This window comes from Dreissena polymorpha, chromosome 14, assembly GCF_020536995.1.
Source record: "Dreissena polymorpha isolate Duluth1 chromosome 14, UMN_Dpol_1.0, whole genome shotgun sequence".
Taxonomy (NCBI): domain Eukaryota; kingdom Metazoa; phylum Mollusca; class Bivalvia; order Myida; family Dreissenidae; genus Dreissena; species Dreissena polymorpha.
The window spans coordinates 52,953,614-53,025,702 of NC_068368.1; positions in this window are offsets into that span (position 1 = coordinate 52,953,614).

Consider the following 72,089-nt stretch of genomic DNA (forward strand, 5'->3'; position numbering starts at 1 on the left):
TTTTTGCCTTAAAAAAAAGGCCTTGGCAAACAGCGTAGACCCAGATAAACGCCGCATGATGCGGCGTCTCGTCAGGGTCTGCGCTGTTTGCTTAAAGGAATTTCTGTAAGAAATATTCTAAATATAGAAATAAATATACTAGACATCCCTAATTTTGGAAATAAATTGATCCAATTTAGAAGGATGGGAGAGTCCACTTGGCATAAATGGGCTAATTTAATGTGGTCATGTGTATTGGGGGGAAGCTGGAGGACCTGAAGGAAACCCTACCAGTCCTGTTTGGTGACCACAGATCGGGGATTGAACCTGGGTCACCTCCGCGGGAAGCAATTATAATCCACAGATGATAATTTTTCTTACTTGCTGAAAAAACTTGCCCCTACTGCGCTGCTTTAAAAAAATTTTTTTTGATTATAGCCCTTTAAAAAAGATTACTTCCCTTGTGAAAATGATCTGTACCTGCCAAATGATATAAAATAGAAATTATCTCCCTTTAAAGCTTGTTACTTCCCTTGGCTTTTGTTTTTTTCCTTTGACCTTATAAGATGACCTTGACCGTTCACCACTCAAAATGTGCAGCTTCATGAGATACACATGCATGCCAAATATCAAGTTGCTATCTTCAATATAGCAAAAGTTATGGCCAATGTTGAAGTTTTCTGACTGACTGACTGACTGGCTAGCTGACTGGCTGGCTGACTGGCAGGCAGGCAGGCAGGCAGGCAGGCAGGGGGCAGGCAGGCAGGCAGGCAGGCAGTTCAACTGCTATATGCCACCCTACGGGTGGCATAAAAAGTTATCAAACCAATTTTTGCTACACACAGAACAACAATCTACATAAAAAACAAGCACTGTTTATTAGGCAATGGTGTTTGCCAATTTATAGTAAATATTATCAAAGTTGAACAGTAAATATGAAAAACTGTATTAGACAGACATGAACAAAATGTTACAAATAACAAATACCTCAGCTACTAAATAATTACCACATGCAATGCATAGTGAATGTTTGAGATTTGCGTACACATAAAACCAGTAGATCATGTTCCAAACTAAGTATAAGATAATAATTATATACTCTGCTGGTGACACTTTAAAGCACAAGTTGTAACGACAGTCACGCAAAAGTGGAATAAAATACTTTGTCCCGCCCTGCTTGATCATTCATTGAATAAAAACTCCTGCAGCCTCCAAAACCTGAGATGCTTCATTAAATTTTCGCTCCACAAATACTGATACCATTTAAAAGATTTAATCAGATTAAAATCTTGTTTGGGGAAATCTTTGAAACTAATTCTTACTTTTCATGGGTTAAATTGGATGAATGAATGCAATTTTTGTCAATATATAGCGTGCGTACTTCAATGCCATTTAGCAAGGGAATTAGATATTTATTCCACTTTGCTTGAGGTAGTTGCCTCAATGTATTCTCATTTCACATATCATTGGGGATCAATGGATTAAAAAACTCATATTAAAAACAGCTTTATATTAAAATTTTCCTTGCAAATGTAAGGTAAGAGAAGAAAATGTCATCTTATATTCCTCATGAGCTTTAATTGCTCTGTTATAATATTAACACATGTACAATACTAAAAAATGAATTATCCGAAAAATTGCATGGATTTCATACTGCTTGCAGTGTAACAGCATGAGAAAATTGCTCTTCTTTGGCAGCATTGGTAAAAACCCTATATTCAACAGGCACCTCAGACATTAAATGATTAACAACAAACAGATTTGAGTCAAATCTTTCCAAATGTGATTGCCTTTCTGTCCAAGAGCACATCCATTATGCCTTTCTGTCCAAGAGCACATCCATTACACCCGGCATGATATCATATTGTGAGGCAAGTTCCAGAGATTTTGCACTCCTTCTGATATGATTGGTCATGTCAAAGAATGATAAGTTAAATGAACAATAGGTATTTATCATGTCTTCTTTCATTTAAAATGACAGAACAATTGTAACACTATGGCACACAAATAATTGTAACGTTATAAAAAGTTATTTACTTCCTGACTAACCTACTGACTCCATTTTCTTGTGTCAAGCATAAACTCTGCTTTTGAAGTCAATCATATCCTTATTGAATTGGAAATCATCAAAAAAGTTCCTATCAAAAACAACTTTTGTTTCTAATAAACTGTCACAACAAATTGGTAAATTATTTAGGTTTATGATCTCATTTTACCGGGCCTAAGTCCACTCATTTGTTTTGCTTGACACATCGTGTTATGAATGGTGTATGTCTTTCACATATGATTAGAGACAAAGAAAGCATGATCTTCTGCTTTAAGGTAGTGCACCTCTAATGATTTCCCGCGATTTATTTTACGATCATTGTCGATCTTCAATGATCAGTTATTTCCGAGAGATGAATTTTATTTTTTTCAAAGTTCGAATTGTGTTATATGTTTACGTAATTCCTTTAGAATACATTATTTTCACAATAAATATTGACTTTGATCCAAATATCATCTGAAAAAATACGATTTCGCGATTTCTTCAAAGATTGGCGAGCCTTTTTACCTGTTTACGTATGCGTATCTAATTTAAGCTTGCGCAAATGTGAAGTTGTCGTGGCCTAGTGGTTAAGGCGATGGACTATAAATCTTTTGGGATCTTCCCGCGCAGGTTCGAATCCTACCGACATCGCATAGTTTTTGCGACACGTTTTATTTCTTTTCTAACGTAATTTGATTTAATGATGCATATATGCTATGTTTTGTTGTTAATATGTTGAAATTTTTATGCACATCCTTCAATTTTTTAAATTAAAACAACGTTATGGCTAAATTGGGTGATTTACTGCTGAAAATACGGATGATGCATGTTGAATTTTTATTTTTATTTCAAAAAGTAAACGGTAAATTTGTCTATTTCTTGGTATTTTTGCTGTATTTAGTGTTTCTATAAAAACTATGTTTAAAATATAACTTAAATGGTACTATTTTGAATTTTATGACACTTTGTTTTTAACCGACCCAATTTTTACTTGGCTGAAATCACTTACATTTCATGGCGCTCTTCCATAGATAAAAATTTGTAAAAAATAAATGTCTGTAAAAGAATACTTATTTAATCTTGTTTAAATTTTAAACACCTTTACTGCATCTATACACACCAACAGCATGCCCATATTTAGAAATTTGAATGAATTATGGAACTTTTATATACCCCAGGGGTGAAAATAAACTGTACAAAAGCTGAGCGTGGGGGTGGTTTTGAAAAAAACGGTATATTTTTTTAAAAAGCACGGAAAGCCTACCTACAAATTTGCATGTAGTTCAGTGAAATGATGCTGATTAAGAAAATAATTAATTAGATTATATTTGGATATGTGCCCATTAGAGGTGCACTACCTTAATTGAACATGAACTTTTTCTTGAACATGAAAATGTCGTCTTATATAATGTTACAAACAATTTGAGATACTTTTTGAACCATAAAAACAAGAACATGGTATTCAAACAGAGTATTCGGCCTTAGTTAACTGGCCAACCTGAAAGATTTAAGGCATTTAAAGGACGTTCAAAAGTATGCAAAACTATTTAAGAACATTCGAGCTCTATTAAGAAGGTATTTGTTTTTTGCCATGTTAGAGCTTAATTGATAATTGTAAATAGGTCAGCTGCTATTTTCACATATATAGTGACCATTGACATATAAACCTAAATTTAAGAAAGAAAAGTCAGGTTTTATAAAGAGAATAATATTGACAGATTTTCATGCTTTTTGTTAAGTTACTTATAATTGCCAACATCTCAAAAGCAGAGAAAAGTTTTGTGTGATGATTCTAAAACTCATCGTACATTATTTTTAAAAATTAATTGAAGGGTCATTAATTGATCACTACATAAATCACAGAAACTGCATCTTTCCATGTTTAGTAAGTTACCTTTGCAAAAATGGTAAGCTGTCCATGAAGGCTATTCTATGTTTTAACCATTTCCCTTACCAGAGGGGGCTATCACATGACAAACAAGATGGCGACGTCCATGCCATATGACAGGTATTTTTCTATGTTTATACCCTTTATTACTTGCTTAAATGTCGCTCACTTTCCAGCCACATCAGCAAGAAAGTGATGAGTGTTTATTTCGTATTATTATTTGCTCTTAATCTTGACTTTACTCCCTGAAAAATTTCTAAGCGGGAGCTGTAATTTTGTGACAACCTAAGAAATATCACAGGAATTGCCATCTTGTTTGTAACGTGATTACCACCTCTGCCAACAGAAGATAAATACCAGACACAAAAATAGAACATTTAATTTAATTTAGTACTTTAATGTGTTTTGTCAAATTTGAGCCACCATATTCAAAGCTTCATTTAATTCAATCAAAATGGCAATTACTTATAGAAATGAAACCAGCTGAAAGACCTATGCACTGCAAATGGGCAAGGTGTCATTTGAAGTTCTTGATAAAATATATAATAGACCAAGCCAGTACTGTTGTACTTAGGAAATTTGTTCATTATGTCAGTCAGTCCTGTTTTTATTTTATGACTGCACTTTTTAAAGTACTATTTTCCATCAAAGTTTTGGTTATTGCAGAAATAACCAACGTTGGAGTTGCGATGCATTGGAATTTTACCATAGCCTTAGTTGGTATGCAAGCATCAGATCTACAAACCTTTGTTTATGATCGCAAAATCCCTCGATTAGCTGTAAATTATCACCACAAAATAATGTATAATCGGTCTGTAGAATGGTAAATCTATTTTAATCTTAACTTTTCCCTATTTCCCTATTACACATAATCATTTTCATGAAGTTGATCAACAAGACAAATCTATTTATATTGAAGTTGACTTCATCCACAAACAATAAAGGAATTATGACATAGTGTGACATAATATGTGTTGTTAAATACTGTAAAAATAGTATCTTCATAAATGCTAATTTCCATTTATAGTAACGACAACAAGAGCTGTTTGTAAAACATGCATTCCCCCCATATGGATTGTCAGTTGTAGTGGAATCCATTGTGTGAATACATTTTTTGTCACTGTGACCTTGACCTTTGACCTAGTGACCTGAAAATCAATAGGGGTCATCTGCCAGTCATGATCAATGTACCTATGAAGTTTCATGATCCTAGGCCTAATAATTATTGAGTTATCATTCGGAAATTATTTTACTGTTTCGAGTCACTGTGACCTTGACCTTTGACCTAGTGACCTGAAAATCAATAGGGGTCATTTGCCAGTCATGATCAATGTTCCTATTAAGTTTCATGATCCTAGATGTAAGCATTCTTGAGTTATCATCCGGAAACCATTTTACTGTTTCGTACTGTGACCTTGACCTTTGACCTAGTGACCTGAAAATCAATAGGGGTCATCTTCCAGTCATGATCAATGTACCTATGAAGTTTCATGATCCTAGGTATAAGCATTCTTGAGTTATCATCCGGAAACCATTTTACTATTTTGAGTCACTGTGACCTTGACCTTTGATCTAGTGACCTGAAAATCATTAGGGGTCATCTGCCAGTCATGATCAATGTACCTATGAAGTTTCATGATCCTAGGCCTAAGCGTTCTTGATTTATCATCCGGAAACCATCTGGTCGACGGACCGACCAACATACACAAAGACCGACATGAGCAAAACAATATACCCCCTCTTCTTCGAAGGGGGGCATATTAAAAATAATCTGACTTTAATACTATCAAATCATTACAAAAATCCTTTTTATGCCACCTCTGGGTATTAATTTTATGATAATTCACATAGTCATTGCATGTCTGAGAGCCTTATTTACTTCTGAATTGTGTATTACATCATACTGAATAAGATTAAAAGCATGAATTGACACTCAACAAATTGAAACACTATATTAAGGTCTAGACTGCAAATTATTGATTTCTTTGAACGCTTGACCTCAAATTGATAGTGGATCTATAACATGCATAATAAATTACGTGTCCAAGGTTGAAGCCTTTTATAGAAAAAGAAAACATTTTTCATGTTCAGAAACCATGTTACCATGATCGGTTGACCTCTAAATTGATAGGCTTTTTATGATAATCATGCAAGAACCAATTTCATTATACAATCCATGGAGAACTTTGAAATAATGTGTAAACAAATAAATGCTGCAAGATGATGTGACATGTGTCTTGCAAGACCTGATAAGCATAAAATCTACAGGGGTATTCCTTTTCTCCCAAGAAATCATCATATAAAGATTTTTACGGAACGATTTATCTTAATGTATTGAAGTTAGAGTAATAATCTGTATGGTGACAATAAGTATGGTGAAAATATGAGTATGGTGAAATTAAGTATGGTGAAAATAAGTATGGTGAAAATAAGTATGGTGAAAATAAGTATGGTGAAAATAATATTTTCACCATACAGATTATTATTTTTACTTCAATACATTACGATAAATCGTTCCGTAAAAATCTTTGTATGATGTTTTCTTGGGAGAAAAGGAAATGCTTTAAAGGTTAATTGTCATGATTTTCATTTATTTTCTCAACCCTTTCCTCATCAGAAGCAAAATTAAGTGAAAATGGCTTTTGCAACCAGCAATACCAGAACAGCCTGCGAGTAACTTTCAGTCTGTTCAGGTTTTATGCTGTTTGCTGCTCATCAGTATCTTATGGTTGGAACTGAGACCTTTAAAATTTGAATCTTGTAATATAGGCCTTTAATGAAATTTAACTTTCAAAGTTATAAAACTGCGTCACAATATCTATCAAAGTGGTAAAGGGCTAGATATGGTGTTGACCTACATACCCACCATCCTTGTGACCTATGACCTACATACCCACCATCCTTGTGACCTATGACCTACATACCCACCATCCTTGTGACCTATGACCTACATACCCACCATCCTTGTGACCTATGACCTACATACCCACCATCCTTGTGACCTATGAGCTTGTGCAGGGCAAGACAGTGGTAAAGGGTTAGATATGGTGTTGCCCTACATACCCACCATCCTTGTGACCTACATACCCACCATCCTTGTGACCTACATACCCACCATCCTTGTGACCTATGACCTTGTGCAGGGCAAGACTCCTCCACTTCTTCAAAGGTGGGCCTACAGTTTGTTAATGCATAATGAAGAAAAACTTATTAACCCTTTACCCCTTATACACGTATTTTGACACTTTTGTTATCCCTTAGAAAAATAAATTAAACTAAAGACCTTTCTTCTAAGATTAAACTTTTACAGGCGCTTTTTCCAACCCTAAGTTACTGATGAGCAGCAAACAGCATAAAACCTGAACAGACTGAAAATGAAAGGGTTGAGCAAATAAAGGTAAATCATGACAATTAGCACTTAAAGCATATTTTCACCATACATATTATTATTTTAACTTCAATGCATTAAAATAAATTGTTCTTAACAAAGCTCAATGTTTTCGTGCCACACTGCTATTCGAGACACTGCCTTTTTACAGTCAATATGCAGCTGTAAAAGTCTTGCATCAATCCATTTAACACTGTATAATTATATTCATGTGAGATGGGTGATATATATTTTGGTGAAATACTGTAAGAAAGTGGTGTCAATTTGAAACCTTCATAACAGGTTTTGAGTATAATACTCTTAAAAGTACTTAAAATGCGAATAAATTTGCATAAACAATTTTGCAAAAACACGATGCAATCTTAAAAAATGGCGCAATCTTTAAAAGAGGCCTATCTGCTCGATCTTAAGTAATATACCTCACAATTATATTGAAATCTTACCCCCAAAAATGACACAAAAAACACTTGACATTACACATATATCATAAAATATACATAATACAGCAATGATATGTCAAACAACAGTTAATGATATGCACTAAACTTAATAATTGCCTATATAAGCTCCTTTGATGATTTTGGCTTCGATTGCCCTGATAAAAAAGTTTTGGTGAATCATTAACAAACATACATTTACTGGCATTGGTGTCACTCTTGAAAGATCTTTATTGTTATGTTGATTCAGGACGATAATAATTTTGTTCTGCAATCATATGCCTTTCTTAATAATCAGATTTACTAACTACCGTGTATGCACTTTTAATTTTAATATAAGAAATTTAAGTATGTTTCATTAATTTTTTCATAAAGTGTGTCTTCCCATTTCATTGACCAAGTGTCGACAGTGTTTGCCATCCAATAGCTTGAATTGTTGCTATTTTATGAGAAATTTAATAGGACTAGCTTGCAAAGGATATGATTGTCTTTATGAACTTTTAATTGCAATTGCCACAATCATTTGAAGATTAAAACTAACATGCACAATCACATTTTCTTGACCCATTTGTACAAGCCTATAATTAGTATCCTTTTCATACTACTAAGCATCGCCTTGCTCTATGCAAATCCTATCAGTGCACATTGATTTCAACCCTTCTAAATAGTGAAAGAAATGGTAACATATGAAGAGCTATTAATGTCAACCCTTCTAAATAGTGAAAGAAATGGTAACATATTAATGTGCTTAAATTTCATTGCGCAATCTTACATACTCATAAAAGATGCCATGATTTTTTTTCAAGAATACTGCAACAATACTTCAGTTCTAAGAGTCAAATAGCCTCCTATCAGTTGTATTACCCGGTAGATATTTTATCTTTTGAGTGATGATGAAGGTAAAGAATAAAAAGCTTTTTGCACTTCAGACGTTGAAGGAGGGCACTGTAGATAATAACCGAAGGACACCACAGAAAAACAGTCATCAGCACTAATAAAATCCTTGTTATATTATATTCTTTTATTGTCTAAAAATAGCACAGGCCATGAATATTAAATAATTAAAAAGGTATGTCAAGTAAAACATCATTTTACCCTGCTCACTCATCTCTGGACAGACCAAAAATAGTGGATACAATTATTTTCTTCACACATTTTGGTATATGTTAACGGGCACTGTTAATAGGTTGAAAGCGTTTATAAGGATGAAGATGGTATCTGATTTTATCATCACATTTACAGTTCTGCCATTCTCCATTAAATAAACCAAATGCCCATTTACCATCATTAAATATTCACTATGGCCTGATGTATGTTTAGACAAACAAGTAAAAGCCAGCAGGGCATGCAATTGTGAAATCCAAAATTAAACATAATTATACAGTTTCAATCTTCCCTCCAAAAAATTATCATCACCTTTTATGGAATATAACCCAGATTGAATACACTTAAACTTGAAGTTAAGTACTATCAAATTGTAGATCTTATCAAGTAATGGGTTTTGCCCATCCTTGAATGAGCAGGTTTTTCATCAGCAACTACTGTGGGGGGTCAGAGAGGTATCAAGTATTGAAAACTAATTATGAGCCTCACTTTGGTAAACTGGGCTTAATGCATGTGCATTAAGTGTTGTCACACATTAGCATGTGCAGTCCTCACAGGCTTATAATCAGGGATGATACGTTTGCCTTAACTGGATTCTCTTAAAAATGAGGCCCTAATATTAAGTGACAAATTCCATAAAAGCTGCAATGCACAGGCTATTCTGGGATGACACTTAACCCACATGTATTAAGCCCCATGTTCTTAGATCAAGCAAGGCTTATTAAAGTCATTAAGAACATAAAACAACTTTTGGTGTTTGACTCAGTTATAATAAACTTTTCATTTTTGCGTATAACTAGAGATTTTTCATTTAATGTGATTAATACGGGCCGATGTCCTGATGTGGTAAAAATGAAGAGGAAGTATTTTGCTAAGAAAGAACATTATTTTCAGATTTGACCTCAGAGAATGAATGACCTTAACATTTCCACATCTTATTTCACTTTTGCACGATTTGAAGTTTATGGATTTGTACACTCTTTTGATTGGTACATATTTACAATTCTTAAAATGTTTAAAATGTGGTGTACTGAAACTGCATTCTTTATTTGTATAAAATTAATCAATAAATTATTATTATACTAAGACACTGCTATTTGAATTTTCCATTTTCCTTATGACAGCCCCTGTGACTTTGAAAACGCATTCTTAAACTATATTTGAAATTTAATGCTTTCGCATACATTTTACTTCTGACAACAGAAGCTGTAAGATGGGCCCCTGTGATACTCATTTTACTAATGGTATTTTGCAATTAAATTATGCACACCTTTGGTACATGTGCACAACATTTATATGATGTAAATGCATTCATGAATTAATTTACAATACATTTTAACTTATGTTGTTTAAAAAAAAACAACATATATGACATGAATGCAACCATTGAAGAAAAACTGGAGCACTTTATCTTATTATATTTATTTTTCCCACTATTAATATGATAATAAAACATAACAGTCTGAGTTTTATTTAAACGAAAAGATAATGGGCAAAAATTACTTGAACATAACAAATTCAAACATTCATCCCAACATTTCCGAACAGTGTGTCAATTCTTTGTAACTTCAATCAATATTATTACAGAGCATTACATTTGCTAATTGTTCATATTAATCATAAAAAGCTAACACAAAATAAAAGTAAATAAATAACTAGAAATGACACTACTGCCGTGAGGGAGACATGGGAGATAACTTCTCCCTGGACATATTAACTTCTCCCTCTAATTAAATGAAGGAGAAGTGACTTCTTCTCCTTTTGAGATATACTTTGAGCCAGAGATTGACAGATTATAAACAATTACAATTCAGTTACATACATATAGGATCTGGCACGAGTTGTCATATCATACCATATTTTATTAAATGATTTTGTTAGTAATCTCCCTAATTTTAGACTTTTCCCTTGAATTTGAACGTAGGCTGAGCCCTAAATGCCCCAATAACGCATGTTTAGACACAGACAACACCACTAAATATTCAAAAGCAGACAAAAATACAAACGGCCAAAACTGATCATATCTTTGCATTCAGCTGTGAAAGTTTGTGCAAAATCTGCCAAGTAGCTGGGCACAAAGCTTCAAAGATTGAAAAACAGACAATAGCCTTCAATTCTGAAAAAAAAATGAGCAAAAAGCTTCAGAACTATGTGTTCAACGATGGAAAAACAGACAAAAGCCCTCAACTCTGAAAAAAACTTGCTGCAGCCATAATTCCTCTCATGAAAAACATTTGTACAATAATTGTGTGATAATAGGTATGAGGCCATCCTAGCTCCAGACCATTCAGGCAGTCTGGTCAGGACTTACTTACTGTCGGCTATAAAGTCAAGCAAGGTTTTGTGGTCCCAATTTATGCAGACATTTAAAAACCTCATCGAGACTATAAGGATGAAGAGGCATATCTGGCGCTACACTGGTCCAATATGTCCCAGAGACCATTTAGCTGGCGCTACACTGGTCCAATATGTCCTAGAGACCATTTAGCTGGCGCTACACTGGTCCAATATGTCCTAGAGACCATTTAGCTGGTGCTACACTGGTCCAATATGTCCTAGAGACCATTTAGCTGGCGCTACACTGGTCCAAAATGTCCTAGAGACCATTTAGCTGGCGCTACACTGGTCCAATATGTCCTAGAGACCATTTAGCTGGCGCTACACTGGTCCAATATGTCCTAGAGACCATTTAGCTGGCGCTACACTGGTCCAATATGTCCTAGAGACCATTTAGCTGGCGCTTCACTGGTCCAATATGTCCTAGAGACCATTTAGCTGGCGCTACACTGGTCCAATATGTCCTAGAGACCATTTAGCTGGCGCTTCACTGGTCCAAAATGTCCTAGAGACCATTTAGCTGGCGCTACACTGGTCCAATATGTCCTATAGACCATTTAGCTGGCGCTACACTGGTCCAATATGTCCTAGAGACCATTTAGCTGGCGCTACACTGATCCAATATGTCCAAGAGACCATTTAGCTGGCGCTACACTGGTCCAAAATGTCCTAGAGATCATTTAGCTGGCGCTACACTGGTCCAATATGTCCTAAAGACCATTTTACTGGTGCTGTTCTGGTCCAAAATGTCCTTGAGACCATTTAGCTGGCGCTACACTGGTCCAATATGTCCTAGAGACCATTTAGCTGGCGCTACACTGGTCCAAAATGTCCTAGAGACCATTTAGCTGGCGCTTCACTGGTCCAATATGTCCTAGAGACCATTTAGCTGGCGCTACACTGGTCCAAAATGTCCTAGAGACCATTTAGCTGGCGCTACACTGGTCCAATATGTCCTAGAGACCATTTAGCTGGCGCTACACTGGTCCAATATGTCCTAGAGACCATTTAGCTGGCGCTACACTGGTCCAATATGTCCTAGAGACCATTTAGCTGGCGCTACACTGGTCCAATATGTCCTAGAGACCATTTTACTGGTGCTACACTGGTCCAATATGTCCTAGAGACCATTTTCACACAATCTGAGGACAATATGTCTACAAATCGTAAACAATATTGTTATATCTCCCTCTCAGCAGTGTTGAGAATATGTAACGTCATGCTTTGCCGCCATTTGGCGCGTTAAATGTTTGCGTTGCTCTGATCTGCTGCGACAGAGATATGGACAATCTCACAAAATCATTCATGCCACTATGCAGGCCCTTGTGCAAATACCAGCGGCAACAAATTAATTGCATACTCTTAGACAATTCTATGACAAAATGGAAAAGTTTATTCGAGGTCTTGAATCGTTGGGACAGGATCAAACAACGTATGGTGGGTTGCTAGTACCCATTATCCTCGATAAACTCCCGGGGGAAGTACGCAAACAAGCAGTAAAAGAATAAATCCCCAAATCAGCTGACATGCATAATATTTATCATTCCCATGAACATACGCCTTACCGGTTTTATTCAGAAAACGTGCTCTTTCTCCAGATACTTCACATATAATCTGTAGTACAAGTGTACTAAACTAAGCAGCTTTAAATTGACAATTAAACCAAATTCAACAGCAAATGCCCACTAAAATGATGGGCCACTTGCATTAAGTGGTTGTTTTTCTTCCCCCCACCAACTTTATTCTTTATGATATAGAGTTACAGCTCACTGCTTTTAATGTGATTCTGACATGGAGTAACACTGTCTTTTCAGCATGACAAGATCTCATGTTTTCCCAATAAACTAGATTGTATCTACAAAAGCTGTGTATTTTGCAACATAAACTTTCTGACGCAAACATGACTGTATCTTTACAATGAAGTCAGTCTTAAATATAACTAAGGAAATTAAATATTTCAAGTTTCGTAACACCGGTTACCAGTGTCAAAATAATAAACTTGTCCAGAAAAAAATGACAAGAAATACACAATAGTTTTTGGCATTATGATTTTTATTTTTTGCAATTTATAGATTTTGTAGAAAATACCAGTATTAAAATACAAATAAAATCATAAATATATTGTAAAATGATTCAGATTTTGGTAACTGTAGGGAGCACTCAATATCTTCAACAATATCATATTTTATGTTTCACCATTAATTGAGACATCTTATTTTCATTTGTCTGAGACCATTAAGTGCAAGGCCATTGAAGATCCATTAATTACTATTGGATCCACATCAAGGACATGAGACCGTACCAGTTTAAAGAGGTTACATTTATGGGATAACTGACAACTTACTGCCTTTTATCAGAGTAAGGGGGGGGGGGAATGGTCATAGCAATAATTTCATGGCTTATCCTCACTCAGTGGTAGTCACTTGAATTTACACTTGCGGCCCTTCGAATTTACACTTGCAAACCTGAGATTTACATTCCTGCACTCTTCAAGGAAACATATGCATGCTTCCACACCAATAAAATACATTTGGCATCCTGGGTATCAACATTTTAATTTAAACATTTGTTAAGTAGATCTTATTTGTTTACATTGCTTTCAATAAATAACCTGTTAATTACCATTAACCACATAATGATCATACTGAAACCGCTATAAAAGCCACCTGTTCTGGGCATCCCATTAATCTACTCCCCATCCACCCAACAAACACAGGCCATACCCCACCCACCACCTCCATGAGACAATTGTGGCCACACTTTATGTCAACCCTTGTGAAAGTCAACACCAGCCTCTTAAAACTGTGTGGCCAGCCTCTGTAACTTAAATTGACTGAAACATTAAACACCTGGCCCTTGTATGCTGAGGAGGTTTTATCATCTTATAATGTAACCTTTATCTAGTGTGGTGTAACCCAAAACAGTATATGACTTCCCATCATGCAAAGCTCTGGTTCATTGCAAGGAAAAATACATTAATCATTCAAAAGTTCAGAAATTGTGAAATAAGATCAGTTATTTTATAGTTTGGTGATCAAATACTCCAGGTGAAGAAATCATGACTGAAGTAAAATACAATTTGTCAAATGCATCTATTTTAGTGCACAGTTTCACATAAACGAAAAAAAAAACAGATCATAAAATTAGTGTCTCTTCATGCGTGGTGAAGTTGTACTAAAAATACAAGTTTGTAAAAGGCTTTGAAATTGTTAGCATGCATTTAAAATATATGTGTTCCCATTATTTTCATGAAAACCACATTTCTATTCAAATGAGACACTTAATTTAAAAGAAATACTCCATGAACAATTATATTGGTAACCACTTGTACATAAATTTAGTGATATAAATTATCTAGACAAGAAATTATAGTTTAGTTTATTGAATTTCGAAGATAATTTAAATGATAATTTTGGTATATATATTATACATTTTGAAAGTAAAAGGCACTAGAAATAAATTCCCTTACACCATAAATAAATTTAAGAGCAATTTGATCATATCCAAATAATGAACATTAAAATTATTACTAAAACTGTCTAGGAATAAACAAAATCATAGGAAAGTACATGTTGTTTGTCTTAAATATTTTTCTATCATTAAATTTTTTTTTTTTTGCCACATGAGATGGAATGCCTGAAGGGAAAAGAGTGTTAATATAACAGTTATCATGCACTCATGTGCATGTTTTTTTTGGGAGGTACCATACTACACTGTAACTCCAATATAACGCGCTCTGTTATAAAGCTGTGTCCAATATAACGCAGGGGGTGCTTGGATCCCGTTTTTTCTCCAACCTTCCATTTCTGATTCAAATCCATGTTATGCAACTTCATGTATTTTCAGAAAATTTAAAGATGGCGGGGATCACATCTTGATCACTTTATTCAACCGTGACCCGTTTAACCGATTTTAATCACTTAGAGGTTAAACCACACTGGCAGCTAATTGATGTTAATCTGTTGTGTAATGTCAATAAAGGTGTGAAAAATTCGCGTATCAGTCTTTATTACGTGTATTCCCAATCAGAACGATTTGGTGCACTAATTTCAATAACATAAGTGCAAGCCAAATACTTATCAAATTATAGTTATTCAAAACGATTAAAACATTAATATAGACAAACTGCAATCATATCAAAATAAGAAAGGAGCGGCTGTTTAAAATATATACAGCGCACAGTAGAAAACATGTTTCCTGACATTTCATTATCATTTTAGTATTAAGGCATTTCATTTTTCAGAACGTGTACAAGAAATTAATTAAATAATCAAGACGATTTATTTACATGCTAACAAAGTGTAATTGTTAACAGAGATTCATTTTCATTTTTGCCCGGTATCAGAATGTCCCCGGGAAGCACGTTTTTTACATGACTGCATATGACGCAATAAAACATTTCTTTGTACATGTATCGTATTACATTTAATCTAAATTTAAATTCGCTCATCCAATGAAAGCTCTGCTTCATAATGCACTGTACTCTTTACACTTCTGAAAAATGTGCGTATGCATATGGTTGTGTTTATGAAATTCTTAAACATTATTTATTGTCAAAAATGTTCAAGATTATTTTTTTGTAAATAATGTAATTTTCTTGGATTATCCGATAAATGTGCACATTAGAAAAGTGGTTAGTATACTGTTATAGATACGATTTGGTTTATATGCATGTGTTGACGAATGACAACACAGCATGGCAATGAACAGGACCTATATTATAGGCTATACTATGCCTGTTTTATATTTCCCTGCAATTAATCAGTTCAAAACTTATAACGCTGTCCGTTTATAACGCTGTCGCGTGGCTTGGACACCATCATCCACGTTATATTTGAGTTGCAGTGTATAGCCAAGTGGAGGTTTCCTTGAGGTACCACTGTTCCCCTAACAACACAAAGCCACACCTAAAGTGAATACATTTAAGAAAATATTAAAAAGCAGGCCTTCACAATATTAAAGTTACAGAAAAGAATGAAGACAACTATTAACAGGTAACACAACAAATTTAGAAGAATGTCACAAACTTAATCAAAAACCAAATAGATTCTGTGGCATTAATTGAAACTAACTTCAGTCTCAGAGTCAATCTTAATTGCATGTTCATGACCGCTGAACAAACAGATGAACAAAAATCATACCAGTTAATCTGAGCCACATGTGTAGATAATATGCTTTCAGTCCTTTGATTTTAAAACCATTTTATTACACAACTATTGTAATCAGTAATGGGGGTACATTTTAAAGTACGTCTCTCGGGTGACAAAATATATAGTTTATTTGTATTATCAGCTTTATCTCTGGCAGTCAATGAATACAAACATCTCACTGTCTTGGTTATCTGTTGTCTGTACACAACAATGATGTGCTGATTGTTTACCTGTTGATTACAAACGCAAACATTAGCACAATGGGTCCACTGATAGGGGGCTCTATTACAAGTCAAGAAGGAACTGAGTGATAAACCAGAATGTGCCTGTTGGACATCATCATGTTTTCCTCCAGTCATTCACATGTTTATCAGCATGAAAACCATAGTTTGTGCATGTCACTCAGTGTTAAAACAGGGCTTTCTGACTATCTCAAAATTTTCTTACACCAAATTTGATATATGCATTGGCTAAATTCAACCGATTTTGTTTATTTTATGAGTATTTATAAGAGAAAAGTTGTGGCGAAATATTTGTTCTGTAGGTCAATTTGTAGCCTTTGGCTAATTTGGCAAATTGAAGAGTAACCCTGTAAAAGAATAACTTTAACCTTTGAATACTATAAAAAGCCTTTAAATTATATACAAAATGGCTGGCATCTTCAATTGGATATGTGCATAATGCATTTATGGACTGAAACTAAAATTCAGACTCAAATTTCAATGCTTAAAATGTCAGATTTGTTAATGTAAGAAACTTATCTGAATTTGTATATTTAATACACATTGAATTACCGTAATTACTCTATGTTTTCAGACACTCTAAGTTTTCGGACACCCCTTTTTTTAGCAAAAATAATTATTTTTCGTGACTCTAAATTTTCGGACACACAAGTTTTCGTCCATAACTAATGTCTCTAAGTTTTCGGACAGTATATTTTACAGCGCTATTTTACCAAATTTCGGTCCTGTTTTCGATATCTAATGGCACTTAGATCACAGGGTTTTACAACCAGATCAACATCATAATACCTGGCAGCTGAGGGCAACAGACCATTACATTTGCATTATTGGGTAAATAACCTTGTAAACCGGTATTAAACAATGGTTTCGCCCGATGCACCCTATTGCAAGTTTTACGAACAATGGAAGGTGTTAGACAACAACTTTCGGAAACTATCGAAACTGAACAAACAAAGAATTCATAGTTTGCTTTCTTTTATTGAGTTAATTACAGGTTCATACGAGCGAGTATCAGTACATCCCATGCTCATCTTTGAACTCGTTGGTCAAAGTACAACCTTGTAGTAACTTTCTGTAAAATAAATTAAGCATTTAAAATTATTCACAATGCAGTGCAAACATAAATAAATGTAATTTATACTACATGGTATGGTATTTTACAAGCACGTGCTATTACCGGTAATCGTTGATACAATTGACGCTATTTTCGGATACTTCAATTTTCGATTCTTAGTTTTCGGACACCTGTATATTGTGAATATTTTTCGTATCAATATGTTCGGACACGAAACAAAATAATTATTTTTAAGTGTCCGAAAACATAGAGTAATTACGGTATACTGGCTTAAACCACATTTAGACTGTCTTGCAGTGATCATCAAAAAGTGTTGTATCACAACTATTTATTCTATAAAACTTAATAAATTCTATCATACTTCAGGCAGTATGCATAATGTATCTTCTGAATTATGTATTCATTGATCCCCAAGCTGCTACTAACCCTGTACATGGCATGGGCCATCATATATGCACACACTGTTGAAGCATGCGTGTTCACACATATAGATAAAAACATTCATATGTATGACTTTCAAAAGGAAGCTCTATGGTTTCATTCACAGCTGAGAATAATGACCAAAACATGCAAATGTTTGCATGACTTTTTCAACCACAAACCAATAGAGGTCAAATATTATAACACAAGAAAGTCATCCTTGTAATGGTCAGCAATACTTGATAAGCCCCGTCTACTGCCCCTGACTCTGCCAATAGATGCTGACAGTATTCTGTACATTTGTTTTGTTATTCAAGTTTTTCTCTCTGACCCAGGCAAAACGACGACCATGGTAGACCATGGTCATCATGGTTTTTGATGGTTGACCATGGTATTTGATTGTCAGCCATCAAAAACCGTGGTGAAACATGTTCAGAAACATGGTTGGCCATGGTCACAAAAAAACATGGACCATGGTCGGCAATGGTGACCATGGTTAACCATGGTTGGCAATGGTGACCATGGTCAGCAATGGTGACAAAAGGCAGACCATGGTTGGACATGGTCACAATAAACATGGACCATGGTCGGCAATTGTGACAAAAGACAGACCATAGTTGGCCATGGTAAATTAAAACATGGACCATGATCAGCAAATTTACTTTTATTTTCATTTTAGTGTTCCCATGGTGTTTAATGTTCATTTACATAAAGTATGCAATAATGTTAATTGTTGTACATGTTTGTGTTCTTGATATCATCTTAAACTGTTCCTGAAATAAGATGGCCTTAAAACTTTCTTGAACTGCGCTTTTAATTCTTCCAAGAACAATTAATATTATTGCATATTTTATGTAAACGACATTCAAATCTCATGGTCAACCATAAAAAACCATGGTGACCATTTTGCCTGGCTTGCATTGCTGTTTTTACAAAGGAAGAATATTGTGTGCACAGGAAGTTGAAACGAAAGCAAGCTGAATGAAGGCACATGGTTTATGTTATATTTGGAAATGTAAGTCTTTAATAGATTACCTGCTAAACTGATCAGCCGTTGGTTCCATTTCAACTTCTTTGGCACTGTGTTCACTTATGTTTCCCAATTTTGCTAAATTGTATCACTCTTTCCTCTGCTTTATGAATGTTTTGTCATCAACAGAATCAGAGGCATAACCAATCATTTCATATTCATTAACTGTTCACCAACATGTGTATAAAGTGTCAGCAATTCTAATGATTTTATTACAATGTTGAATTTTATCTTTAAGTTCTTTCAGTAATTCAATGGCCCGGGACTATGAGACCTTAATTCAATCCCTTAAGGACTATGAGCCTTTCCACACAAGTGTTCAATGCCAAAAAGTTAATTACTAAAGTAAAACTGCCTTTTATTTTTAATTTTGGTAAAAAGAAAAAGAACTATCAAGCCTGACCTTTTTACTGGAATTTTCCAGAAAATTCCTGCAGAAATTACAGCAGTTATCATTAGCCTTTTTCCGTCCAACCATCACCACTTAAGACCTTGGTGCCGTTTTACAAAAGGAAGGCCATATGACTATGGTCTACCATGGTAGACCATGGTCATATGACCATCGCAACCACGTTTTTTAAATGGCACCACAGTCTTTGACCATGGTCATCATGACCATGGTATTTGGCCATGGTAAACCATGGTATTATACCATGGTCAACCATGGTATTATACCATGGTCAACTATGGTATTTTACCATGGTCAACCATGGTCATGATGACCATGGCCAAAGACTGTGGTGCCATTTAACAAAATGTGGTCTGCCATGGTAAACCATGGTCATATTACCATGGTCGACCTTGGTTTAGCCTTGGTAAACCTTGGTTTAGCCATGGTAAACCATGGTCATATGGCCTCCATTTCACCTGGGAATAGTGAATAAATATGTTAAAAAATCAATCCCTGTTGGGTCTTGTAAAGAACCCCCCCCCCCTTAAGGATTGAGACAAAAACAAACAACAATAAAGCAACATTACAATCCTATCTCCTTATTGATGTTTCAATCCCTTTGAGCAAACAGATACATACATCAACATATTATGTTATCACTTTATGTCATTTGCAGTGAAGGCAATTGAGAACTAGGAGTCACTGGTGATGTGTTGTTGTTGCTTTTGTTGCATTAAATATTCTATACTATCAGTGCATAATTCAGATCACTAGTGTCACTTCACTTTTCAGATTAGATACTAAAATATACATGACGTGTGGCGTGATACAAACTCAATGATGAAATGTACATTCAGCCAGACAGACAGTAAATAATACTTAGTAACACATATCATTGATCGTGGTATCCATTTTATCACAAACAAATTTAGATTTTGATTGCATATCTGTATTATCTTACATTTCATGATTAAAGTAAGCCTTATAGGTTTTTACAACCTCAGCATCCCGGAGAATTTTTATCTAGAAAACTGTTATCTATTATAATCATTATCACTTTCAGTGCTGGAACCGTATTTTGAAGGCCTTTTCAAACAGTTTGGATCCAAATGAGACGCCACAAAACGTGGCGTCTCATCAGGATCCAAACTGTTTGCTATTCTGATAGTATTCTTTAAAAAAATCAAAGAAAATGCTAATTTTAGAAATTCAGCAGACAAAATTTTAGCAGACGACAAATTTCCCAGCATGCAAAGGGTTATAAATAGTTCATACATAATGTAAAGCAACTAGTATATTAGTACGAGAGCTGAGTAAGAGATTCAGCAACGACAGATAAAATACTGTCACCTAGGGTCATGATAAGTGTGTGACATTTTGCTTTTTTCTTTAAAATATGTTGCTTGCATCATGCTTCTTAATCAAAAAGATAACGCAAGAAAAAACGAATATATTCTTGTGAATTTGTTTTAATATGTATCACATGGTTATGGCACTAGCGTTAGGGTTAGAGAATCCGCGGCAGGCTACTAGCGACTGGGAGTTCATGATTTGTTCATGAAGCATTTTTTTAGTCCTTGAACTATTCAAGGACCCATGAAGGCATTATCGCAGGGATCAGACTGCCGTTGATTATATATTACCTTAAACATTTCTACTCATAAACATATTAAATGCTAAAAGAAGAGTTTTTTTAAGAGATAAAAAGAATTGTTAAAATGCAAATTAATATCACTTTTTATTTCAAAGCATCTTTTAATACATTCACATTCATAAAAAAAACAACATCCCTACATAAAACTTGCCAGGTTAAATCACCCAAAATAATGTGTGTGGTTGTGCCTTGCAATATTGATTAAACAGGAAACAAGGGTAATGACTTTGAACTTTTTGCAGAAACATTTAAATGCCGCAATTAATTCTATGCCAACAGCGGAATGTTTGCTTCAATATTAACTGTATGCTGAAATAATGTCTGGCCAACCCTATATCCATAGGGGAATGCCCTAATGACTTGGTAACGGTTTTATTTTTAAAGCATGTAATCAGGTTGAAAAACTTTATCCTGTCAAATGAATGCACACATCCTGTACATTCATGTGGGTTACAAAACACTTCTCATTTGTTGTGCAAAACCTGAAAGAAAAAAATGCCACTAAATATGCAATGTGCCAGCTCTCCATTATAAATTATAGCTGATTTTTTTTTTTAAGAAAAATATGTTAAGCCTTTTTTCTTCAATGAAAACTTCAAAATAAATTAATTGCTTTCATTGAAAACATTTAGCCATATGAGGTCATAAGAGGGAAGTTTTTTCATATCGGGACATTATTTGAAGTGTGACAGAAAACACCTTAAATTGCTAGATTTAAGCAACAAAATATTTGGCAATTGAATTTATTACTTATACAAGGGATTCATATGTTGTAACACAACTGAACTAAAACATCTGGAGCATTCCAAATTATTCAGTCCTAATTTGTGTCTGTAAAGCTTTATAATTTTAAAAGTTAAAATGAGTTTTTTACATACAAAATTGTATTTTTAGTATGGGTGTTCATCACTAGTGGTAACAGTTTGCTCCCTGATTTACAGTGTTATTTTATTTTATATTTACACTGTAACTCCAATATAACGCGGATGACGGGGTCCAAGCCACGCAACCGCGTTATAAACGGACAGCGTTATAAGTTTTGAGCTAATTTATTGCAGGGGGATATAAAAACAGGTATAGCCTATAATATAGGTCCTGTGTATTGCCATGCTCTGTTGTCATCCGCAAATACTTGCATATAAACCGAATCGAACGATAACGTAATACATACCTCTTTTCTAATGTGCACATGCATCCGATAATCCAATATAATTACAACATCAATTACGAAAAAAATAATCTTTAACATTTATGACGAGAAATATGAGATTCATAAGCACATCCATATGCCGACGCCAATTTTCAGAAAAAGAGTACAGTGCATTATGGGACAGAGCTTTAATTGGGCGAGCGACTTTAAATTTAGATTTAATGCAATACGACACATGTACAAAGAAATGTTTTATTGCGTCATACGCGTCATGTAAAAATCGTGCTTTCCGTGGACTTTCTGATAAATGGCAAAAATTAAAGTGAATCTCTGTTAAGTATACTGCGTTAGCACGTAAATAAATCGTTATGATTTTTTAATTTATTATTCGTACACGTACAGAAACAACAGAAACATTAAACATTAACAAAGATCTTTTTATTTATCAAGCATGTATAGCATATAATAAACGATAACACTGTCAAAGTTTATACAATACACGATACATACAAAACATTAACAGGTAATTCATCTATTCGCTATGAAATGAGAAATATTCCGTCATCTTTCTCTGCTTGCACGAGTCTCTGGCTGCGCAGTATACTAGTTGTGCGCAGCATATTTCACAGCCGCTCCTTTCATATGGACAAACTTCAATCAAATCAAAGTAAAAATGTTTTAATCGTTTTGAATAACTTTAATTTGATAATTATTCTACTTGCACTTACCTTATTGAAAATAGCGCACTGAGCCGCTCTGATAGAGAATACATGTAATAAACACTGACTCGCAAGTTTTCACACCTTTATTGACCTTTATTGACATTACACAAGAGATTAACACCAGTTAGCTTTCTCGTGTCGTTTAACTTCTAATCGATTAAAATCGATTAAAATCGGTTAAACGGACGGATCAAGCAAGCAGGCTGTGATCGCCGCCATCTTTGAATTTTCTGAAAATACATGAAGATGCATAACATTGGTTTGAATCAGAAATGGAAGGTTGGAGAAAATACGGGATCCAAGGACCCCCCGCGTTATATTGGACACAGCGTTATAACGGACCGCACTATATTGGAGTTACAGTGTATGAATCTGAAAGTTGAAATATTGTCTGTTCTACAGTCTATGAACGTAAGTACCTTTTCATGTAAAGTGTTATATTAGGTTACAATTCATCACATCTAAAAATGCACATGACACTGTTCAAGACATAAATAACATAGGAAATAGAACTTTAATACAGCGAGTGAAAATGTTTGTATAATTGAGCAAATAATGAGGAATCAATCATCTTTGCTATAGAATAATGAATGATGGTATGATCTTCATGTAGTAGATTATTCAGGGATATTCATTAACATACCAAAATGAATGATGCCATTTAAATAAAAAAAAATTATAAATTGTTCTGTCAACAAATTGGGGTTAATAATTCAAACAAACCAATATTATTTATGCCAGATTAAATGTGACTCATCAATTAAATTTAAGAACATGCGCACTACTTGTTCATCATTGGTCCACCAAATAACCTCTGTGAATAATATGAGAAGCAAATTGTTAACTAATTTCAACATTATTTGAAAACCTCACATGTACCCGTTAAGGCCCCTTGTGCTGGGAAAAACATTCGAATTAATCAAATGTCAAAACTTAGGGTCTAAGTCATAGAAATTGTGCTAATTTTTTTTATAAGGGTGAAATTAAAAATGCGTCATTTTAATAGACCATATTAAAGGGAGTCTAACTGCTAAAAATCTAATTAATACCAAAGATTTTAATTATACTATTTGAATTATTAGAATTCCACGTAGGGTCGTGATCAGGGTCAAGTTAAGGGTCAGGGTCATTGCCAGGGTTATGGCGAAGTTAAGGGTCATGGTCAAATTGAGGGTCATGATCAGGGTGGTGTTATGGGTCGAGATCAGGGTGAGGGTCAAGTTTAAGGTAAGGGTCAAAGTTGAAATCAGATTGGAAAAATTGTTTGAAATGTGGATGAAAAGCAAAAAATGTGTAATTATCTTGTCAGAAGTAGAGCAGGTACTAAGATTAAATTGTTTTATTTGATTCTAATCCTTATATGGTCCCAATCCTCAAATCAACGCAGAGAGATCAACATCATGTTTTGCCCCCTAGTTGAAATCAAATAGGTTTTTCTTATCAGGTATGTTGGCAAATATTGCCATCTCTGTAAGCATGCGTCACTTAATGATCGAATAAAAGTTTAAGCTGTTAAAATTGCTGTCAGCTCGTAGACTACCGCAAAATGTCTCACCGCAGATATCTAATCAATAAGATTAACTAATTTTCTACTTTACTCTCCTGCTTTGACATTATTATGTGCTGTAAATCACACTTGTTTTGCTACAAAACTGATAGGGAAACACAAACAGTGGTGAGAGGGAGGATTTGAAAGAAATGCCCATGAAAACAGTCCCTGTGAAGTCTTTGAATGTTTATCAAAACTGATCAGAATGATTTCTGTGCGTCTTTGTTGATGACGGTCACCAATGTAGATACATCTAGCCCAACAACATCAAAGGCAAACATTACTTTAGTTTTACAACTGTCATATTATCAAAAAGTTGTAAGACCAACCCCCTACTCTAAAGAGGTTTTTACGCAACAACAAAATAAACACGCAATTCTAGAATGATTTGTTATGAGGCAATTATGGACAGAAAATGATAAAATTTGATTGATGAATTTTCAGTGATAGATTATCCTCTACTTGTAATTTTGTATTCAGAATGTTAATTGAAGTCACAGGGTCCAAGATTCATATTTAAGGATGGGACGTTTTTGTTGGTGTTGGTTTGTCTTTTTAAGGAGACACCATTTGCAATGAACACAAACAGCAATTGGCATTGTTCTAATTAGATCTACCTACCAAGTTGTACAAATTTTTGGTAGATTTAAATACAATTCTGAATCCAGAAACTTCTCTGAATAATGGGAGATAACCCATGTGAAAATTGAGTTCATGAGCATTTCAAGCCAGGAACTATCCATAACAGCTCTTGCTTTGTTCTTGGAAGTGATTCATGAGCTTTCATACATAGACTTTATTTTAAAAGATGTGAGCCTGAACAGTTTACAAATGGATGTTGACAAATTTTAACTTCATGAACTGGCCAGCCTTATTTTTCGGCGTAAGCTGTCTTAAGCCAGCTTTTCACCTTAGCCTGACCTTTGTAAGTGTCCAATAAAATTCCAATAAAATTTCCCGCGGCTAGGTACGAATGAATACACTTCATTTATTCCATTGGCTGATTTGAGTATACCACCAGAACATTGGAAACATATCCGCGTCTTTGTAACACTGTTTTACTGTATGAAACAATTTTATCTCGAATGAAAAGGCTTAATAGATAGAACAGTTTTACACTCAATTCTCAACATCAATACAGTTTGTGCGTACACCTTTTATTTTCAGAGTATTACCAGCGCAAGAGCGTTTATACTTAAAAGGCTATGTTCTCATATTTATTACTTACTTCCTTATTCCTGTCAACATGTTAACATGTAAAAGTATAAAGAGCAATGGAAGCGAGGCCTCACTTTAAAGCATTGCATTTCAACCCGCGAGGTATATCGGGTCAATTCGCGGACATTCAGAGTTTATATACAGGTCATCACCGGAGTTGGCGGCCAGTAAAATAATCGTTATATAATAAAGACGCTAACCGTGAACTAGGTGACCTGGAATTTTCTTTAGACCAGAAATATGTTAAATGAAGATATTCAGAATATAATTATGGTATGTAAATAATAGATTCTTAATGTGTTTTCAACAATACAATGATAAATATTATTGTTGATAAATTTAACAATAATTATTCATCCATATTGCCTAATGTACTAAAGTGATATTATGAGCATGTAACAGTTTATAGGTGTCTATCGCAACCGTTGATTATTTTTGATGTTTCTACTTCATATACACTTATATTAATTAATGCAGCAGCATCATACTAAAACAATATACCAGAAAGAGAAAAATAATGCATTTGAATATCAACCGTACTTTCGTTTGACAACTGATCATGCGTTTACGAGTTGAACCTAAATTTAGTTTTAGTGCAGATTTGTTCATACGACACAAAGACACGAAATTGTTTTACGGATCATTTCAGCTTACAGGACTGGGTGGGTCACGTAAGAATATCGAATATAAAATATATTTTTATAAACAACTGGTAGCAAGGTGAGTTGCAGATAATTAATCAGTAACCACATTTTAACTAACTATTTTGACCTGTTAATTCTTTTCAGCTCAATTCAACAGTGCAAAATGCCCATAATATCACTTTAAGCATTTGCACGATGATAATTGATACTGTTAATAATCGAATCAAATAGCAATGCCCGACAAACCACTAAAACAGGTTTGTTTGAAGAACGCGCCTATAAATACGGATACTTCTCGTGTGGCCGGTTGACTCATATGTTTAAATTTCACTTCCATTCTTCTTTTGGTTTTCTGTTTTGTATCTATAGGTTTATGACCAGCAATATGTTATTATGTAAAATAAGCCGCGAAAACTCCCCGTAACATCCCGTACTGCGTGTGATGCAGCTAAGAACTGCACAGAAAAAGACATTCGCTATCCTTGATCTCATTCATTAAACTATTTACGCCGTATATCTTTTTTAAAGATATTTCTTGTTTATTTTAAATGGGAGATACATAACGCTGTCTGAGCTGCCTAAAAGTAGAGGATTGGGCTCACTAAACAGTGCGAGAATTGAGCATACTATTTGTCAAATAGAATTTTCTAGCACTTACAATTTCACTCAGCTCTTAATTAAATACCATAACAAATTAGTATTACAAGATTTTATTTTTCACCAGGACTGGATTCCCTGAAAACCTAAGTCTGCTGAAAATTGATGAAATTTATGAGTGAACAAATAATTGTTTACGTTGGATCTTCTTTATTACAATTTAGTGGGAATGTTTTCAGATAACTTAAATGTTGAAATAAGCAAAATAAAAGTCAGTGTTTTTAAAAGCAAGAGTTAAAAAGCAAAGTAAAACACAGTTGTAGTTTACACAGTAAGCATAATTTTTGTTGATGATGAATATTGTCATAGAACTCAATTCTTTTGGCCCACCAATTCATAAAGTTTAAGTGTCAAAATATAGAGAACCATCATATCAACATGCTGAACAAAATTATATGATTAATGTTACATGATCTTATCATTCTATGCCTTCATTTTTTCAGTAGAGGTAATAAAGTTTCATTTCAAGTTGAATGCTATATGGCAAAGCAATGAAACTGTATGAGATTTAAATTGCTCAAATTTTCTGCTTGATTACAAGTCTATGACAGATTGTTTTCAAATTATAAAAATATCGCAATTTGCCTACAGTAAATAACATAAAGTTGACTATGAAGATGACTCACTGCATTAAGAAGGCCCCATGTAGATCTTACATTGACAATTTAAATAAAACAGATTACTTAAATGTAGTTTCACCTAAAATGCAACTTGTAATTTCAAAATTATAATCCCATAAAACAAATTGATAACACAATACCCGCTGCTGTCTGATGTCATACAATAATCATTCTTTAATATTTTTACAATGGCTGTCAACTTTCATAAACAAGTTAATAACACATAATTGGTAAACACTCTATTTTACAACTCCGATAATGGGGAAATTTTGAAACATTAAAAGTTTAAGATGAATGGTACAACTACCTTCGTTGTGCAAATAAAAACTGAATAACCACACTCATGCGGTTAGAGGAATAGCCAATATTTACATACGCTTAACTAACTGCGCATGACTTGTAGATGAAGAATGCCCGTAAAAGGAACAGCTGTCTTAAGACGTCATGAAGTCGTTCAGGTATAACTGTTTACCTCTGTATGCAAATAAACATGCAAATGAAATAAGAATGTATGCTATGTGATACCAGGTAAAAAACGTCACAATGTTTATCATCTTCGTCACATATTTGCATATTGTATTATCCATTTTTTGTGACACCGATTTCTCTTTCATTGGTGGTAATTTTTTCAAATAGGATTTCAAGACACATTGGAGAAACTGAATAACAGCATCCCTTTACAAATATTTCAGTGTGGTTCGGTGGTTCTGAGATTGACCTTGAAGAGACAGATTACGAGATTACGTTGACATGTTTTCTGTAAAGATCAATTAAAGATTTAGCTCTTGATTGAACTAACAGATTTTATAGATTTCAGTGTAGGGGGCAAATGTCAGGTGCAATGTCCTCCAACATCCTTCTACTGAACGATTTTTTGGTAGAAAAAAAACAACACTAAAATTATATAAAAAAATTCTTGATTTGATGAATATTATTTACTTGGTTTAATGCATTTTGTTAGTTTTTTTGCATCCTAAAACATTGATATTTATTGCAAGCTCATATGTGATATATATTGACTAAAAAATGCCGATTGCACACATATTTGAGCCTAATTAAGCCTTTCAGTGCGGGAACCGAATTTTGAAGGCCTGTGCAAACAGTTTGGATCCAGATGAGACGCCACAGAATGTGGCGTCTCATCTGGATACAAACTGTTAGCTATTCTGATAGTATTCTTTGAAAAAAAATGAAGAAAATGCTAATTTTAAAAATTCAGCAGATGACATTTTAGCAGACGACAAATTTCCCAGCATGCAAAGGGTTAAACTTATCATCAGGGATAAATGGCCTCAATGCATATGCATAAAGTATCGTACCTCATAAGCCCGTGCAGACTCAGAACACGGTTTGTTAAAAAAAATTAAAGGCGCAATGCCAAAATGTTCTTAAAGGGGAGATGATCAAAATGTTTGGTTAAGAAGACAAAAGTGAAGGCGTCAAGCTTTAACTATAATGTATACAGCATGTTTCCCGAAATAACTTCTGAGCACCACCTAAGATTAACTAAATTGACTGCTAAGATGACAAATGATGTATCAGAAGGATTCTAAATACATTAATCCCATTGTTTGTAAGTCAAATATAATAAGAATTTCACAAATTTCCTTTGTGATTTGATAGCATTTTTAATGTGAAGTTTAAGAGTTGCGGGTAACCCAGAAGTTGAGACAGCTAAGCAAGTTCTAAGCTTTTCTGTCAGCAAAGGGTTTTAGTAGTTCTGTCATTCCATACCCAAGCATTTCAAACTCACATTAAACATTTAAACACCACGACTTGCATTAAAGCCCAATATTAAGTCAAATACAAACACTGATAAATCATAAGCCACGATTATCACTGCCAATCTTCTTGTTTATTTACCAGACATAACACTGATAGCGCAGCCATTTAAAAGCTGCTTAAAACAAAGGTGGCTATTGTCTCTTGAGAAATGAGACAGCATGTACTGAGTTCAAAGGCATCAAAAGTTCAAGAGATTCTAAGGACATAAGATATTCTCCCGTTTCAATACCAGTTCCACATGAGCAGGATTTATCTTCCATAAATTTATTGGTTCATTGGTACACACATTCACAAAAAATAGTGCTTTCACAATGGCGAAATTCATTGTGCAACAAATAAATTGTAAACTTTAATAAAATTGACAGAACATTCCGGCTGAAAATTGTTACAATCATCGCAGGCTCAATTTTATTTTGAATGACCTATTATCCTATACTGTGGTATGGAGCAATATATTAAAGTGGTGCAATTCCCCCAGCAGCCATATAGCAGTGGCAATGACCATATAATATCTGAGACAATGACTATAACCTGGTCATTGGCCCTGGCTGTGTACTAGTATTTGTACTGTGGATTGGTGCTTTCAAGAGATTTTCTAAGAAAATATTAGGATTTTGCCCATGCATACAAGCATACAACATTGATCCAAATTCTATGGATAGGTTGTGTCACAAACATTAAATTTACAATATGAACGGCACCAGTTCACTTTCTAGTTAATCTAGCTGTAACGTTTCAGATGTGTAGCAGCAAAACTTCCTGAATTAAGCGCATCACAAGTTAAAAAATATTATTTTTTTTCAAACAAGGTGCATAACTCTAGTAATGTAAGGAAAATATCTAAACCAAAATATTCAGGTTCATAAATTAAAATGCTGATTGATCATAGGCTTGCCAAGTTTCATCCCTGAGACTTATATCAATACGTTTTTAGTTATGCCAAATACAAAACAGTAAGACATGGGGAAGATTGACAGACAGACAAGGCAAATCAACCCTCACATAGAGGCGGGATACAAACTTTGCCTTATATACCTTCTCTTCTTTGTTGTGAGTTGTAAGTGGAAACTAAACAACATATTTTTTAGTGGTATTTTTTATACAATTTCCATTCACATGTTTCATAATATAACTTGTATTGTAAAAATATTGTGCATTTATCAGCAAAGAACATTCTTTTTTTCTTTTTTTTTGGCTCAAACCAGACATTGACTCTGCAACTGCTTTTAAGAATAATCAGATTATTGACTTAACTGGAAGACAAAGCAACCCTAATGGTGTATACTTTTAAATCATGTAAATGAGCATTCATTTTATCCATAATAGCAGACATTTTATTTAATGTTGTTTGTAAATTATGGGTGGTAAATGTTACATTTCCAACCTAGTTATCAGAACAGAACAGAAAGTTTATTCATATAACTTAAACAACTCCAGTTAATTGTTATACTTACAAAACTGACAATATACATGTATAATTTATATAAGCAATAAGCACATGCATAGCAATGCGAAAGTGATCAAAATAGTATATAAAAATTGGTTTAAAGAATACAATAAGGCCATTATATTACTCCACGTTTGCATTCAATGTCTCAGTTCTCATTTTAAAAGCATTTTTACAATATTTTGCATTTGAGCTACATATACCTCATTTACGTTTGTTTTAAAGAATATTTATTGTCTCACGGATTCAATTTTTAACAATATGGGACAAAAAGTCTTAATTTTGATAAGTTTTTTCTTAAATTTAAGTTTTTGATTATGTTAAGTTAATCAGATAATTCTAATTCTATTCTAACCTTGTTATTATCAGTAACTTTGTCTAACTTTTTATTCAATTGTAGAAATTATCATGAAATCTGTGCAATAATGCACTAACTTTCATATCGTAAAATTGTATTGCTTTACATAACAAAGAAAGAAGTAAAAACTGAATACAAAATTTCTACATTTTGTGTTGAACCTTGTGAAAAGAGACTAGTGAATTAAAAATAACAAGCAAATTTGTTGAATTGATATCTCCCGCCAATATGTTTCTGGACACTCATACCAAGTTTCAATGAAATCTGCCAAAACACTTCCAAGATATGGCTCTGGACACACAAAAAACATTTTTTCAAGATACAAAGGGCCATAACTCTGTTATTATCAGATGGTGTACAATGCCTTTTGGCGTGCATCATCCTATTATCCATATATATAGAGAATAATAGGTTGGTGACGTGGATGGAGAATGGTTATCTGGCAAGTCGGAGTAAGATCCTCAGACAAGCCAGATAACCATTCTCCATCTACGTCACCAACCTATTTTTCTATTTATCCTGTCACATTTACAACATTCGTTGAAATGTTTCTCAAATATCTAGTTTTCGAGTATTTTGTGTTTAAATATGGTAAACATCACGCGCGAAAAAAAACATTGTGACGTCACGTCAGGCAAAGCGCTTAGGCTAGCTTCCATCTTGTTAAAACACACAGAAATCTAGTAACTCGTAATTAATTCAATACACAAAGATGAAATTATGCTGTTTAAATAATAATGTTTTTTTACATGTATTTGGTATTTTATTAATAGAAACAAGAGTTCCGCGGTCGGAGATGACCGCATTGAAGCCGGATTTTTTATTTAAATGACAGGAAAGTACCTTTCGTGTTTTTGTCAATGCAATACTTAAATTACTGAAATATTGTTCAAAGGTCAAAATGAAATGTAAGTACTTTTCAAGGCATGAGCAAACCTTGTGTTATGTTTTGAATGCATGCATATACATGAACAACAATAACATTTAAGGTCACAAATATGAACTTGAATTGACATTTAACATTTTTACCTACCAAAGTTATAAGAACTTTAACATTTTTACATTCAAGGTCACAGTGACCTTGACCTTAGAATGAATGACCTTGAAATGACCAGTGGTCATCTAAGTGTGCTTGCAAACCTTCATGTCAAGTTTGAAGACTCTATGTCCAAGCATACCAAAGTTATAACAATTTTAACATTTTAACATTTAAGGTCACAGTGACCTTGACCTTCAAATGAATGACATTGAAATGACCAGTGGTCATCTTCTAGTACTGGCCAATCTTTATTTCAAGTTTGAAGACTCTAGGTACAAGCATACCAAAGTTATAACATGAAATAAGAACTTTAACATTTTTACATTCAAGGTCACAGTGACCTTGACCTTCAAATGAATGACCTTGAAATGTCCAGTGGTTACTTACTAGTTCTGGCCAACCTTCATGTCAAGTTTCAAGACTCTAGGTCCAAGCATACCAAAGTTATAACAACTTTAACATTTTTACATTCAAGGTCACAGTGACCTTGACCTTCAAATGAATGACCTTGAAATGTCCAGTGGTTACTTACTAGTTCTGGCCAACCTTCATGTCAAGTTTCAAGACTCTAGGTCCAAGCATACCAAAGTTATAACAACTTTAACATTTTTATATTGAAGGTCACAGTGACCTTCACCTTCAAATGAATGACCTTGAAATGACCAGTGGTCATCTGTTAATCCTGGCCAACCTTCATGTCAAGTTTGAAGACTCTAGGTCCAAGCATACCAAAGTTATACCATGAAATAAGAACTTTAACATTTTTACATTCAAGGTCACAGTGACCTTGACCTTCAAATGAATGACCTTGAAATGACCAGTGGTTACTAACTAGTTATGGCCAACCTTCATGTCAAGTTTCAAGACTCTAGGTCCAAGCATACCAAAGTTATAACAACTTTAACATTTTTTATATTGAAGGTCACAGTGACCTTGACCTTCAAATGAATGACCTTGAAATGACCAGTGGTCATCTGTTAATCCTGGCCAACCTTCATGTCAAGTTTGAAGACTCTAGGTCCAAGCATACCAAAGTTATACCATGAAATAAGAACTTTAACATTTTCGAGCACGCCGCCACCCCGCCCGCCCGCCCCGCCCGCCCCCCCCGCCCGCCCGACAACATAAATCTATAAGCCGAGATTTTTTCGAAAAAAATCCGGCTAAAAAGTACATTTTATTAATAGAAAATAGTAAATGCTTGCGCATGCGCGGATAGCAACTGACGGATATTCCAGGTCATGTGGTCATCTAGCCTAATATCTTTTGGGATATTAGGTTACCTGGTTATCTGGCTGATTTAAAGGCATGTGACAGGATAAATTAACTCATACCAAGTTTCAATGAAATCCGCCAAAGCACTTCAAAGATATGGCTCCGGACGGAAAGAAAGACGGACGGACGGAAGGACGGACATATAACGCCAAAACAACATCCCTCTGCCGATGCCGGGGGATAACAAAGCACAGTCTGTATTGTCTGACTCTAATTGAGCCACATAGTAAGACTCTTTTTGGCAAAATAATATTTTGACTTAACAAATAATTATGATTGCACACACACATGGAATTAATATGACGCAGTGGAGCTAATTATGGCCATTTAAGTATTAGGTTTATTATTGTATATAAGCATCGTGTCCAAAAATAATTTGTTTGGCGACTTATAAATTAGGCTTGGAAGCATGTTTGTGTTTAAATACTGACTTTGCGTCTAAAAATGGAAACAATGGATTAGTTTCGATACCAAATCTGCAAGGATTACTCACAGCCTATCAAATCAAGTTATTATTAAAATCTAATATGGTGAAATTAGTATAATAAGGATTTAGTATGAAAATGACTGTCATAAGCTTGTCCGCAAAATAGATCACATCCAGTGGTCAACAAAGTTCCAACGGTCAAAAGGTTTACTAACAATGTCACAAACATGATGAATACCCCTACACCATTTCATCAATATTTTATGGACAAAGAACCCACTAATCAATGGATAACTGTGAATAAAAAGGTGTCTTTCACACCAAAACTTCATGTTGATGGCATATGTGAAGTTTAAATTTAATCACTTATTCGTTCTACTGCCTTCAAATGTGCCCAGTCGCCAAATACAAAATACTGTCAGACTATCAGTATTTGCCACACATTAATCTTCGTATTTTTTGTCTGCTTGATGAATTTAAGTTTGTAACGAATAATATGGCCATGTTAAAAAAAAAATTAGACTGTTCAGAAGCCTTCCCATACATTCAGAAGCCTTTCCATATATTTAGAAGCCTTTCCATATATTCTGAAGCCTTGCCATATATTCAAAAGCCTTTCCATATATTCAGAAGCCTTTCCATACATTCAGAAGCCTTTCAACATACTCAGAAGCCTTTCCATACATTCAGAAGCCTTCAAATACATTCAGAAGCCTTTCCATATAATCAGAAACCTTTCCTTATAACTAACCAGAAGCCTTTCCATACATTCAGAAGATTTCCATGATACATTCAGAAGCCTTTCAGCATGTTCAGAAGCCTTCTCATATGTTGAGAAGCCTTTTCATGTATTCAGAAGCCTTCCCATAGGTTGAGAAGCCTTTCAGCATGGTCAAAGGCCTTCCAATATGTTGAGAAGCCTTTCCCTATATTCAGAAGCTTTTCCATACATTCAGAAGCCTTTAAGCATGTTCACAAGCCTTCCAATATGTTCAGAAGCCTTCCCATATATTGAGAAGCCTTTCCATATATTCAGAAGCCTTTCAATACATTCAGAAGCCTTTCCATATATTCAGAAGCCTTTCCATATGTTCACAGGTTTCCAATATGTTGAGAAGCCTTTTCATAAATTCAGAAGCCTTTCCATACATTAAGAAGCCTTCAGCATGATCAGACGCCTTTCAAAATGTTAAGAAGCCTTCCCATATGTTGAGAAGCCTTTCCATACCATGAGAAGCCTTTCCATATATTCAAAAGCCTTTCCATGTATGCAGAAGCCTTTCCATACATTCAGAAGCCTTTAAACATACTCAGAAGCCTTTCCATACATTCAGAAAGCCTTTCCATACATTCAAAAGCCTTTCCATATATTCAGAAGCCATTCCTTATAATTATTCAGAAGGCTTTCCATACATTCAGAAGGTTTTCCATACATTCAGAAGCCTTCCATGATATATTCAGAAGCCTTTCAGCATGTTCAGAAGCCTTCTCATATGTTGAGAAGCCTTTCCATTCATTCAGAAGTCTTTCCATATGTTGAGAAGCCTATTCATGTATTAACCCTTTCCTTGACAGGTACGCGTTTCTACGACCCTATCGATTCCTTGTCAAATACGCGTATCTACGCCTGTATCGATTCCCTGTTATCTACGCATTTCTACTACCCTATCTATTACCTGATATATACGCGTTTTTACGAGGCACGATTTAATTTGCTATTTAAATGTTTAAAATGACGTTTTAAGTGCAACAGAAATGCATATACACCTACGTTCATCATTTTTCTAAATTGTCGAGTAAACATCCGGTAATGTTACTATTTAAAGTTATGATGCAATTGGCGACCAATCAAGACGATGGTTTCATTTGACATGCGTAAATCACGTTCCGGGATGTGCGCGCTTCGGGCATTTCGTAATGTCCTAAAATAACTGCTATTCTCGAACCGTATTTAATTTGGACATTTTCCGAAAACGTATTAATAACTCTTTAAAAATGCCGTAAAAATAAACACGTTCCATAGGGATATAATATAATTTGGGTGTAAATCGATTTCATTCTTATTGTTGTTTGATTCCATTATATCGTAAATGTTTGTTTTGTGCTTATCTAAAGTTTGTGTTTCGTAATACACAGGATATTGGATTATCGGTGCTTGATTGGGCGATAAAACGAATACGCAGTCGGCGGTCTTCGATATGCCTCTGAACTGACCAACATAATAATTAATAGCGCACGTGCTAATCTAACATTTAAAGATAAGAAACACGGGTTCTAGACACTTTGAATAAACATGTTTACCGGACGCAGCAGTAGTCTTCAGATGACGTTGGCGCGCGTGCCATGTTGTAACCTCGACGTTTTGTAATTTGGTACACGAATACACGGGTTTGTCGGCAATTTCTGGGTTATAAAGTTATATGTCGGCGATCAGATTATAAACTTGAGTATTTGATAATAAAGTAGCCGCCTAAAATTGGAATTTTGCAAATAAATACACGAACTGAAGACTTATTGAAGACGCCGACATTGCCGGATTTCGATCGGTAATGAAATGCAAAATGCAAATTGATTATATGGATATTCATGGCACATTATGCAACATCCAATTAAATTGTTACCGGTATAAATGTTTATAAATCATTTGGTGAATTAATAAAATAGAAATACCAAGTATTGTAAGAATTTTATAAGAAATAATACAATTGATTTTGAAAATGAATGAAGTTGTTTGAAAATATCTTTTTTTTTCTATAGTTATTTATAAGCATTTACATGAATTTTGAGGCTTGCAGAATGAATTTATAAAATAAAAAAAATCTTCAAGAAAGAAGAATTGTAGTTTGGAAAGTAAGAAAAAAATGTAATATTCCAAAATATAATTATTTGTATTTGATTCAACACACCAACTTCGCAAAGTTTCTATAAGAGCTGGAAAGAGATTTGCATTTAAACCCAGTTAAACACACAACGGTCAACTTTACATGACTATAACTGATGAATAAAATAACGTAGAAACATAACTTTACACCACAGGAAAGAAAATTTTATTAGCTAAAACTTTCATATGAGTATTTTTCAATAATATTTCAACCTTTATGAGAAAATCAGGTTTAAAGGCAATGAGGGTTGCGTTTCCAAAGAGGTAGATTTGCATTGAAACGCAGTAAAACACACAACGGTCAACTTTGCATGACTATAACTGACCAATAAATTAAGGTAGAAACATACAGTTTACACCACAGGAAAGGAAATTTTATTAGCTAAAACTTTCATATTGAGTATTTTTCAATAATAATTCAATTTTTATGAGAATATCAGGTTCAAAAGCAATGAGGGTCATAAAACAGCGTTTTTCCAATAATGCCTGTAAAGATGGGGTACTGATATTGATAAGATGGCTATCAGCCACTGGTCAGCAGGCAGCTAGGTCTTGTGGTAACTGGAGAGGCTTATATTGGCTAAATGGCTGTCAAGGAAAGGGTTAAGAAGCCTTTCCATACATTCAGAAGCCTTTCAGCATGTTCACAAGCCTTCCAATTCGTTGAGAAGCCTTTCCCTATATTCCCTATATTCAGAAGCCTTGCCATATGTTGAGATAATAGCCTTTCCATATATTAAGACGCATTCCTATATGTTGAGAAGCCTATCCATGAATTAAGAAGCCTTTCCATTCTTTCAGAAGCCTTTCAGCATGTCCACAAGCCTTCCAATATGTTCAAAAGCCTTTCCATATATTCAGAAGCCTTCTCATATATTGAGAAGCCTTTCCATATATTCAGAAGCCTTTCCATATGTTCACAAGCCTTCCAATATGTTGAGAAGCATTTTCATAAATTCAGAAGCTTTTCCATACATTAAAGAGCCTTCAGCATGTTCAGAAGCCTTTCAAAATGTTCAGAAGCCTTCCCATATGTTGAAAAGCCTTTCCATATACTCAGAAGCCTTTCCATTAATTCAGAAGCCTTTTAATACATTCAGAAGCCTTTCAATACATTCAGAAGCCTTTCCATATATTCAGAAGCCTTTCCATATATTCAAAAGCCTTACCATATATTCAGAAGCCTTTCCATATATTCAGAAGCCTTTTAATATGTTCACAAGCCTTCCAATATGGTGAGAAGCCTTTTCATAAATTCAGAAGCCTTTCCATACATCAAGAAGCCTTTCAGCATGTTCAGAAGCATTTCAACATGTTCAGAAGCTTTTTCATATGTTAATAGCTGTGTAAAAATGTTCACAAGCCATTACACATATTAAGAAACCTTTCAACATGTTAAGAAACCTTTTCATCTGTTCACATTAGCCTTTCAAGATGTTTACAAGCCATTCAACATGTTAATTAAGCTTTTCAATGTATTCACAAGCCTTTCAATAAGTTCACAAGCCCTTCTGTATGATCAGAAACCTTTCCAAAATAAACAAGCCGTTCAATATTTCCCATATATTTCCCTTGAAACAGTGTTGTTTTTTTATACTAATACTATTACATAGGATCAAAAGTTGTCTTAAAGAAAGGCTGATTTGGTTACTATTTTTGTTATTACAGTATCACTCACTCGCTCATAAGTAATTGACTTAACCTAGTTATTCCCTTACCCACTTATTTAAAATGTCACTGCTGACATTTTAATTAGTTTTTATTTGATTTTAACTGACACATATATATATATATATATATAGCAGTTCCAAATTGAAGTCATCTTTCATGGAGCATCTCCTCTTGGATTATTCTTAGATTTACAGGGGACCATCTATACCAGATTTATAGTTAGAGGCAGATTACATTTATTGTGTGCAAATAGTGTTTCTCCATGATGTCACTTTTATGTATGTCAATTAACTTCAAAGAAATCCCCTTCCTTGATAAGGGGATCCTAATATTTGATTTTGGGCTTATTGAGCATAATATTATTGATCATGTATAAATGATAAATCTTACTTATACAATTTTTTGAGTTTTAATCATGTGTGTTCTTATTGGATTGTTTTTTATAATAATTATATTTTTTAGAAAGTTTTTTTTTCATTTTCTCTCAGGCAATTATGCACAAGTAATTAGTTCAGCATGTGTGAAATAATTTTTTGAAAGAGATGATTACTTGAAAATTGTGTAACAAAACATACAAAACATCATATTATAAACATGTCTGGGATACTTGTTTGTCATAAGTGACATACCATGAAAAATACCGGTGCATGTCACTAAATGTCTCTGTACTTCTGAATTTTAACCAACTTTGGTTTCTACACTTTACCATTAACAATCACATGTATTAAAACATCTGTTCTGTATAACTTTGGCATGCATAATGACATGTAACATTAAATACGTTTGTTTAAATTTGCAACATCTTAGCTTTGTTTGCCTTTTTTTAAATAAATTATCATCATACAACTTTTTGTGAACTTTTGGTTGATAAAGTATATTGCTGCTGACCTTTCTTGACCCCTGTCTTGGTAATAAAATGTCTCTTTGTGCATGTGAACACAATCATAAAAAAATTGATATGACGTTTCATTTATATGGTGACACTCAAATGTATGACCTTCATTAATTATAACCGAAATATTAATTGCAGCCATCTTCTTTTATATTATTATAATTATACATTTGGGGTTAAGCAGTATTCCGTATCAACATCTCATGTTTTAGTCGCTGAAAAATTAAACCTTACGTTAAGGCTGACACTTGAAAGACAGACAACAGTATTCAGTGCTTTTTTAAGGCCAATTAAGAAGCACACAAGCTTTGCAACTTTAAGTACAGGACGCCCTTGAAGGAATGTTTTTTAGTTAAGAGTTACAGTTTGTGCATTATGCACCCTCTACCAAAGGTCTTTGATACTGTATCAGTTTAAACATGTGTTATCATGTATAAAATATTGCACATAAGCTAAAATAGCAGGGGAAAAACCTCTAAAATTGATCATTGGTGGTTGATATTTCTTCTTTGAAGAAACCTTCATTGGTAAGTGCTTGTTAGTAGTATCAATATCCACCCAGTAATTAAAAAGACATTGAAAACTAAAGCTATGGTGTGTACAGACATATGTACATACAGACGCACAAGTGCAAAGCTTTCAACCTCCCAAACCGAGGAAGCATTTAAAAAATCAGCTTTTTATATTCACCTGCTCATATCAAAACATATATCTAATACAACACTTGACAAACAAACAGTATTTTGTATAAACAAAATGCTAACCCATGTGACATATCAATGTTTAATGGCCTGGTTGTCACTCAATTCCATAAGGGTTTGCACCCCACCAGGACAAACAACAGTTGTGGATGGAATTCCATGCACCCAACTTGGTTCTCCAGCTCGCCTATTCCTTTGCCAAAGCACTTATCTTATACGGTCAATTAACTGTGAGATGTCATAGCCATTTATCAATATTTTGTCAAGATTCTTTTGTAACTATAATAACCAGGGAATAATGAACATCAGTTTAATCTTTTGGAAGATTTCGATCAGCGATAAGTAAATGCCCCAGTCCAATAATTTCTTATGTTGTTAGCGTGTTTTTGTTTCTCGACACTGTCATTAAACTTGTGAAGAGTACTAGTGAACTATCGAATTTATTGATAGATTTTGTACTGCAAAAGCCTTGAATACTTAGTTTCACACTTCATATTTAATAGATGAGCTAATTAAGTAAGGACAGACTCTATCCCAACATGATGAACAGTAGATAGTAGAGTAGAGGCCAAAATAGGGCATCGATTATAGAGCTTTACATAATCGTTACTATAAAGATATGAATTATCCTCAGTCAAGAGCAAATGAAGCTAATTTAACAATCTTCCAAAACCCATAAAAGGAAATTGTTTATATTCAGTTTCATGTGCAGTAGGAATAATAATATATAAAAAATAAAAATTATTTTGTGATATATTCAACTTAATAGGCTTTTTCAACGTTAGTTTCTTTACTTGGATTGCAGAGTGAATAAGCAATTGAATATACATATATGCTTTGTTTAGCATCGTAAAGAAAATTTAGTCCATTTTATAAAACAAACTTTGAAAAAACCTATTTAGGCAAAATATATTAAGGCATAAGGGTGATGATTTTTCTGCGTTAAATCTATACTTTAATCTGTCGCAGCAAAGAAGGTAAGGATTTTGTCAATAAACATGTCACACGATCCCAATTAAGGTCATAATTGGCATTATAACCTTAAAGAAAAGCATACGAGAGAAAATTACTCTTAAAATACAAATGAAGCGTTATAAATGGTCTAAACTTTCATTTTTTTACCTTATTTTCACACATGTGTAAATAACTATTGGTGATATAATCAATGAGCATTAAATTGGTTGTAGGCAGGCAAAGCAAACCCAATGTTACATAAAGTTGATAAAATATTAAGAATTCTGTCATAGAACTATGCCAATATAAAAAGCCATTATAACCAAAGGTGAAAACGCCGAAACTTTTATAAAGCCCTGACCGTAGATAAAACATTTGATCCAATCAGCAAATTATGACAAATAGACCACCACAGCCATGTTGGCTTCCATTATGAAATCACATGATCTTGTGAAAAGCAATTACCTAAGTCAATGATTCTAATTATGGTATATTGGGATATAACACACTCTTTGAACTCTGGCTGACAACTGGCTAATGTTCGCATCCCTCCTGATAGTAATAAATTCTCGAGTGGCCACGACTTGGTGACAATCAACAAGCAAAAGCACTCCGATTGATATAACGGGAAGAAATCATGGCAAGCTCGGTCTAGGCGATGGAAGCGAGCTCAGAACTGATAATTGAACAATGATGTTTTATTAGCATGCTGGCTTTGGAAATTGTTTACATTAATTTGTCTGATAAACAAGTATACCCTAGTGTTCGATCAAGTGTTCTTGTGATATTTTAGATGTATTGCAACTATCTGGTAAAGTGGACTTTGTACATTAACAATAGCGATTGAATCGGATTATGAAACATTCATGTCACATCTGGAATGTGCCATGGCTAATAAGATGTGTTATTCTTTTAATTTTTGTTAAATCTAGTAACGTAAATATTCCTATAAGACAGAAAATAATCCTGTTTTCTTGTATTAACTTTTATATTGCTGAGGACACAATTAAGTTGACACACAATAAGGACAGTCATAATCTAACAATAAACAAGAACATATTTATTTTCAGTGAAACAAAGTCTTTAGAAGTAATTTCACTATATAAAGAAAGCAAGTGTCAAAAGAATTTATTAAGGGCAATAAAGGGCAAATTAATCAGGCCTAAAACTTACATACACATTCTATGAGGCACCGTCTACTTGTCACGTTTTTTTCAATGGGATACTAAAGACGGCAGAGCAATTTATTACTAAATTGAAACCTACTGTCAAGCTGATTCTTTTGTGAATACCATTATGCTGCTTTGATCACATCAGACAGTTTTGACTTTCAATTTAATGACAATTTTTGAATTTGAAATAGTCTTTAAACAGTAGCAACTGTTACTAATTAATGACACCATGTATAAAATGTTGTTGTATATTGTGTGTCTCCTTTTTTATTGTTAACTTTCATTTCTATGTCAATACATGCTTGTTAGTCAAAGGCATCCTGCTCTGAAAAGTACAAAGAAAAACAAGAATATCAGTGAAACTGATGGATGCTCCCTGATGATGCACTTTGTCAATCAATCTATGTGTTAATAACCACCTAAAAAATATTGTATTAGCCTCGGTGACCTTGACCCCAGTGACCTCAAACCTCATCAAGACATCAAAAGGTAGAAGCCAATGCAAGGTACCTACATGCCAAATATGAAAGAGATCGGTAAAGACTTAGTATTGAAGGTGCTATGAGAAACTGTTACAAAAGCATGACAGAAAATATATTAATAGCATGGTTGACCTTGAGCCCAGTGACCTAAAACCTCATCAAAAGGTAGAGGTCCATGCAAGGTACCTACATGGCAAATATGTAAGAGATCAGTAAAGTATTGAAGGCCCTATGAGAAACTGTTTGAAAAGCGTTGACGGAAAATCTATTATTAGCCTTGGTGACCTTGAGCCTAGTGACCTCAAACCTCATCAAAAGGTAGAGGTCCATGGAAGGTACCTACATGCCAAATATGAAAGAGATCGGTAAAGTAACAAAAGCATGACGGAAAATCTATTATAGCCTAGGTGACCTTGACCCCAGTGACCTCAAACCTCATCAAAAGGTAGAGGTCCATGCAAGGAACCTACATGCCAAATATGAAAGAGATCGGAAAAGTATTGAAGGTGGTATGAGAAACTGTAACAAAAGCATGATGGAAAAATCTATTATTAGCCTTAGTGACCTTGACCTCAACCCAAGTGACCTCAGACCTCATCAAAAGGTAGAGATCCATGCAAGGTACCTACGTGCCAAATATGAAAGAGATCAGTCAAGTATTGAAGGTGCTATAAGAAACTGTAACAAAAGTGTGATGGAAAAATCTATTAATAGCCTCAGTGACCTTGACCCCAGTGACCCCATACCTCATCAAAAGGTGGAGGTCCATGCAAGGTACCTACATGCCAAATATGAAAGAGATCGGTAAAGTATTGAAGGTGCTATGAGAAACTGTAACAAAAGTGTGAGAGAAAAATCTATTATTAGCCTCGGTGACTTTGACCCCAGTGACCTCAAACCTCATCAAAAGGTAGAGGGCAATGCAAGGTACCTACATTCCAAATATGATAGAGATCGGTTAAGTATTGAAGGTGGTATGAGAAACTGTAACAAAAGTGTGACGGAAAAATCTATTATTAGCCTCAGTGACCTTGACCCCAGTGACCTCAAACCTCATCAAAAGGTAGAGGTCCATGCAAGGTACCTACATGCCAAATATGAAAGAGGTCGGTTAAGTATTGAAGGTGCTATGAGAAACTGTAACAAGTGTGATGGAAGGAAGTAAGGAAGGAAGGACAAACTGGCAACTATTTGTTCCCTGAAAATTTTCATATGACCATGGCCAACCACGTTTTGTTAAATTGCACCACGGTCTTTAACCATGGTATTTGGCCATGGTCAACCATGGTATTTTGCCATCATGTCGACCATGATATTTTGCCATGGTCAACCATGGTCAGGATGGCCATGGCCAAAGACTGTGGTGCCATTTAATAAAATGTGGTTTGCCATGGTATACCATGGTCATATGACCTTCATTTCACTTGGGGATGTCCATCCCAAGTTTAATGTCTTATTCTTAATTCAAATTATAGAGCTTTATATTGAAGGAAGACACAGATTCATAAAATGACGGGACAATTCCTACATGCTCCAGGAAATACCATGTTGAGCGTGTGGTGATTCTAGTGGAGACTGATTGTGGGCTGCAGGGTGGGAAAGGGGGGATGATTCATACTGCTCATTTCTTGTGATAAGCTTTGAAACTCAGGACACTGCCTCCCTGATATATGTGACGCCCCAAAGCTAGAGCAATGATCAAATATCCCAGACACACCTCAATCATTGGAATCAATAAGGAATTCAGTCATGATGTCCACAGCTGTGACAAAGACCTTTTGCCTGGTACAGTTTATTTTAATTTGTTGAATGCCATATAATTAAATAGAAGCTGATAAGGGGTCAGTGACAGCTAATACAAAAGGATATGGCATATTTTCAAAGTGCAATGACCTTTAGCAAGAGATAATGGGATACATCTGTAGGGCCTGGAATCAGAAGCTTCCATAACCCTATACCACTTAGATAATTTGATGCATTTGTAGTCCCTTAGAAAGTTCAATTAAAGACCTTTCTTACTAGATTCAAGTTTTAAAGACTTGACATTTCCAACCCATAGATACTGATGAGCAGCAAATAGCATAAAACCTTAACAGACTGCGAGTTACTTGCAGGCTGTTTTGGTTTTATGCTGTTTGCACATAGCCATTTCCATTTTGCCTCTTAGTGGGATAGGGTTAAGGCAAAGTTTATGCCTAGTGTTTTTTTATATAAATTAAATTTGTTCAGAAAATGGAAAATTCATCAGGTGGCCTAGTGTTTTTTATTAAATTAAATTTGTTCAGAAAATGGTAAATTCATCAGGTTTTTTCCCCAGACTAAATTGGCTAGTAGATTACTTTTCATGTTAATTTAAGATTAATAACATCATTATAATTGCTAAGGGCTTGAATAACTAATTTGAAAGAAAGACTCTATAATATCCCATCTTACAGAAGATCTTCAGTTGACACATTAGCAATAGAACATCTACATTTGCCACATTAGCAACAGACAATCCACTGTTTACACATTCACAATAGAGTATCTACCATTGACTGACAGAATATCTACCATTGAAATATTAGCAACATTATAGCTACCATTGACACATAGCAACACAATATCTAACATTGACACATAAGCAACAACATATCTAACATCGACACATTAGCAAAACAATATCTACCACAATAGCACAAGTATATATATTATTGACTCCTTAGCAGCAGAATATCTAGTATTGACACATTAGAAATAGAAGATATACCATTGACACATTAGCAACAGAATATCTACCATGAACACATTAGCAACAGAATATATACAATTGACACATTAGCAACAGAATAGCTATGACACATTAGCAACATAATATATACAATTGACACATTAGCAACAGAATATCTATTATGGACAAATTATCAACAGGATGGCTTCTTTTGACAAACTAGCAACAGAATATCTTTCATTGACACATGTGCAACAGAGTGCCTATAATTGTCACATAAACATTTATAATTTTTTGCATTCAAAACACTAGAAACAGAACACCCACAATGTACATTTAGAATTTACTCAACTATCAGCACACAAAAGAATACCAATTATACCACACATTAATTGAACTTGGCACCTTATTTATTGAGTCATTGGGGCATGTATATAGTAAGTCATATGGAATGACCAGATAATAGGCATGACTTTTTAAACATTGTTTTAAGTACACACCCCAGACAGCTGCGTAACTGCATGATTTTTACTGCCAAATAATGCTATCAGGCGATAATTAATAGACAATTAGAATCAGTGATCATTAACCCTTAAGAAAGTTGATCTGATATTTGAAAAGGGCTGACATGCACAATAAACATATACAAAAATAAGAACTGCTTGAGGTCATGATTTTACATTTGTACTGGTAATCATATACCTGTAGGTGCACAGAGGCATGAAATGTTAATGGAAATTCTTTTTCTTTATATCTTAGGTGGGGTTATAGTCATTGGTAATTTTTCCTTTGATTTTTCCTTCTTTAAGTACAATGGTTAACATATTGTATATGTTTCATAAAGTCAAAAGTCAATCATGGCACTTCATAAATTATACATATCATAATTCTGCAATAAATGTTTTTGAAGAAATTGCTACTAAACTAGAACAAAAGATGGCCCTAGTTCGCTCACCTGAGAGGAGTCGGTTCATTCAATCTTTACCAAATGTCAAACTTGACCTAGATATTGTCCAGACAAACATCCTGGTCAAGTTTCATCATTATTGAACCAAAACTCTGGCGTATGAAGTGTTATTGTTTTTGTAAGATTTGACCTGGTTACCTATATTTTGAGTTGACCCCCCTTACAAACATCAAACTTAATTGCTTACAAAAATAAATATTATGACCAAGATTCATAAAATCTGAAACAAAATTGTGACCTCTATAGTGTTGACAAGGATTTTGTATAATATAATGAAAATTTGGACAATCTAAGGGCAATAATTATGGCATTAATTATGTGATTTTGCTCATTATCAAACTTGACTGAGATGTTTCAGCAACTTTGATAAAGAATGCTTAAGAAAGTTGAATGCCAGAGTGTTAACAAACCAAATGTGGACAGACGGACGGCTGACAAAGACCAATCCTAAAACCTCACCTAAGCAATCAGGTGAGCTAAAAAGTGTTTTACCGTTCTGAGCAATTTTCCAACTTGTTAGAGAAATCAATAAAACCAATGTATTGACTGAGTTTCACGATGATTAGGCAAAAAATGTGACTTCTATAGTGTTGGATCACAAGGTTTCTCTCTAGTCACATAAGGAAAACTGCCCCACCCCCTTGCGGCCATGTTTTTTTACCGATCAAGACCATTTGTGAACTCATTTGAGATATATATAAAACCAATCTTTTCACCAAGTTTCATGATGATTGGGCAAATAATGTGACTTCTAGAGTGTTCACAAGCTTTTTTTTTACCGGTACTATATAAATATAAGAAAACTGCCCCCCCCCCCCCCCCCTGGCAGCCATGTTATTCAACTGACCGGAACCATTTTTTAACTCAAATCTCGTATCAAGGAAACAAATGTTCTGACCAAATTTCATGAAAATTGGGCCAAAAATGTGACTTCTAGAGTGTTCACATGTTTTCACTATATACATATAGCAGGCATTTCCCCAGGAATTCGGCCAGGCACAGCGGCAAGACATCGCGGAATTGGGGTTATTGCGGAAGGGTGTCCATTTTGCGGGTCGATTTTTAAAATCGATTTTCTACCTGTCTTTAATAAAATATACAATACTTTGAAGCTATTAAAAAAACTACAATTTATCTAAATGTGTATTATTTTTTCCTAAATTTATTTAAATTTATAAGTCATATTATATACTATGAAATAACAAGAAAATAAAAGCAGGCATTAAAACGCTAATACAGTTTCATATTTTACCACAAGTGTACAGATATAATAATTTAACTTCCAAAAACTATTCTTCGAGGCTTTATCCAGGTGCTAAGCATCAATCATTCTTCCGAAGTCCACTTCCTAATTGTCTGGTCCTTCAATGCTGACCATCTCAAGAGCATGGTGGACAGCAGACTTCAGGCGAACACGATTTTCAGTTTTTTACCGTTTTCATTTTGCTGAAGCCCTCTTGCAAACCGCAATACGCATAATTTGTAAAATAATTCTGAAATTATAGAGATATTTAAGCATTTTTCGTTTGTTCATGTATTCTTGACAGTCTATTTAAGTACCGACGGAGCAGTACCGTCTGCTGAAAGCACTGGTCTGCACATGTGACATATGCACAAAGAGCACATCATACCTACAAAAGAGTGGATTATTTTTCAAACAACTGTTTCATTTCATAGTCTATTATATGTTCATTAAGTTACATTAAGACAAGCTTTCATATTGAAAATTTATTATCTGTAGTGTCTAATCTTTGATGCAACACAATATCTGTCTTATAAACCGTTTGAGTGACAATTTTAAATTATTATTCACTTGCAATTTCATTTTGTGTTGCTTTTACTACATACTTATACAAAATATTAAGTAAAGTAAAGATATACTTACTTCCTTCAACTTCTGTTAAACATGTAAAATCTTGCTTCCAACTACTTTGGAACCCAATGGCTCGCTGTTTGAGTCGCTTGGTAGGTGGGTCGGAGGTTTCAGGATCACTAACAACGTCCTGGAAACTTTCACTTTTATTTAATTCACTATTTGACAGCGACGATTCATTAGTAGCACTAACGAAGAAATAGATAATTGCAGATTTCCAAGATACAGGCCTTGGTCGTTTCTAAAATCGTATCATTCTGTCATTCCCAAAAGCTAAAGAAAACTTTGTTGCGGGTTTATAGCGTGCTCTGACTATAGGTTGTTAATGCATTTAATGAAGGTTCTTTAAATTTTTATAAAATGGTGTGAACACATTTTTAGTTGGCGGTAGCAATCAAATGAAGGGTTTTACTCCAATTAATTAAAAATACAACTTCAATTACGCTGAAATATATACTTTATTTTACTGAAATTATAGGATTAATGTGACATGAATATTCTTACTCATGCCTTGATTGTTTTGTTAGACTGACGATGTAGATTGTGCAAGTTATAATAAAACGCATGTTATGTTCTGTTCTTCAATAACGCACTACCGAAACAAGCAATACTGTTTTTTTGAAACACCGCTGAAATATTTGCATGCAATTAAAATAAAACAACACAAAATTGAGCATACCTTTAATTACTCTTACGCCGCGTATACCGGTTTATAATGGATCTTTTTTTACCATTTTACATGGACAGACACCATAACTGACCCCTATACACGACCCGTAAATCGTGCTTGCGTCTTATCAAAATATATGGATCACAGCTTGCAAGGGCTTGACAAATTTACAAGCGTCGCGGCGACATGATCGGAAAATTAAGCGCCGCGGCAAAATGGATTTCGAAGTTCAGGCACAGCGGGCCCGCTGTGCTAAAACCGCCTGGGGAAATGCCTGATATAGAGAAAAATTTCCCCGCCCACTGGCGGCCATGTTTTTTCACCGATCTGGACCATTTTCGAACTCGTCTGATATATTAATTAAACCAATGTTTTGACCAACTTTAATGATGATTGGACAAAAATTGTGACTTCTAGAGTGTTTACAAGGTTTCTCTATAGGCAAATAGGGAAAACTGCCACTATATATAAAGAGAAAAATGCCCCGCCCACTGGCGGCCATGTTTTTTCACCAGTCTAGACCATTTTTGAACTCGTTCGAGATATCAATAAAACCAATGTTTTGACCAACTTTCATGATGATTGGGCCAAAATTGTGACTTCTAGAGTGTTTACAAGGTTTCTCTATAGCCAAATAGGGAAAACTGCCCCGCCCACTGGCGGCCATGTTGTTCAACGAACCCAAACCACTTTTGAACTCAACCAACATATCATTAAGGCAAACATTTTGACAAAGTTACATGAAGATTGGGCATGAAATGTGACTTCTACAGTGTTTACAAGGTTTTTCTTTTTTTTTTACCTACAGGCCAACAGATAAGGATCGTTTTTTTGTTTTTACGATTTTTATTTGACAGAAAACCAATTGAAATAAAAAATCGATCGTACAATAAACGATTATGAAATTGGAAAACGAATTGCAATCGATTCTTTGTCGTTTTATTTTACCGATTCCCTCGATCCGTACTGTGTTTGATTTGAATAAGTATAGTGCGGTCGTAATATTAGTTTAAAAGTTTATATGAACACCGGTTCAGTACGGTGTCTACATAAAAAAATTCTTCTGTCGAAAAAAGTACGCGAAAATGTAGGCATCTGGTTCTGAACACGGACGTTCTAAGAAAATTTCATTAGCGGCGTGCGCGCCTAATATGTTTCAATTTGTAATGCGAAACAAACCGTCGGGAAAAGACGCTGTAAATAGTGTTTTATCGGAATCAATATCACAGGTAGTGATAGAAAAGGCAAAATTCAGTGCATAACACCGCGGTGATTCAGTGTGCGAGAAACAATTAACCACGTGGAAAAAATGATTTCCCCTGGCTTGTCTTACATTGAGAGGGCTTTTTAATGCACCTTAAGTGTAACCGAACATTAAAAAGCTCATCTCATCCAGAAATAAAGCTAAGTTTTTTATCAACTTTAAAAAACTATTTGACAAATTGATTTGAGGGAAAAAAAACTAATTGTTTCAAAAAGCTGGCAGTGAAAACTAATTGACATCAAATTTTATCTGTTGCCCTGGACCTAGTGACCTAGTTTTTGACCTGACACGACCCAGTTTCGAACTCGACCGAGATTTCATTGGGACAAAGCTAATCTGACCAGGTTTCATGAAGATCGGACAAGAAATGTGGCCTCTAGAGTGTTCACGAACAAATGTTAACTGATGGACGGACGACGGACAAAGACCGGTCACAAAAGCTCACCTGAGCAATCAGGTGAGCTAAAAAGGTATGAATTATTTAATAAGTAAAATCTTTTTCTGAGATTTTTTTCATTAGTATTTTCTTTCATAAGCCTTGTAGTAGGTTATAAGATTGATACGTAAGCAAAAAACATTCACACATGGTAAAAAAACTATTCTGATAGTCCTTTGTGATCATAAATAAAAACTGTCTAATACATTACAATGGTTTGTTCTTCAAACTTTTTAAAACTACAATATTAAAAAATATTATTTAACAATCTTTAATTCTTTGTTAATAAAAGATGAGCAATATTTTAAAATGACATCTTAAAAATTTCCTTTTTATTCATTAAAACTGTGCAATATACAAGGATACCGCAATCCAATACAGTGTACATTTGAATTTATAGTTCCAAGCAGGGGACACCCATAAACCTGCTAACCATATTTATTTAGTCAGAAAAACAAACATGGATTATTACCATACAGCACAAGTCAAGTACAGCTCAGATGAAATACTGTAAAAACCAAGTGAGTCATAAATACTATATGAGCCTTGATTTGGGAAAATGGGGCTTAATGCATGAACGTATAGTGTCCACCCAGATTAGCCTGTACAGTCGTTGAATGGTTGCAATCAGGGACGAAACTTACCGCCATAACTGAATTTTCATCTTGAAGAGACTTCCTTTTTAACCCTTTGCATGCTGGGAAATTTGTCGTCTGCTAAAATGTCGTCTGCTGAATTTCTAAAATTAGCATTTTGTTCAATTTTTTTCCCAAAGAATACGATCAGAATAGCAAACAGTTTGGATCCTGATGAGACGCCACAATCTGTGGCGTCTCATCTGGATCCAAACTGTTTGCAAAGGCCTTTAAAATTCGGTTCACGCACTGAAAGGGTTAAAAAAAGTGGAAAGTGTTGTCACTAATTAGCCTGTAAGGAAAAAATTGTCTTCATTGGTTGTTGAAACATCCGACATTGTTTTCAAACCCTACGTTGTCAATGGCGTATGCATGCTAACAGGACTTAAACACCTAAGACACTTAAAGTATATGGGGTATTTAATGAAACTCGATCAATTGATTTATCAATTTTATACTTTTAAATACCATTAATTTTCGCAGTGTGCGAGCCAACTTTGAGTTCAATAACTTTTCAAATATTGACAATCTGATTTAAGAGAAAATCTATTTCGAATTTTATATCCCTATGTTATTGGAAATGGACAGGTCTGTCACCTATAATCGATACATTATTACTATTCCCAGCATTTATGAACCTAATAAAACATTTGTGTTGTTTGCGCCAATAGAAATGTTTTCCAAAACACTGAACAGACTGGATGATAATAATAAATAATTAAAAAGTTCAATCTCTGTAGTTGATTGTCATCAACACTTGCGTGTCAAAACAGATTAATATAAATAAATCAGCGTGTTTCTATATTTGAATATTTCTTTGATGGCCTTGAAAAAACTTAAATAGTATTTCATACATTATATTCAATACAAAAAAAGGCAACACAGAAGCAAGACATCAACATTGACATATAAAATGTGATCACACTAAATTATATTTAAGAACTTGTAGTTTAGTGCTTCTGTATCACCTTTTTTTATTCAAAAACTGACACTATAATGTTCATGCTGATTATGTGGCTAAAATACAGATTATAAATGTCATGCCAAAAAGAACTTAATTAAATATTCACAGACAGTAATTTTTACAGCCAATACATTTATAAAAGATTCTGCATAAAAAATGACATGGTAATCTAAATAAGCGCACAACTATTCCTTTAAACACCAAATTAACCTATATTCTACTAAATATGAAACCAAGAAAAAATAGCATGGTTATACTTTGTGTCCTGTATTGTTTTTTGCATTTGATAGTTAATAATATTTTTAAACTTGCATTTGTTTTCTTGTTGGATGGTTACAGCACATAAAAACATCCAAGTTTATGAAGACAGTCTATGGATGCACTTGTGTACTGGTTTTATTTCAAACATTTGTCAGTAGGTTAAAAAAAACAATAACAAGGGAAGAATGGGGGAGACGTATGATTAACATGGCGACAGCCTAATAGGCTTATTCCAATATCCAACTAGGTTTATCATACTTATTTATTTATACTAGAGCCAATTTTTCCTGTCCATTAAATGCCCAAGATAAATCCGAAAGACCAACACTTAAAAGCATTAAAACAACTTTTGGCATGCGTATAATTCAGGCCAATTTATATAGGACCAAGATAGTGTTTTCCTTTAACTTATAGAAATATTAGCCGCCTCAAGTACAACAAGTATTATTGGAAAAACATTTTCGCAATATTTACTTTTCCTTCGCGCTGGGTTTAAGAGTTCAGATGTATCGGATATAAGGTGATTTGATTGTCCTCACACACGATATGTCAACACCCTTGCAAAACAGTCCTACCCTGATTGTTGGACATGACTAATGCATGATAAACAACTAGAGATTATTTTACAATCCAGCAGGGCTGAATAGAATATTATGACATTGTGAATAGAACTTAAGTGTAGTATTTCTTTTACATGTGCCTGAGTATTTTGAAAACATTTTGTTTACAAGAAAGGAAATTTATTATCTGCAAATAAAGGAGTGGAACTGTTTAGACTTATTCAACTGTTATAATTTCAAACACATAACTTTCAGCTACTAAACAGATAATTCTTGTAAAAAAATCATGTCTATTGAACTCAACGTTTTGTTACCTTTATTAGCTTTTGATCTGAGCCTTCATGGGACTGTGCATGGCAACATTATTTTGTTGGCATCGTTTCATTTTTTGTCTGAATGTTTATGATATATTTATGTTGTAAAATGAATAGACAGGTGATATATGGGAATATGAATGGACCTGTAACTAAACATGTTTATTTCAGGAGAAATTCCATCAATATCATGGCCCCTTCAAGCAAAATCTAAGCTGTATATTTATATAGAATATCTATTGTATTAAACCTCATAGTTGACAATTACAGTAACACAGAACAGACTGAACAATTATCTCTCGTCTTTAAGATAATAAATTAGCGCATTATTAGATTGGGACACAGATGTTAAATACATTTCCCAGTGTACTAATAGTATTTTTTTTCTCTGTTAGACATTTTCTTTTAAATTGTGTAGTGTTGCTAAAAACAAGATGAGAGTATAAGCCTATTTTCAACTTGTGTTAAAATATCATTAGAATCTTCATCAATAAGGCATTATGACCACTTAATCCCAAGTTCCAATATCCCAACATAATTGCCTGTATGTTCGAATGTGACCTTCCAGTATAAGGAAGGTGCAATAACACATTAATTATTGACATAACAATCGCAATGTAAATACTGATGCAACCATCTTTGAATAGTTCATGAATGATTAAAGAACTTTGACAAACACCTGGGGTTAGTTCTTGTTTGTGGACACACAAACACATGGCAAAATGTAGATTACCTGATCAGTTCTACAGAGATTTTCCGAGGATCAATCAGTAACCTGGATCTGATTATTTCCATAACCATTATTGTATCTTTCAAAATCTGCACTTTCCAATTTTCAAATCTTCAATCAATTATTGCAAGTAAACGCAATTTTTTGAGACTTACATATTTTTGAATTCCACTTGTTCCAAATGTCATGAAGATGTAGCAACGAGTTTTATTTGTAAAAGATTTTGTCGTGGAAAAGTGCTCAATCTCTGAGATTCGCATTACCTGACTGTGTGGCACTACACTCAAAAAAACTTAAACTGTCTAAGTAATGCCTGAAATCCCCTGTCCCCCAAAATGTCCCCTGGTTTGTTACATGGCATAGGCAGTTCAGTTTTAAGAACTGAGAAATTGTTCTTGTGCACAGTACACCCTCTCAATGAGATCTACCTACCTACTTAGTTTCAAGTTGAAACCTCTTTTAGTTATCAAGACATGCGCGGGACAAAATTTAAGTACATACATTAACAAATGGCTAAAATTCTTAAATAAGTGACCTGAAGAGATGCTTTTGTGCACTACACTTCCCCTGGATAAGATCTGCCTACCATTAGGTTTCAAGTACCTAACAGTTTTCAAGATATGATGCTGACAAGAAATCGGGGAAGACTGACAAACAAATTGAAACCAGCAAATTTCCACATTGCCATGGTCTATAATAGTCGTACATACATCTTTACATTATGACAGATTTTCAGTGAAAACTTTAGATTTGTTATAATAGAACATTCTCGAACAATGTGAATTATGCAAAAGCATAGTCATCTTGAAACAAAAACAATATTATTTTTGTTCCTCCATTCTGAAGAGCCTCTTGTTGCCAGCGGAAACAAACATAACAATGTGTAAAATGTAGCAAACTGTTATGTATCTGATAAATCACTGCAATTGAAACTACTTGATATATATTTTCCTGTTCCCAGCCTAAATATAGATGCTAAAGAATTGTGAAATAATATGAAGATTGTTTCTTTTATTCGGTGAACACTGACTACTCCAAACATAATTTGCCTCTAAAGTGCACCAGAAATGCCCACTCAAACAAGTCTTGTAAAGATTCATGCCTTCAAAACATGTCATTTAAACAATGACTGAGGTGTCATGGGTGCAATGTAATCTTGCAATTAAGATGATAAGTCAATGAAGAAAGCAATACAAATGTTCTATTCTTCTATTAATTAACTTGACTCGTACTTACGCAGAGCAGTAGCCCTCATTACTGGTTGGGGGACATTCTGCAATATCAATGCATTCAGTACATGAATTGTATATTTCAAAGATGATAGCGCCATCTGCATATGTGGCTGCAAAATGTGAGGGCAGTGAGAGTGTCCCAGCTCTTATTCCCAGGAATTAACTGACTAGATTAACCGTTTGCATGCTGGGAAATTTGTTGTTTGCCAAAATGTTGTCTGTTGAATTTCTAAAATAAGCATTTTCTTGGATTTTTTTCAAAGAATACTATCAGAATAGCAAACAGTTTGGATCCTGATGAGACGCCACGTTTTGTGGCATCTCATCTGGATCCAAACTGTTTGCAAAGGCCTTCGAAATTTGATTCCAGCACTGAAATAATTAATGAAAGTTGGAATGAATTTTGAATAATAGCTGCAATGTCCAGCTATTAGTTTTTACTGTTAGATATTCTATTTATATGTGTTCTTGTGCTGTGTGAACAACCAGACAACCTGGAGGAAACCCCAACTGTCCTGTATGGCTACCAACCATTAGCTCACAAATGCACCAGGACCGAGATAAAACCAGGGTGGCCTAGGTGAAAAGCGCGTGTACCAGCCATGCAGTACCTTCGTCAACTGCTTAAAAACTAGCGTCTAAAATCTATCCAATTATTACCAATCACACAAACTTCCGAGCAATCCAAGTACTTCAAACCAAATATGCTTATGTGAACAGCCCTTTCATTCATAGTAAATTACCATATTAAATCTCGTTTAAACTCTCGTTTATCAATTAGGTTATGAATAATTAAAAATTCAATATTTAGAGAAGAAAGTGTTTGTCTTATGAATTGGATGACCACAGATTTTTTTAGCCATCAAAGGTTGCCTTGATTTGGAACAGATAAAGAGATGATTGAGTATTGAACACATTGATCTATGATTACCACATACAGTCCTCTTATGTAAAATGATACACTTGAAGTCCAGGTATTCTTTTAAAAGCATAATTCTAAAATGATTGAGTATAATTACCTTTTAATGTAACAATTACTTTGCACTCAGGTCATACCATTTACAAAAAAACAACTTGTTTCTTCTTTTGAGGACTTTAAATTATTATCATGTTGACTTTCAACAATAAAATGAATTTAATTGGACTAAAAACCATTGACACATTTCATTCATGAACCCAGAAGCTACAAATGCTATAAAACATAGCTACTCTGTTGTAGACCTTTTTTGGGAAAACAAAAGCATTATTTTGTTTCTTTACAATCAACTTAACATGTTTTATTATACACTTATAATAATCATAGACCAGCAAAAGCGGGGACACCATATTCAAATAGGTTAATGTAAGGCCCCCAGTGAGGACTTATCATGGAGAATAGCATACATGACATTGTTCAGTGACCCAACAGAGTCCTTGCAATGAGGTGATGGTACTTCAAACTTTAACGTGTAAAATTGAACCCCAGAATCCATTGTTCCGATATATTTGAATAACACAAGGACACCACTTACGACTTCTGTGGTACCCCATAGATTGTCACTTATAGCATGTTTAAGTGGCAATATGTAATTTATCTTGCAAAATCTGTGTGTATTCACTGCAACTTCATGTGATATACTGGCTTGTTATTGAACACAAGAATGGTTTCAATGAGCATTGAAATGTATGCTTCCTAATTCTCAATAAACAAGCAAAGGCGTCTACAAAGGCTATTTAACAAGAAATAATATATCTTTTCTTGCCATTGACAAACATTCACATTCAAGTGCAATAAGATTTTATTGGAGTAGAATCCCATCAGAATACTTATTGGTTATTCTCTGGCAAATATTAACCCTTTACCACGAAGATATGTATTTTGACGCATTTGTAGTCCCTTCGAAAGGTACATTTTATTAAATACCTTTCTTACTAAATTCAAGCTTTAAATGCTGCATTTCCAACCCTGAGTTACTGATGAGCAGCAAACAGCATAAAACCTTAACAGGCTGCGAGTTACTCGCAGGCTGTTCTGGTTTTATGCTGGTTGCAAAAGTCATTTTCAGTTTGCTTTTATATGGGAAAGGGTTAAAAACTCTGTTGAATATAATGGTATTTTTTCTGAGATTGAGATATATTGAGTGCTAACCAAATATTGAGGAAGTATTATTTGGTAACCCCCCATTCTCACGGAGCTGCGACTTTATGACGATCATCCAGATCAAGCCTAAAGATCTGAAAAAAGTTTGGATCGAGGCGGAACCAGGCCGATCGGAGTCTAAATCGAGCAATTCGGCAAATTATGGTCTTCATTTCGTCTTTTTTCTTTTTCTTCTTGTTTCTTGTTGGCCACGATCCCGCTAGGCTTCTTTTGAGCATGTTCAAAATAAGCGTGGCGAGAGCGTAGCGCTCTCCGATCATGGAGACTCTACCGCGATCATACTGCGCTTATGAAGACTCCAATACGTTTCTCCTGCGATTTGTCACGATCAGCCACGTTTTCAGCAATGCTTTGATCGTAGTAGAAGCGGCGTCTATGTGTGAACGGGGGGTAAGACAGATGGAAAGAAACGAAATTATGGAAGGAAAGACATCAAGTAGGATGGAAAAGATAATCTGGACATTTGTTTCAGACCCGTGAAATCCAAGATTTTAGACCAAAAGACAAAATATGTTGCAAATAGCCTTAAACCTTTGAAAATCCTGTGATCTAACCATAAATACTTAGTGATGAACATTTCATGCACAAGTATTTCTAATGACTTTTCTGAGACAGACTTTAAGGATCCATCATGAATAATTCATGAATTCCTTTGTGCTAGATGTTTCATACATATTTTTGAAAGTAATATTGAAATGTCTAGCATACAAATCTTGTAGATTTGTGAAACCTGTGAAGTTAGTATGAATATGCATAGTACTTTCACCACTGTAAGTTAGAGTTCTTGACCTGTTCTAGAGAATTTTAAGAACATTTGTACAAGAACTGTTCAAAAACTGCCTTCAGGAACACTTCAATAACTTTTTAAGGACCTTTCCTGTTCTTGAATTATTCTTAAACTATTCTTGAACACTTTAAGAACTTTTTTGAACAACATGTTTCCTTCTGATGTTCTTAAACAGGTCTACACAATGTTTTTGAACGTATGATGGACTTTTTAAGAATCCAATATGTTCTTAAAAGGATCTGTCATTGTTCTTGGAAGACTTAAAAGACAAGTTTAAGAACGTTTTAAGGACATCTTATTTCAAGAACAGTTTAAGATGATATCAAGAACTCAATGTACATTGCATTGCTGTTTTTACAAAGAAAGAATATTGTGTGCACAGGAAGTTGAAACAGAAGGCACATGGTTTATGTTATATTTGAAAATGTAAGTCTTTAATAAATTACCGGCTGAACTGATCAGCCATTGGTTCCATTTCAAGTTCTTTGGCACTGTAAGTGTAACCATTTCATGGAAACCATTGATTAGTAAATGATTCTTGAACTGAAAATGAGACTATTCATAATCTTTTCAATACATGAATTATTCATGAACATATAGTGCATTAAGATGTATTATGAAATTTAAAGAGTATTATCAAACCACTTGTATCTCAGTTATTAGTGTTATATTTAAATTATTGTTATATGTTGCTATCAATATGTTAAGAGCTAATACAAGACTTGTTTCTTCTTACCCTGACCTGTTTGTTGAGCTTTAGTAACACTTATGATAACCTTTGCATAAATTGACAAATTCTTGTTCATGAATAGTTCATGTACACTTCATGCCACCTCAGTTCATGAACTCTTGAAGAACTATGGTTCATGAACTATTCACTTACAGTTCATAAACAGAAAATGAGCCATTGAAAAATAGAAGGAAAATGTTCATGAACTGTTCGTGAACAGCAAAACCCTGAAGAATTTTTCAAGAATTGTGTTGTTCATGAACTGTTCAAGAACACTTCATGCCATTGATGTTCATGAATAGTTCATGAACATTTCATGCCATAATGGTTCAATAATAGTTCATGAACACTTCATGCCACACGGGTTCAAGAATAGTTCATGAACACTTCATGCCATAAGGGTTCAAGAATAGTTCATGAACACTTCATGCCATTAGGTTTCAAGAATATTTCATGAACACTTCATGCCATTTGTGTTCATGAACAGTTCATGAACTAAAATTTCAAGAACTTTTCACAGACGTGGCTCATTTTCTGTTCACGAACTATTCGTGAACAGTTCATGAACTCAGTTCACAAACAGTTCATGAACTGTTCACGAATTATTCGTGAACTGCAGAACAACATTTCGCAGGGGAATGACTGTCAAATTGTACGTTCACATAAATAACATATTCAATTAATATCACCACAGGGGGTATGATTTTCTTTGGCTATAATTAGATAGTAATGTTCAGTTTCAATACTTTTAACGTCTTGTGAAAGTCAAATCGAGAAATAATAAAAGTCGGACCACTTCAAGCTGATCAAGGTCACAGAGACCTCTTTATCCAGCCAGTCTAATATTACAGTCAATTTATCACTCTTATTACAACATAAAATCCACATTTACAGGGTTATAGCCTATGATTTCTGAATAAATGGGGACCTCCAAACAAAATTGATCAATATCTGGAGCTAGTTTAACCAGAACAAGTATATATGGTATACTAACAGCATGGTACACACAGCAACATGCTAACAATGTCAGATCTAACGATGATTTGGATGATTTATCTTTCTAAAACATCATGTGTAAATATGAGGTGGCGGAGAGGTTGCTCAATGGTAGACAGCAGTCACCAATTTCCCAATATGGAATCTGTGGCGGAGTGTTGTCCACAGCTCAAGAGCCATTCACAGGAAATGCAAATAAATGTTCTGACTTCAAGGAAGGTTTTTTACAAAAAGTAACAAACTTGTGAATACTAAACGCATAGAGCTATAGCATTATAGTTGTTATGGAAGCTCTCAGGGCTGGTTTATTACTTTAAAAAGGATTAAGGCCAATAATGTAAACTGTTATTTAAGAATAAAAATAACCTTGGCAACATTATAAAGACACGGAACAAAACAGTCATTCAAGATGTACAGTGATGGTAATAATTTGAGAACAAGACCACTGCAAAGCGGGTGCCAACGCTCGGGTGCGGGTGCAGTTTTTAATTAATGAATAAATGAGTAAATGAATTACCGTGGGCCAGAGTGAATTTGACTTTTGACCTAGTGACCCAAAAATAGGTGTGGTGTGTAGAACTCATCAAGGTACATGTACATAGGAAGTTTCAAAGTTGTAGATGGAAGCACTTTGATTTTAGAGCCTATGTTAAAGTTTTAAATAGGAGGTCACAGTGACCTTGACCTTTGACATAGTGACCCAAAAATGGGTGTTGCATGTAGAACTTATCAAGGTGCATCTGCATATGAAGTTTCATAGTTGTAGGTGGAAGCACTTTGATTTTAGAGCCCATGTTAAAGTTTTATATTAGAAGTCACAGTGGCCTTGACCTTTAACCTAGTGACCCAAAAATGGGTGTGGCGTGTAGCATCAAGATGCATTTACATATAAAGTTTCAAAGTTGTAGGTGGAAGCACTTTGATTTTAGAGCCTATGTTAAAGTTTTATATTAGAGGTCACAGTGACCTTGACTTTCGACTTAGTGACCCGAAAATGGGTGTGGGGTGTAGAACTTATCAAGGTGCAGCTACTTATGAAGTTTCAAAGTGATAGGTTGAAGCACTTTGATTTTAGAGCCAATGTTAGAGTTTTTGCATGACGACAGCAGACGAGCTGGCTATGACAATACCTCTGGCTATGACAATACCTCATCAGGATCTGCGCTGTTTAGTTTAAACCTATTTATTTTAGCTCGATTACATCGAAAGCCTTAGGCTTATATAAACGCTCTCGAGTCCGTTTCCTGGGCCTAGAACCAGTACTTGGTGTCTTTGGGGGAGATCTAAAGAACGCTCCCACGGTGGGGATCGAACCCGTGACCTCCCGGTTGCTAGGCGGACACCATATCCATTACACCACGGCGACCTTTTGCGCTGTTTGCTTAAAGGAATTTCTGCAAGAAATATTCTAAATATAGAAATAAATATACTAGACATCACTTATTTTTGGAAAATCCAGTTTAGAAGGATGGGAGAGTCCACTAGGCATAAATGGGTTAATAACACCACAATAGTTTACCTTATTGCATGATAAATGCCATGGAGAGAATAAAGAAGAACATGTTCACTTGTTTGCACTTACACACACAAAAAACAACAACAGTATATCTAAACTTGTAACAATTGGTAAGCTTATCCTTTTCCCACTCAGAAGCAAAGTGAAAATGGCTATGTGCAAACAGCATAAAACCAGAACAGCCTGCGAGTAACTTACAGTCTGTTTAGGTTTTATGCTATTTGCTGCTCATCAGTATCTAAGGGTTGGGAATGAAGTCTTAAAAATTTTTAATCTAGTAAGAAAGGTCTTTGATTAAATTTAACTTTCTAAGGAACAAAAACTACAAATGCATCAAAATACGTTTCTAAGGGGTAAAGGGTGAATCAAACCTTTGACCTCCTAATCCTTATGTCTAGGCCACTAGGCCACTGCAACCTCTTGAATTTCTGAACTTGGAGCAAATTATTTACAACCGTTTTGCCATGACTTTCAACTTCATGTTCTTAATACCAAATACTGAGAGACAGTTGGATTAACACTTTCCCACTTAGAAGCAAAGGGAAAATTGCTATGTGAACAGCATACAACCAGAACAGTCTGCCAGTTATTAGCAATCTGTTCAGGTTTTATGCTGTTTGCTGCTCATCAGTATCTAAGGGTTGGAAATGAAGCCTTTAAAGTTTGAATCTAGTAAGAAAGGTCTTTAATTAAATTAAAATTTCTGAGGGACTACAACTGTGTCATAATACATATCTAAGTGGTAAAATGTTAAAACAAACAAAACAGGTTCTAAAAATGATGCTCAAATAACCTGTACAAGCTATCATGCTTAATCAAATGGACTTTTTCAAAGCCTCTTCCAATTTCATTTGAAATCAGGTTATAATTCTGGGCTAAGGTTTGATTATTACCACCAGCTGAGGAAAAATAGCTCATTGTGCAATGGCCTGGCTTCTGTAATGGCAATGGGAATTGCAATCATTATCTTATATTGATGTTTGTTATTGATGTTTGTTTTTATGCAAAAAAATCATTTCATTATCATTATATGTTTATCTTTTTGAACTTTTATTTATTCAACTATTTGGGGAATAACAAATGCTACAGAAGTGTCAAATATTTCAATATTGACAATTTAATTCATTTTAGGGCAAAGCCATTTATGAGATCACTTGTATCAAATGATAATGAAAAAATGAGTTATTTGAAATAATCTGCAAATAAAAATAAAAACAAGACCTGGGTTTGTAAAACACATTATGCCCCCTACTGCACATTGAAGCCTCAAAGCAGTAAAATTCCTATTGAAAACATCATGACAAAGTTACGGTCCGTTGATATTTGACAAAGTTTGACAAAGCCTTGGACAGTATCTGGAAGCATTTTTGAAAACAATTATGGAAGTGTTATTTTAAAGAAAGTTTGTAAGTCCAATGCCTGTTACTTATAGAACAATCAAAGGACAAGAACGAAATTCCTACTTGATATGTAAGTCAGGTAGGTTAAAGCGGCCTTTTTACAGATTTTGGCATATTTTGAAGTTTGACATTAAATGCTTTATATTTATAAATGTAAACATTGGATCTCAAAAGCTCCAGTAAAAAATCAAGAATAAAATTTAAAAAAGGAAAAAAAAGTAGCCCGTACCAGGGTTTGAACCAGTGACCCCCGGAGTCCTGAAGTTAGTCTGAAGTAAAAACGCATATGCCCTCTCGGCTATTCCGCCTGATATGCACAGTTGAAGTATTTTATACTTTATATAAGCAATTTTCGTAGTTTCGTAAATTTAAACAACAACAACAGAACTCTCCAAATTATTCAATCGTTTCGCGTTGCAACGCTTTATATATATTTTTAGGTTTTCAAATCGTCAAAAGATACATATAATGGCTATATTGGACTATGGTAAATGTTCAGTAAAACTGTTTCCTCACAAATATCATAACTAAAACGTAAATTTGCGAATCTGAAACAACTTTTTTCAATTTTGTCAATTTACCAAACCGTGAAAAGATCCTTTTAAGACTCACACACCAAATATTAATTGATAATCTGAAAGTGTTTTGTCAAAAACCTCTGGAAAACAATTATTTTAGAAAAAATTATCCAAAGCCGATAACTTCGCAAAAAATCAAAAGAATTGAACAAAATTCACACTTCATTTGTACATCATGTAGATAAACCCACAAACCAAAAAATGAGCTCAATATCTGAAAGCATTTTGTAAAAACCTACAAAAAACGGTTATTATACAGAAAATTCCACGGCCCATAACTTCGCCAAAAATCAATTGACTGGAACCAAACTCACATTTCATCTGTAAGTCATGCAGGTAGACTCACAAACCAAAAATCAGCTCAATATTTAAAAGCATAAAAACCTCCAAGAAACTTTTTTATAGAGAAAATGTCTAAGTCAAACGCACATAACTTCGCCAAAATTAAATGGACCTGAACGCAACACACGCTTCATATGTTGGTCATGTAGGTAAATCACATTCCAAAAATCAGCTCTATATCTGCGTAAAAAAACTCTGGAAAACTGAATGTCCAACAGACTGACTGACTGCTTCTTTTCAAAAACATAAGTTTTTTAAACTTTTAAGACTTTCAAAATGAACATCTAAATTGCCATGCACATTTACCTATCCGTGTTACCAAGGTCAAGGTTACAAGGCACTATAATCATGCATGGGCCAGATTATTATTTATTACCGATCTGCCAGGAGCTATCATATGAATGTATTTGTTCAGCAACAAAAAACAGTTACACTAAGCTGCACAGATAAACATCATAAAATAAAAGTTCTAAAACACTTAATTCAGTTTTGCACATGCCTCTGCAACCTAGCACTGTCAGTATAAAATGCTATGACAGTTATATTACTGCTTTATTCAACCAACATTAAAGACATGAAACCATGTCTGTGGCTGTAAAGGTTATTGTCATCTAATGAAGTTAATTTTAATAAAGTTAATTTAAATAAAGATAAAATAAGATTGCATGGAGCCTCTATGCCTTATGCCCTCTCATGAACCTGAGAATTGTCTGAAGTACAAGAAATGTAGGATTATGATTTATATTTTGACCTTTAAAAGTGTACAAATATGTTGTTAACTTTTCCTGAAATGACTTTGCTAGGTCAAAACACACATACGGTATGTCATTTGTTCCACAAAAAACCTGCCAGCACAAATGTCTATTTTGCACGTAATAATTACATAGAAAGTTTCCATCACTTAAATTGAATATTTGAACCTATTTCATCTTCTATACTTTCTTGATAGCAGTATTATGTGTCTATTACAATGTTAATTGTGTATTCTTGCATATTTCACTGACAAGTTTTCTAGTTATATAACACAAGTATTTTATTTTCTACCTGCTAAATGATGTGCCCTTTTAATCACAATTGAGGAGCCTTGAACAACTATTTGCACATTAATTTACACATTTTTAGATCTCAAATTACACATAATTAAATCAACTAACATATAGGCTGTGCTGGGACGAAACGTGCTAAATGCCTGTGATATAAGTGTCGTTCCAGCCTATGCCAGCCTGCTCATATATGTTCTTCATATAAAAATAACATATGGGGCGAACTCTGTGAAAAAGGGATTTAATGCATGTGCGTAAAGTGTCGTCCCAGATTAGCCTGTGCAGTCCCCACAGGCTAATCAGGCACAAAACTTTCCGCTTTTATGATCTTTTTCATTTCAAGAATGTCTCTTGTTAGCAAAAATCCAGTTTAGGCCGAAAGTGTCATCCCCGAGGTGCGGACTGCACAGGCTAATCTGGGACGACATTTTACACACATGCATTATACCCTTTTTCACAGAGCACGGCTCATTTGCATATAACACGTCATGCCAATGCAGAATCAATGTCTTCTTGATTTTGTAGCTAACCTACTTGAACATACAGAATTTTGATGCAAATGTATTGATGTATTACATCCATCGTATGTGTATAGTGCATAGAGCATCCCTGCATTTTGCTACGACCTGTTTACTAGTAATATAAAATGGTGTATTGCAAAAGTAACCTTATATATGTATGAATAACGAGATACTATGAAACATTTATATGTTGCAAGTATTTTTAAATATTTACACACAATCATATTGTCCGTCTAAATAAGATTGAATATCATGGTAAAAGTAAATGACAATTGAAAGAAACCCTTAAAAGAAATCTTCTTCAAATATCTTGAAATCCTTGTTTATAATTGACATTAAAATTTAAATTCAACCATCCTTTTTAATATCATGTTTTATGTCTTCGAAAAATAGACCTGCAGTGAATTTGATACCACGATTTCTGTTTGTACAACTACCCATAATAGAATAATTTATTTGCATTCAAACTGTAATGCAAAGCATATCAAACCAAATCTTCTTATGTCAATATAATATAAATTGTAAAACTCACGTACCAAATGTAGAACAGTCTTTGCTCATCTTTATCATGAGAATTGTCATTCAAATAAAGAGGACCATTAAAAATGTGAATAGATACTTCAAAAGTATTGATCTAATTCCCTTTATATAAAAAAAAATACTAAAATTGAATATTTTTTTCACTTTCATAAAATCGTCCTGCAGCTGTGCATTGATTAAATGAAAACTCTTAATAAGACCACCACAGAGGATTGCGGAATACTCTTCAATTAAAGGTAATAAACATGCAGAACAAACTTCAAATGGAGGTGAAAACCATGCATAATACTTTTTAAAAGAAGTAAAAATTAGGGCAAGTTGGCATGCTGTTCCATTCCAAACATTGGTTCCAAGTAAACATATGTCCATAATTGTATTAATTCCGTTGTCATTTTATGAAATGGCCTCCCTGAATTCAAAGCATCTAGAATATAGTCTTGTGTGTCAAGGTTTTGCAGCGAGTACCACAATGGCCGTTACAGCATCACCATCACTATTGCCTGAGTACTACTACAACAATCAAACACCCAACCTTAAGATCAGTAAACTAGTTCTTCTACCACAACCATCATCATCACTATATTAAGTGCACTACTATGACTACAACTACTAATACCATAACACCACCACCGTAACCCCACCACTATCACCTGTACTACCTCAGTCATTGAAATTCAGATTTAAATCTACAAGCAAGTTGGGCTAGTACTATGGGAATTTGAACAAGCCCGAGTCAGATTTTACTAGCCCAAACATTTTTGTTAAAAATGCAGATAAACATAACATAAAACATCCAAAGAAGCATTCATTTATTCAATCTTTAGAATACAATACAAATCTCTTATTAATTTCATCCTCATCCAAGTTAACTTCCTCGTCATCTGAGCCAGCCTCTTTCGGATCCTGAAATAAGAAGAAATAAATTTCACACACGGATTTCAATCAAATCACAATTATTAATATATACATCAAGTTTAGGTAAAAATTAGCAGAAATGACTAACCCATATATCCACGTGAAAGAGAGAGCAAACCTGAACCACCAGAAAATATATAAGCAATTAAGTGCCAGGTTATTCTACAAAAAGCCAGTTGACAAATGCGTCAATCACAGTTACCTTAGATTCGCATTCCTCAACGACCTACTTGAATGACAACTGTTCGGCCATTACTCTCTGTGTCCTGAACGCAACGCAAAACATTTATTTTACATAATAGAAATCCGGAAACCACAAAACCATGCGCTTTATGCGCAGTAATCCAATTATCGGCTGATTGCCCAGCACGTGTGCGCAGTGTAGTAAAAGATAAGCGGCTGTTGATTTAAGCAGCTCAAAACTTAGTTTACAAATATTGAAAATGAAAGTGGAACTTGTTTTCTGTTTAATGAATTGTACAAGCACGTCGGGCTTGTAATATTGGATTTCCTACAAGCCCGAAAGAAAAAATACTAGTTTTTTGCTGTTGGACTAGTGCAAACTTCGACGACTGCTACCTCCATCAAAACCACCAACAATAACAACAACAGCAATACCAACACCACTATGATGAGTACAACACCAGAACTTTTTTACACATATATGTTTATTATTAATTGCTGTGCTAAAAGTTGCCATGTCAAGCAAAGATCTAGTATAATGATGGTCAGTATATAATTGAGCCTTGCTCTGTGAAAAGGGGGTTTAATGCATATGCGTACTGTGTTATCCGAGATTAGCCTGTGCAGTCTGCACAGGCTAATCAGGGACGACCTATTCGGCTTTTTTTATATTTTTTGTTTAAAGGAAGAATCTTCTTGACAAACAAACAGTTTATGCGTTAAGTGTTGTCTCTGATTAGCGTGTGTGAACTGCACAGGCTAATCTGGGACGACACTTTACGCACATGCATTAAACCCCATTTTCACAGAGCGAGGCTCATTTGCACTGTTTCAAGTAAATATATTCTGTCTGCTTATTCATGAAACCCGTCTTATGGGCCTTGCTCTGGGGAAAACAGAGCTGAATGCATGTACGTAAATTGTCATCCCAGAATAGCCTGTGAACAGAGCTGAATGCATGTACGTAAATTGTCATCCCAGAATAGCCTGTGCAGTCAACTCTGGCTTATACACACTTTTCATATTTACTAGATATTTGCGAAGAAAAGACTCCTTTAAACAAAAAATAACAAAATGCAGAAAGTGATTTTCCTGGTTAGCCTGTGTGGACTGCACAGGCTAATCTGAAATGACAATTTATGCACATGCATTGAGACCTGTTTTCCCTGAATGAGGCTGAATGCTATTGTCTTCGCTAATTCATGAAACCCATTCTGATTGCCCCCATTGGGAGAGTGAAGGTCAAAGGGACATAACTCTTACCAGGAGAGTTTCACCATTTTAATATCTAATCTGTTATTAGAGAGGACTTGTTTGGCCATCTATATAACCTTTCAGCACTTAAAAGGACCAGAAGGCCTCACAATAAAACATACCTGTAATAATATAACAATGAATAGAGTCTTTGGGCAAGAAATAAATATTTGTTGATGTTTGGGATCTGTGAACATTTTTATATTTTGTGTATTTCATTGAAATAATATGATAATTTTCATGATGCAAACTGACTAGAAAGTTGCAGAAGAAATATAAGGTTATTATTTAAGGTGAGGCAATGTAATATAACCAAAGTGTATATTGTTTCACTGAACAGGCTGCACTCTGTAATTATGACTAGAAAATTGAATAATATGTCAAATTATGCAATATTAACAAATATAAATAAAAACAACCTGTTACCACGTGCTTTAAACATGATGTATATTGTTTAGGTATGCTGTATTTTACAGTTGACATATTGTGCTCCAAATATATAGATTATAAATGTTATTTTCCTGAAATAACTAATAAAATATTAATATATTAATAAATACTTCTATCTATGTATTGCAATTTTTATTTATTTTTGAAAGAAAAATAATTATTAATTATACAAATAGAAACATGTACAAGGCAAATGTTAAAACAATATATATTTCTCTATTGAAACAAGACTAGGAACTTGTCACAAAAAACTCTAGTTTAACCCTTTGCCCCATAAGAAGCGAAGCGAAAAGGGCTTTTGCAACCAGCATAATACCAGAACAGCCTGCGAGTAACTCGCAGTCCTGAACAGAAACAGTTTTATGCTGTTTGCTGCTCATCAGTATCTAAGGGATGGAAATGAAGCCTTTAAAACCTTTATTTAGTAACAAAGGTCTTTAATTAAATGTAACTTTCTAGGAGTCTAGAAATGTGTCAAAATACATATATAAGTGATTAAAAGGGTTAAAGGTCTGGGTGACATGTATCTGTGAAGGTGATACAATGTTGTAGAAATGAAGGCACAGAAAATAAGGGAGACAACAATACATTTTTGCATATTATTAAAACCAGGTCATCAACTTTCAACAAATTTATCTTATTTTATTAAAATAATTGTGCAAATCTCAAGTTAGGTCTGCAGGAAGGTACCTACACTCTAAATCTCTGCGCAAGAGGGCCATCCAAACTATGGCTTTGTAGGAAACAGTTATTATATTTTTCGGCGTAGCTGTTTAACGTCACTTTTGACCTTAGGTGACCTTTAGGTTACATTCATAAAAATGCCCGCGGCTACCCACGAATGAATACATTTCATTTAGTCCAATTTGGCTGATTTGAGAATACCACCAGAACATTGGAAACATGGCCGCGTCTTTCTAACACTGTTTTACTGCGTGTTCAGCATAAAACAATTTTATCTCTTCTGAAAAGGCATGATAGTTAGAACAGTTTGCACTCAACTCTTCACATCAATACAATTTGGGCGTAGATTCTACACCTTCGTCAGTTCGCGGTTAGTGTGTGTGAATGTCAGAGTTTATATACGGGTCATCGCTGCGTCTTCACGACTACCTTATGTGCTGACCGGAGTTCTCGGCCAGTAAAATAATCGTTATATAATAAAGACTCTATAGCGTGAACTAGGTGAACTGGAATTTTCTTTAGACCAGAAAGATGTTAAATGAAGATATCCAGCGATATAATTATGGTGTGTCAATAAGAGATTCTTAATGTGTTTTCAACAATACCATGATAAATATTTTTTTTAATTAATCTAACAAGAATTATTCCACTATATTGACTAATGTATTAAGCATGAGCGCGATGATTCTCGATACTGTTAATACTCAATTCAAATAGCAAATTGCCCGACAAACCACTAAAACAGGTTTGTTCGAAGAACGCGCATATAAATATTAAAAATATGTAGGGATACTTCGCGTGTGGCCGGTTGACTCATATGTTTTAATTTCACTTCATTATTCTTTTGGTTTTCTGTTTTGCATCTATAGGTTTATGACCAGCAATATGTAATAATGTGAAATAAGCCGCAAAAACTCCGCGTAACATCCCGCACTGCGTGTGAAGCAGCTAAGAACTGCACAGAAAAAAACATTTGCTATCCTTGATCTCATTCATGGAACTCTACCTTTTATAAACTCCAGCCACAATCAACTCCGTATATCTTTTTTAAAGATATTTCTTGTTTAAGTTACAATGTCCTTTATCTGATTTACCGGCCAACATATGCAATTCCAAGCTAGGATCTATCTACACAAACACACTAAATATAGCATAATACCTCCATCTTAACTTGAACTATTGAGAAAAAACTTTTTGCCTATTTGATTACATTGTCTTTGACCTTTTTTTTACTGGTCCATATGCAATTCAGATCTAGGTCAATATGAAGGCAACATACGCAGACAATTTCAGTGTAATACTCCAAACTCAAGTTATTGAGCAGAAACAGTTGCCCTATTTTAAGTGACCTTGACCTGTTACAGTGACCTTGACCCCACTAGTCCCAAATGCAATCCCATGCCATGTCTTCATTAATGTTACCTACACACACAATATGATTGCAATGCTACTACTACTACTACTACTAATAATAATAATCATTAAAACTAATTTTATTGAGCGGACACCATTTTTCTATTTTACCTATAACCTTGACCTTTACCCGACGAGCCCTAAATACAATTTCAAGCTTTGTTTCTGTTCAAGCTCGCTATATCAACAGTTTTATTGCTTTTTTTAATAGCAAACTGAAGTTATTAAATGGAAACCAATTTTTAGATAGCAGACAACATTAATTTGGCAAATTGTGGATAATTTAAGGGCCATTATTCAAAAGTGCATCATGCAATTTCACTGGTTATCAATCATGGTGAAGGCATAATTATATGGCCACAAGTAATACCATAAAGTTTCATGATCTAACTATGTAAACTATAAAAGTTTGAGAGCGTACAAGGTAAATTTTACTCTCTTTTTTTTTAATTCAAGGGCCATAATTCAAGTGTTTAAAACAATCTTGCTGACATCAAACTTGGCCAAGACAATATGTCTATAAACCTCAGACATAAACCTCATACTGAGTTTTATGATGATTCAGTTAAGGTTTTTGAGTTATAAAGTGGACATCATTCTCCTGAATGCCACAACCAACTTTTTTTCTTTCTTTTTTTTAAACAGACGTGTAAAAAGTACGCAAGCATGAACTGAATAGAGTTCTTCTTAATTTTATTAAAAGCAAGAACCTAAATGACTTCAATAATTAATTTTATTCATATAGTTAATTTATTTTATAATTGTAACTCAACAAAAACATGGAAGCTTCTGGAAATCTCTGTGTCCAAGTAGTCTAGATGAGGACTGTGGGAAACCACAATATTTAACCAACTAAAGTACAGAAAGAATACGAAGCCACTTTAGCTGTTAACGTGAATGAATACACAAGCTTACAAACCGCAGGACCCGAGACACTAACAACCACCAAATTATGTCTGCTTACCGCAAATGTGTCACCAGGACAGGAAATCCGGCAGATAAAACTAATCAAGTTTAATCTGCCATATCTCAATATTGATTTTAAATACAGTCTGATAGGGCCCTTATTGAATATGCTAATTCAAATGCTCCTCTTCACAAGGATTGAAGGGGTTTAACTGTAAATTACATTTCCGGTATCCGTAAACTGTTTGTCGCATTTTGAGATTGTAGCGTAAAACTATAGTATTGGATAAAGAATTTGTGTGCGGAT